Below are 72,089 nucleotides of genomic sequence, written 5' to 3'. Positions count from 1 at the left end.
AAAACCAATTAAACCGACTATCTTATGAATGGGATAGATCATATAACTAAAAAATCTATTCCACAGGTATGTCTGTACAGTTTTTATTTTTATTTTTATTTTTAACCTTTTGATAATAAACGCTAATTTGTTCGCTAAAAAGTATTAAATTGGTATTGAATAAAATTAGGTTTGGCGACCGAAATTATTGATATCATTCAAAAATTTATTACATCACTGCGAAATTTAACGTTTATTCTTAAGGTATAAATATCTTTAAACAATCAACCCAAAATATTTCAAAAATTCGTCATGAGTTAAATTAGGTCTTGGAACCGAAATTACTTTACCGAAAAGAGGGGCGCATATTTTTGATAATATTTGATTGATTAAAGTGGGATAAAAAGACAAAAAGATTTTTAATTTTATTTTTACCATGTTTTTAAAATTAATATTTAAATCTTAAATTAATATTGTAAACTTTGTAAAAACAATATATTTAAAATTGTAAATATTTGAAAAATTAATATAAGTTTGGTATGAATTTATAATATGAATTTTTAAATTAAGATTGGTGTGAACTTTTAATTTTTAAAATATGAATTTTTAATTTTATGCATTTCAAATTTTAAGTTTGGTGTGAATTTTTAATATTAATTTTGAATTTTATATTTAAGTTGTGTGAATTTAAAAACAAAAATTTACTTTATCTCATTAAGTTAAGAATATGATTTTTAAAATTCGTCGTAAGTTGAAGACTAGGTCTTTGAACCGAAATTGCTTTACCCGAGAGAGGGACGAGAACTTTTATTATCATTATTTTTAATCTTATTGAATTAAAGTATGCCAAAAACATTGAAAAAACCCAAAAATCTTAGCTTTTAAAACAATCGCTACAAAAAGACAAATTTTAAAATTTTGTCGAGGGACGGACTAGGACATCGATCCGAAACGACCTCGTCCTAAATAACAAGGGAAACAAAATTTTAAAATTAAGTACTTAATTGTTTTATAAGTTAATGTTTAAAAAAAAAAATTATATATATATATCAAACTCCGCGACTCGCGGAGTTTGAAGAGTTATTCACCGCGAGTCGCGGAGGGACCAATTTACAGAAAAAAAAATAAAGAGCTGGAACAGATCAGTCCCAACTCCACAACTCAAAAACACAGCTGCGAAATACTCCGAAAAACCACCCAAAAACACCCCAAAAATCACAATTTTTAACCGTTAATCATCAAATCTTTTGCTAAAATCATGTTGAGAAGGATGCTATCTAAGAATTACTCAAGAAAAACGGTAAATTTCTACACCTAAACACCATTTAATTCGAAATTTGATGTTCTTGAGCAATTTTTTTTCCCAATTTGATTTTGATGCTTTTTAGTTTAATTAGGCTTAAATTGTTTATGTATTATGCTTGTATAACCTAGATTGATGCTGTTTAACATGATTAGAAGCCTTAAACTTCAAATTTTGAATAATCTAGGGTTTGTGTTCTTGAGCAATTTGGGGCTTTTTGATATAAACAGGTTATGGCCGATTTTTGTCATGAATTGTTGCTAAATTAAGTAGTGTAACATGTCTAGGTAGTTAAATGATCCAAACTTTGAGCCTAAACATGATTTTGAGAAATAAAGTAGACTTTTTCAAGTCTAAAATTCATGAACTTGATTTTTGAAAGATAATGCCATTTGAGACTTGTTTAATTGCTAGTAATGATTATTTTGACATGTTATTTGAGTTGAATGCTTATGAACTTGGCGAACATTTTCGTATATGCTTAGTTGAAAAAGTGTAGATTTGATGAAAATATGAAAATGAGCTTAAGTTTGATATAAATTGATAATGTCATTGTAATTATTTTGATTGATGATTTTGCTGACACTAATGCATATTTGGATGCACAAAAATTGTGTTTGATGTGTTTTGCAGAATGAAAGGGGTGAATCTTCATCCCAAGCCCGCAATGCTCCTGCTGAGAATTTGGAACAACAGGAGGTGGATAACTACTACAAGCAGGATATACCTCATCCAGTCATGACCTTTTCTGATATGCACTTGGAAGAGTTGCACCCGAACCTGAGATTTGACAGACTTTGGATAGATTATCCAAAATATCAAAGGGGTTTGCATACTCTTCATTCTAAAGTTGTTGAGGTACCGAGGGTCATAGAATGGGGACCTTTAGAAGCTGTAGAATTGGCCGGGCCAATTAGGGAATTACTTGTACAGAGGTATGGTAATTCTTCTTTTAATGACTGGGTACGTTTATTCACCATGCGTAGACCTGTATATAAAGTATGGTGTGAAGAATTGTTATGTAGTATAGAGTTGAATGATCGGGTAGCTAGTTTAACTGATCGTTCTTTTATTAGATTTTTGTTAGGCGGTTCGATGCGCCACATGTCTTTACTAGACATGGCTCAGGCTTTACGTATATATACGCCTGAGGAGTTAGCATCTGCCGATTGTAGAGGGTTGATACTAAACGGTAGAAAGATAGATGAAAATTTTGATACACACGGTGTGTGGAGTCAAATGACAAGCCATCACCGTTTCAAAGGGGGAAATTACTCTTATTTGGATATAGATAGAGCCGAATTAAGAGTGATTCATAGGTTTTTAGCCAATTCGATTACACAAAGGGGTAAGAACAAGGAAAAAGTAAATGAATAGGATTTGTTTTACCATATGTGTATTCGAGACCCACAAAGCGCTGTAAGTATACCATATTGTGTGGGTTATTATTTATCAGCTATGGTTCGGGGGATGCGACCGCATAGCATAATAGGAGGTGGTATTTTTATTACTTTGATTGGTAAATATCTCGGTGTGGATATAAGTCGGGGGGGATTATTAGTAGAAGAACCAGAACCCCGCGATACTATAGGTTTAAATGTATACCATGGTGCGAAAGTTTTGAAGAGGTGAAATAACGCCGCAGTACGATACCATGGTAGACATCCACAGGTGGAGAGAAACCAACAGCAAGGTAATGTAGGAGGGGGGAATGAGATGCAAGAAATGCAAAGGTTTATAGCTTCTCAGGAATACGAAAATGCTAGACAGAGAGCATTTGAAGATTGGCAAGTTCATCAGAACCAAATCATAGCTCATTGCCAACAAATAGGTAGAAACTATATTCCTACACCGAAACCCATCTTCCCTCCTTGGTCTATAGAGATGCAGCCACCATATCCTACGTATGACCCTGCCGAAGCATTCTATAGCACCTATGGTTATGCCTGGAACCCCTATTGGTACCAATATCATCCTTAGTTTACTTATTATTTTTTTTTATTTTGTAATTTGTAATTATTGATACGTTTAATACTTTTGTTAATATTGTAATCATTTTTATAATTATCTAACTTTTATTCTTAGATTTTAATAATTTTTGAATGTGGGGTAATATACCAAACTTCAAAAATATGTATATATGTTTGCAGTTTATCTTATGTACACAACAGGGTAAAACAACGCATTTTCAAAGACTGGCATTAAGTTCAGCAAAAGCAACTAATTTTGACGACAAGATGCAAAATATATGTGAAATAACAACAAGACGGAATGAACAAATGATGTGCACCATTTATCATTCAGCAAACAAACGCCAATATATTTGGAAACTTTGGTAAAATTTAATCATTTTCACACAAATCACCCTCAATAATTTAAATTGTTACTGATTTCTTGCAAATGAGGGCATTGCAAGATCTTAAGTGTGGGAAGGGGTTAAATTCTTTCGGATTTTAAAATTTTTATCTTAAACACTTGGTTACCATTAAAAATACTAGTAAAGCAGTAGTTGTATTAGAATCTAGTGCTCTCTGATAAAAAAGAACAGCCCTAGTCTTATATACTGACTACCCAATTCTAGTAAAATTTTTCAAAATTTTCAATTAAATGAATTCAAAATCATGTTTATACATATTTATGAACGATAAAACTAGGTTTTAACACCGAAATTATTGTTACCTCGGAAAGGACATAAATTGAGAAACAAACTAAAATGTTAAAATTCATTTAAAATGGAATAGAGGACGATAAAAAGGAAAATAAAAGCCAAGTGTGGGAAAATTTACCAAGTTATCTTAAACATATGTCACATATATCTGTAACAAATAACTGAAAATACTTTTGCTTTGGACTAAACTAAACTGTTTTACCCGATGAAAGAAAAGAAGAGATGGATCTACACGATGAATCAATTCCATCATTAAAAGGAAGTAAAGTCTTCCGAAAAAGACACGCGCTTCTTGATTTAGGTCAAGAAGTTGTGGTCCAGACCAGCTGTAGGTTGACGAAAAATCTAGAAAAGTCATCACTAAAATCAGCAGGAAATCCACGGACCTCAGCATAAAACAGGGTCGCCAAGTGGTCAGATTTATCCTAACCATGAGAAGGATTTATCTCGTACAATGGGGGGCACCATGCAAATTAGCTGGACAAGACTAATGAATCAGATCCCCAGAAAGGATAATCTCCTTAAAGATTAAAAATCAGCTTTTAAGACTGATATTACTCAATCCTTGAGATTGACCTTAAAGATTGAGAATTCAAACTCATGGAATTCAATGATATCTAAACTCGAGCTTGAACGAGAAAATATTTTGATCAAAATTACAAACCGATTTGTTTTCTAAAAACCCTATTTTCAATGCGTTCATTACCATTGAACGTAAAATCCTAGGAATTCACCTGGAATTCATTAGGTCACCTGAACTAAATCGGGTGTCAACCGTAAAAATGGTGGTTGCATAGCATGGTCAAAGACAGGACCTTGTGCCAGACTGAAAAATCATAAGGGTGAGCTTTACTATTGCTCCTACCAAGGATAGTAATTGCGTCCGACACGTTATAGACCATAATTAAAAGCATGTCAGGGGACATTGCCTTAACAGTTGCTTGTTCAACGCTTTCCTTTCAACCGGACGGTAGTTTACCTAAAGGTAATATACGGGACAAGTAAACTGGACGTGTTGCTTTCCAAATACAAGGTTAGCAGGTGGGTGACACAAAACCGCAAGTTTTGAGCTAAAATTTTCAAATCTGAAACCCACCAAACCCACAAAAATATTTTGCAAACACCGGTAAAGGGTTATCCCGGAAAACTTATCTAGGGTAAAAACTAGATTTAATTTTCAAAAGATCAAATGTTTTCATAAAGATCCAATTTCCTTAATGGATCTAAATTTTTATAGTCATGTGGGACTGTAAACCATATCGTTACTACCATTGTTTATACCGCCATATAGAAATCACTGATGTACAAAGTGTGAAGAATAAAGAAGTGATTCTAGTATTTCAAGACAATATTGCTTGAGGACAAGCAACGCTCAAGTGTGGGAATATTTGATAATGCTAAAAACGAACATATATTTCATAGCATTATTCCTCAAGAAAGACAAGCTTTTAGTTGCAATTGTTCTATTTACAAGTGATATTCGTTTAAATAATAAAAGGTGAAGACAAAAGACAGATTCGACGAATTGAAGACGCAAACGACCAAAAAGCTCAAAAGTACAAAAGACAATCAAAAAGGTTCCAATTATTGATAAGAAACGTCTCGAAATTACAAGAATACAAGATTCAAAACGCAAAGTACAAGATATTAAATTGTACGCAAGGACGTTCGAAAATCCAGAACCGGGACCAGAGTCAACTCTTAACGCTCGACGCAACGGACTAAAAATTACAAGTCAATTATGCACATAAATATAATATAATATTTAAATAATTCTTATAATTGTTTATATATTATAATAAATAATAAAAACCGTCGGCAAGAAAGACTCCAAAGGGACTGAGCTGTAATTTCATTCTCCGCGACTCGCGGAGTTTGAAGGCAAAAATGCCGCGAGTCGCGGAGCCCCAAAAATCGAAAATCCCTATAAAGCTCGCGCATTCTGATCGTAAAAATTCACCAAATATATATCTTTCTTCCTCATTCATACGTAAAATTTATATTTATATTTATAATTTATATTTTAATTTTAATTATAATTCTAATAATAAGGGTATGTTAGCGAATATTGTAAGGGTGTAAGTCGAAATTCTGTCCGTGTAACGCTACGCTATTTTTAATCATTGTAAGTTATGTTCAACCTTTTTACATTAATGTCTCGTAGCTAAGTTATTATTATGCTTATTTAAAACGAAGTAATCATGATGTTGGGCTAATTACTAAAATTGGGTAATTGGGCTTTGTACCATAATTGGGGTTTGGACAAAAGAACGACACTTGTGGAAATTAGACTATGGGCTATTAATGGGCTTTATATTTGTTTAACTAAATGATAGTTTGTTAATGTTAATATAAAGATTTACAATTGGGCGTCCCTATAAATTACCATATACACTCAATCGGACACGATGGGTGGGGTATTTATATGTACGAATAATCGTTCATTTAACCGGACACGGGAATGGATTAATAGCCACTAGAATAATTAAAACAGAGGTGAAATTACATTCAAGGGTAATTGGTGTAATTGCTAACAAAGTAGTAAAACCTTGGTTTACACGCAGTTGATAACCTGGTGTATTCATTAAACAAAGTATTAAAACCTTGTTACAATTCGAATCCCCAATTAGTTGGAATATTTAACTTCGGGTATAAGGATAATTTGACGAGGACACTCGCACTTTATATTTATGACTGATGGACTGTTATGGACAAAAACCAGACGGACATATTAAATAATCCAGGACAAAGGACAATTAACCCATGGGCATAAAACTAAAATCAACACGTTAAACATCATGATTACGGAAGTTTAAATAAGCATAATTCTTTTATTTCATATTTAATTTCCTTTATTTTATATTTAATTTCACTTCTAATTATCGCACTTTTATTTATTGTTATTTAATCATACTTTTAATTATCGTACTTTTTAATTATCGCAATTTTATTTTATCGCACTTTTATTATTCGCAATTTCATTATCGTTATTTACTTTACGCTTTAAATTAAGTCTTTTATTTATTATTTTACATTAGGTTTTAACTGCGACTAAAGTTTTAAAATCGACAAACCGGTCATTAAACGGTAAAAACCCCCCTTTATAATAATAATATTACTTATATATATATTTGTATTTTTATAAAAGTAAATTAATATAGCGTTAAGCTTTGTTTAAAGATTTCCCTGTGGAACGAACCGGACTTACTAAAAACTACACTACTTTACGATTAGGTACACTGCCTATAAGTGTTGTAGCAAGGTTTAAGTATATCCATTCTATAAATAAATAAATATCTTGTGTAAAATTGTATCGTATTTAATAGTTTTTCCTAGTAAAATATAAACTATTTCGTATACCTTAGCTTTGACATCAACAAAATTTTCTCATGGTTAATTTGTTTGTTTCTAACAAATTTTTATTTTTGTCCAATGTTTTCTTCATTATGCCACTTGTTGGATTCTGATAGATCAAAATCTAAATATGAAATTGAATGAAAAGGGTTATTCTGCGGTGAACAGATACGTATATCAGTGGTTGTAAGTAGGATAGTAAATGACTGTTGAATCAGCTTCGTCGAATGTACAGTGTAACTTATTAAAGTGAAATCTAAATATTCCTCGGGTATTACCTACCCGTTAAAATATTTTCACCATTAACAGTTTGTACGAAAGAATTTTTAATTACAATCTTTATGAAAACATATATATATACCTATATATTTTCTTCAGATGTAATCATGGATTTAATGAGTCAATATGATATTAAACTCATTTGATTTATCGTTAGAACAAGAATATATAATCTCTAAAACATTAAAGATTACATAATCGCCATGTCGAACGAAGGTAATTGATGTAGAATGATTCGTAGAACGATGATTACACTCGAGGTACAGAATAAAATGTTGAGGCATGGATTGTTGATACTTGGGTTGTTGGTGGTACTGGTATTTGATGTTGGTGATACTGTTGGTGCCAGTGACATTGCTGAAGCTGGTAAGTTTTGCACCATGTTCTCCAAATTGATTACTCGAGCGCGAAGCTCGTTGACTTCTTGGATTACTCCGGGATGATTGTCGGTCGGAACAAGCGGATGAATAAGGTTTAGAATTTGAGATAGTATTTAATCGTGACGAGATACTCTGGAAATGAGATAAAATGGTGTTTTGAATAGGTTCGCCGGTAAGTGCTTCAGGTTCATCGCCAAGAGGTGATTTCGGTTGATGGAAAGGATCACCTTCTTCTTGTCTCCATTGATTAAGTCGACTACGAACTCATCAGATAAATTGGGGATGAATGATTGGTTGATTCATTCTAGTGACGCATGCTTTCGGAGCTCAGGTGAACATCCATGTCGGAAATACTGTCGAAATAACTATCGGAATAGCTATCGAAATCTGAGGAACTCGAACTGGTTGAGGGATTCATCTCGTATGATCAGATGAAGGATTTTCGATAAGAAATAGATTATAGGATAGAGATTAGTACCCTGCAATACATAATTTACATATGCATATATAATACCAAAATCCCATAAGTTACGGAGGAATCCACGGAAGCTGTCAGGAAAGGTCTATAGTAACAGATACGCTAAGATATGAATTTTGTCTATACACTATCGATACAGTAACTGAAGTAAGATGTGTCTAGACTTAAGATGATAAGCAAGTGATTCCCTAAGAATGATAAGCAGGTAATTTTCGACACGAAATGATAAGCAAAACTTTTGACATGCAGACACGGTCGAAGTCCAGACTCACTAATGCATCTAAACAACTATCAGTTAGACACACTAATGCAAGACCTGATTCGCTAAGACCACCACTCTGATACCAACTGAAAGGACCCGTCCTAATCCATCTGGATGAAGTCTTTAACAGTTGGTCCCATTGCGAGGTTCTGACCTCTATATGCCATGAACGACTCCATATAATATGAGCAAATGCACAGCGGAAGATTTCTTTCATACCTGAGAATAAACATGCTTTAAAGTGTCAACCAAAAGGTTGGTGAGTTCATAGGTTTATCATAAAACAATAAAATTCATCATTTTAATAGACCACAAGATTTAAATCCTGCATGGTACAAATGGGCCCGAATCCTATACCCACCTATAATGTACATGCGATATCTTTTAAATACAGTACACCTTTCTCGTGTACGAAATCATCTTTCATAAATCTTAGTAACCGTATACATATCTCGTGCACAAAAATAACATACACATAACCTGTGTATAAAATAATTCTCTCGATACATAACATTCATATCAATTGGTGGCAATTATCATGTCCACATAATTCAATGGTGGCAATTATCATGTCCACATAATTCAATGGTGGCAATTATCATGTCCACATAATTCAACAATAATCCGCAGAACTTCTGTATGCATAATAATTCATTCGAGGAATGTTTTGCTTATGTCTATCTCGTCAACCATTTATAAAAGCATTTCATGTATTCGCAGTTCAAAATATATTACAAAAGCATTTAATAAAGCAGTTGTAAAAACAGCGCATGTATTCTCAGTCCCAAAAATATAAAGAGTAAAAGGGAGCAAATGAAACTCACCTAATGTATTTTGTAGTAAAAATACATATGACATCATTTAACAATTAAACAATGCAGGGTTGGCCTCGGATTCACGAACCTATTATTCAATCATGTATATTAATACATGTAATGGTAATCGAATAATTATATATATATATATATATATATATATATATATATATATATATATATATATATATATATATATATATATATTATTAGTGATTTTACCTGTTATTTTATATCATGTGTTTTATTAATTGCTTATTTAGATATATTTATCTTTATGTAGATAATTAACATTGATTACAAAAGTATTAATATGGTTAGGTTTTATGTCATAAATATATTTTTATATAGAAAATCTTCATTTGATATATTAATAGTTAATAGTACTAATAATAATAATGATAAAAATAATACTAATTATGATAAAAATTATGGTAATTCTAATAATAATAAAAATGATAATTTTAATATTAATATTAATGATAAAGATAGTACTAATAATAATAATGTTTGTAATGATAATACTAATAACGTTTAATGATGATACTAATAATTATGATATAATTTTGTTAATAATAAAAAATAATATAGCAATAACAATAATAATAATAATAATAATAATAATAATAATAATAATAATAATAATAATAATAATAATAATAATAATAATAATAATAATAATAATAATAATAATAATAATAATAATAATAATAATAATGAAAATACTACCTCAATAGAAGTAGCCCTTAAAAAAAATGCCCAAATCCAGGTTTGAACCCGCAACCTCTCGCTTACCCAACACTCATCTAAACAGTTGAACCACACCTCAATTTATTGATTTATCTTGCACTGTAATATATTTAACATGCGTGCGTGATGGGTTTTGGCCCAACACAACTTTGAAAAACGGCCCACCGCAGCCCACCACTTTTTAAGTCTTTTTAAACGTTTTAAAAGAAGCCCAACATAAATGGATCTCGGTGACAGAAACAAGAAACGATGCAGGAGGAAAGAAACGAAAATCATTTTCATCTTCATTCGTATCTTCACCAACACATGCCTTCATTATTACTGTGAAGACCCGTCCTAATCCATCCGGACGAAGTCCATATCGATTATAAACGATTCACAACAGTTGATTACATCGCGAGGTACTTGACCTCTATATGATACATTTTACAAACATTGCATTCGTTTTTGAAAAGACAAACTTTCATTACATCGAAAGTTGACAGGCATGCATACCATTTCATAATATATCCAACTATAATTGACTTGATAATAATCTTGATGAACTCGACGACTCGAATGCAACGTCTTTTGAAATATGCCATGAATGACTCCAAGTAATATCTATAAAATGAGCAAATACACAGCGGAAGATTTCTTTCGTACCTGAGAATAAACATGCTTTAAAGTGTCAACCAAAAGGTTGGTGAGTTCATTAGTTTAACTTAAACAATCGTTTCCATCATTTTAATAGACCACAAGATTTCAGATTTCCATTTCTCATAAACATACGTCCCATGCATAGAGACAAAAATATCATTCATATGGATTGAACACCTGGTAACCGACATTAACAATATGCATATATAAGAATATCCCCATCATTCCGGGATCCTCCTTCGGACATGATATAAATTTCGAAGTACTAAAACATCCTGTACTTTGGATGGGGCTTGTTGGGCCCGATAGATCTATCTTTAGGATTCGCGTCAATTAGGATGTCTGTTCCCTAATTCTTAGATTATCAGACTTAATAAAAAGGGGCATATTCGACTTCGATAATCCAACCATAGAATGTAGTTTCACGTACTTGTGTCAATTTCGTAAAACAGTTATAAAAGTTGCGCATGTATTCTCAGCCCAAAAATATAAAGGGTAAAAAGGCAAATGAAACTCACGATACTGTATTTTGCAGTAAAAATACATATGACGTCATTGAACAATGCAGGGTTGGCCTCGGATTCACGAACCTATATCAATTGTGTATATATTAATACGTATAATGTAAGTTACAAAATTTCATTTATTAATATGTATTATTTATATATTATAGTTTTGTAGAATTTATTCTAACCTTTATTTTAAAACGTATACTTATATTATATTTTAAGTTATATTTTATATATATATATATCGATTTTATGTATATATATCTATAATGATTTACGTTTATATAAATAGTGACATTAATATATTTATATACATATATTTGTGGTTAGTATTATATTTATGAAATTTTATTAGTTTGTTATGTGAATTATTAATACAATCCTAGTATATACCATAAGTATATATATAGTGTACAAAAGATTTATTTGTTAAAATAATAATTTAGATAATAATGATTTACTAATAATAATAATAATTTTATTAATAATGATAATACTAATAGCAAAAAAAATGAAAATGATAACTGTTAATGATACTAATAATAATAACTCTAAAATAATATTAATACTAATACCATACTTATGTTAATAATAAGGGTTCTAATATTTATAAAATGATAAATGATAATCATAATAATACTAGTAAATATTAATGATGATACTGATAAATATGATATTATTAATTGTAAATGTACTGATGATACTATTATTTATAAACCGGTACAAATTCTAATATTGATGATAATAATATATTTTTATTTCCTTCATAATAATAATAATGATAATCATAATCATAATCCTAATGATGATAAAATACTAAAATGATAAGTTTATTACTAATAATAATATTATTAATACCTATCATAATAATAATAGTAATGTCTATAATACTTTCAAATATGATAACAAGTATGATACTAATAATAACAATAACAATAACAATCAAAACAATCACAATAATAATAATAATACTAATAATAATTAATATATAATAACAATAATAAAATTAGAAAAGAAAACTACCTCACATGAAAAGAGTTTCAAAAACAAAAAACAAAACTGCCGTCCTCTGGACTCGATCTCGTGACCACATGCTCACACGCAAACACTCTCGACCATCCCACCAATTCTGATTCTCTGTACTAATATCGAATTTAAATTTTATATATAAACTGTTTTTCTTCTATTCCTCTTCTTCTCCACAAGTCTCATGGATTCAATAAAACATCAATAACCAAAAAAAAAAACAAAATCGGGGTTCCCTTTAAAGCTTCAAAACATTACAGAAAAAAAATAATTTGGGTTCTAAAATAAAAAATATATATATACAAAAGGCCTACTGCAGCGTCGGTTCTTGGAACAAAAAAAAAAATTGATTTCGTAATAGATAACATTATAGATAATGTTTATAACACGAAATAGTTTTCTAAACATGTATAAAAACTACTGGAATCGTCAATTTGATCAGAAACATATACACAAACGCGAATTTGTCTCAAGAACAATTGTTGACTTTTTTTAAACTAAACTTTGACTTCAAAATTCAAGATCGATATAAAGATTTGAGAGTTGAGATTTTGCAGATAGATTCAAAGAAAGATTTCTAACCTTTCTGCATTTTTAGATTTTGAAACTTTATTCGAAATTGAATTAAGAGAAAAAAAAATTGGAGCGTGCAGAGAAGAAGAAAAAAAAAATCGCTGTGCTCTTTAATCCCATTGGATTTCCTTTTTATTTGATTTGCAATTATACATAATCATGTTGTAATAATAGAGATCGGTTGATAAAAAATGGAGAATATGTCAACACAGGTTCACGAGTTGAGAGCAGGAAAGAAACAAAAAAAAAATAGAGATAAAGGATATAGAGGTCACGCGTATAATATAGATCCCTACTGTTTTTTTTTTAATTAATAATAATAATATATAATAACAATACTATTAATATCTAATAATATTAATAAAATTAATAATAATGATAAATATAATATTAATGATAATAATAATTGTAAAAATGATAATAATAATAATAATAATAATAATAATAATAATAATAATAATAATAATAATACCATACTAATTATGATAATATTAATATTTTATCGATAATAATAATATTAGTAATAATAATCTAATATATACATCCAATTTCATCTTTATATGATATAAAGTGATATTATGAATACAAATATTGATATTTGACGATACAAATAACATTACTACAACAACTATATTTGTATTTAAATTTAATTTATTAATATCATCTATTATTATGTAATATTTAATAATTATGTAATATGTATTGTAACATATACTGAATATTATATATTTATGCATTTTAATATAAATATATTATAATATTTATTTACATACTAATTATATTATACTTATGTATGTAATTATGAAAAATATAAATGTTTTATATATGTAAGTATTATATATATTTATTAAAATAGTACATTATTTCATCATAGATATATTATAAATTTCTACATATACATAATATAATAATTATGTATAAAATCATATATATATATATATATATATAGTTATATTTATGTATATATGTATACTACCATATATATAAAATCATGTTTTAAATGTTGAGTAGATGATTAATTATGTATATTAAACAATTAACTACAAAGTATAACATTGTACATTTAATATTTTGATAACGTTGGTAAAATATGTTTGAATCATTTATATACAATATACTATATATATTCAAAATGAAAATCTTTAGTTATTAAATGTTATCTTTTATAATAACAAAATTACTTAATAGTTCATTAATACTAATATAATTAGTTTTATATATAATTATTTATATTTACATTCTTAGTTACAATTAAAGGTTCGTGAATCGTCGAAAATAGTTAAAGGTCAAATGTTATCATGAAATAGTTCAAACATAATGAGACTCGGTTTAATAGACTTTGCTTATCGAGTCGAATCATATAAGATTATGTTTAAATTTGGTCGGAAATTCCCGGGTCATCACAGTACCTACCCGTTAAAGAAATTTCGTCCCGAAATTTGAGTGAGGTCGTCATAGCTAACAATAAATATGTTTTCCTGACGAATATGAGTTGATAACTTGAGTTTTATCATCATTGAGTAATATGGATAAAAATTATTCGATTTTTCGAAGAGTGCGAATGAAGCTATTCACAAAAGGATGAAATGAGAAACAAAGATTTGTTTTTAACTTTTGACGTAGTCAGGTTTGAATTTAGAAAATAAGGCGCGTCTTAACTTTTGACATTGTCTTGGTTGAATTCCAGAATTTAAGGGATTTAAAGAAAATCTTGAAGATCTATAAAATCTGATTCTTCGGGATTTATGGAAATTAAGATCTCTTTAATTAAATACGGTGATCTGCCCCGATTACTACCTCTGATATTTCCAGTATAAATTAAGCTCTTTCTTTCCATTATTCTCACCATTCTTATACTTTCTTTCTTAGTTCATACATCCAAAAGATTCTGAAAATGATTAATCCAGTTCTGATCCTTGTCCTCATCCTTACTATCGCAACAATCATTCTCCTTTTCCAACTTCCACCAGAGGAATCTGCTTTCTTTTACTTCGCCCTCGGGATTATAATGTTTTTAATTCTCCCGTGTCTTTATATTGCGATAAACATTGATATACACGGTTTGTAATTTATGTGTTGTTATCGGACTTTATATTCTCCCTTATATTTCAAAGCTCTATGCTTTTGTTTTCTCTTCCCGACTTCAAGTCAAGCGAATAATGGTCCAGAATTTATAGATATAGAGTTTCGAATGATTATAATGTTCTAAGCATGAAGGAACGTGATAGCACGATTTGATTTTCAAATTTATCAACATCACGGAAGATAGAACCATCAAGAATACATTTTCTTGATTTGTTACGGAGTTAAGTAGGATGAAAGAGTTATGTAACATGGCACATGATGACGTTATGATCTGTGAATCATCACGTTTCATTTAGAAACTCAGCATGACTTACTGTAATATAATCACGTTGATCAAGTGTCATTATATTATACTAACTCATGCATCAGTTCCCATCATTACTTCAATAACATTCATATTTTAAGCTTGAAATTTTACAGAATATAGAAACTAACAGTTTCTATATGATGTAATACTGATAGCACGAAAAGATTAATGATTTCAGATAAGAATAATTATAAAAATATCTCCAGAAATATGGAGGATATTTATAATGAAAGGTACGATAATATCTCAGAATATCTAAGATCAGAGGATGATAGAAACTATTGTCTGCAAGGGTTTAGAGTAAGGAGCAAGTTATTCACTATAGACTTTAGCAGACATTGAATTATTTGGATTCTTTGAAGTCAAACTTATTCTTTGTGATTTATCCACGGCTTTCTTCATAGTTTCGCATAATCTGCTTTTCGGTACTATATTTTCTATTGAATGTTTCCAATATATTGATACACAGGAAGCACGAAGAGGTATATAATTTCGGACGAGAATATTTATGAAAATATCCTCAGAAATATCAAAGATATTGATGATGATATTTTGGAATTTCTAAGTTCGACGGTTGATGGAGAAAGATTTTCCGCAAGATTTTAACATGACTTCGGAGCAAGATATTCTCTAAAGATTTCAACGAATCCAGAATTACCTGAATCCTTTGAATATAGGATTTGGTCCTTGTATTTGTCCTTGGTCTCCTTCATGGGTAACTCAATCTGTTTTTCAATACCCAATTTTCTATCGAGCGTTCCTAACACTCCTTTCTTTAACATCAAACTTTTGTCCGTTTAGACCATCTACCATTTTTATGTTTCCTCTGCATTTAATGTTATGATATTTGAATCATCGGTTATTAATCCGAGGTGGTTTCAGGAGAATTGTGTTTTTAGATGATTAAACGCTGATGGTAATATGATGGAATATGAAAGGTTACCTGGTAACAATAAAAGAGCACGCGTATATATAAACGTTATAATAAGGTTGTTTCGTACGAAAAGTCGAAGTTGACTTGTTGGAGCTGTGACAAAATTGGCTAATTTTGAAAAGGGATCGCAAAGTTGTTTTTGTTAATAAATGCCAAAGGATCTGACGCGGCTACGTTTGAACTTTTACTCAATTGCCGAGAGTTTCTCAGGTGCATAACTATATGCATAAATCTTTCCTTCCGTAGATGAAGTGCGGTTGATTCATCCTATCGATTGAGGTGTTTTCAAGAATCATAAAAGGTTTGAACGCAGAATGTAATCGTGAAGATACAAATGAGGTTTAAGACGAAATCAAGTGGCAAACTTGAAGAATTGTTTAGTTTCATATGTTATATTCAATATTTTAATTCATTTTAATTGTCCAATGTTATTAGTCCACAGTCGATAGTCCAAAGTTGACAGTGCAATCATTCATATATAGTTTAATATATAATATTTGAATTAATTAATACGTATCGTGACCCGTGTACATGTCTCAGACTCGATCACAACTCAAAGTATATATATTATTATAGAATCAACCTCAACCCTGTATAGAGAACTCGGTCATTACTGCATATAGAGTGTCTATGGTGATTCCAAATAATATATATATATGTGTCGATATGATATGTCAAAACCTTGTATACGTGTCCCGATATTTAAAGTGCGTAAAATAAATAACAGAAATTAAATGACGATAAATAAAGTGCGTAAAGTAAATAACAGAAATTAAATGACAATAAATAAAATTGCAAGAATATAAATTGCGATAAAATAAATTGCGATAAATAAATTGCGATAAATAAAATGTAATACGGAATTAACAGTTAGCTAGGAACAGTTAGCTAGGATTTTGTTAGCGTGGTTTCTTAATAAAATTTAATATTGTTAATTAGTCTGTTTCTAATCAATTTTTATTGTGTCCATTATTTCTTCATTATGCCACTTGTTGGATTCTGATAGGTCAAAATCCAAATATGAAATTGAATTTAAATGAAAATAGTTATTCTTTGGTGAACGGATAAGTATCCCGGTGGTTGTAAATAGGATAGTGAATAACTGTTGAATCAGATTCGAAGAATATACAGTGTAACTTATTAATGTGAAATTTAAATATTCCTCGGGTATTACCTACCCGTTAAAATATTTTTATTATTAACAGTTTGTACAAAAGAATTTTTAATTACAATCTTTATGAAAACATATATACATATATATTTTCTTCAGATGTAATCATGAATTTAATGAGTTAACATGATATTAAACTCATTTAGTTTTCAGTTGGAACTAGAATAAATAATCTCTAAAACATTAGAGATTACATAATCACCATGTCGAACGAAGATAACTGATGTAGAATGTCATGTAGAATGATGATTATACTCGAGGTATAGATTGAGATGTTGAGGCATGTGATATTGAAATTTGGGTTGTTGGTGGTACTGTTGGTGCCGGTGATTTGGATGAAGCTGGTACGTTTTGCACCATATTTTCCAAGACTACAACTTATGCGCGAAGTTCGTTAACTTCTTCTATTACACCGGGATGATTGTCGGTTCGGACGAGCGGATGAATGAGGTTTAGAATCTGAGATAGTATATGATCGTGATGAGATACTTTGGAAATGAGAGAGAAAATGGTGTCTCGAACAGGTTCGCCGGTAAACGTTTTAGGTTCATTGTCAAGAGGTGAATTTGGTTAGTGGAAATGATCGCCTTCTTCGCGTTTCCATTGATTAAGTCGACTACGAACCCATCTCCAATTCATTCAGAATAGATGATGGCTAATTGATTGATTCATTCCGGTTACTCTGCTTTCGGAGCTCGAGTGGAAATCCATATCGAAATAGCTGTCGGAATAACTATCGAAATAGCTATCGAAATCTGATGGACTCGAACTGGTTGAGGGATTCATCTCGTACGATCAGATCAAGAAAAGATTATAGGATGTAGATTAGTACCCTGCAATACATAATTTACATATGCATATATAATACTAAAATCCCATAAGCTACGGAGGAATCTACGGAAGCTGTCAGGCAAAGGTAACAATAACAGATACGCTAAGATATGAATTTAACTATACACTGTCTATGCAATAAAGGCAGTAAGACGTGTCTTAGACTTTAAGGACGATAAGCAAATAATTTTTCGACACTAAATGATAAGCAAAACTTTTGACATGCAGACACGGTCGAAGTCCAGACTCATTAATGCATTCTAACGACTATCAGTTAGACTCACTAATGCAAGACCTGGTTCGCTAAGACCACCGCTCTGATACCAACTGTGAAGACCCGTCCTAATCCATCCAGACGAAGTCCATATCGATTATAAACGATTCACAACAGTTGATTACATCGCGAGGTACTTGACCTCTATATGATACATTTTACAAACATTGCATTCGTTTTTGAAAAGACAAACTTTCATTACATCGAAAGTTGACAGGCATGCATACCATTTCATAATATATCCAACTATAATTGACTTGATAATAATCTTGATGAACTCGACGACTCAAATGCAACGTCTTTTGAAATATGTCATGAATGACTCCAAGTAATATCTATAAAATGAGCAAATACACAGCGGAAGATTTCTTTCGTACCTGAGAATAAACATGCTTTAAAGTGTCAACCAAAAGGTTGGTGAGTTCATTAGTTTAACTTAAACAATCATTTCCATCATTTTAATAGACCACAAGATTTTAGATTTCCATTTCTCATAAACATACGTCCCATGCATAGAGACAAAAATATCATTCATATGGATTGAACACCTGGTAACCGACATTAACAATATGCATATATAAGAATATCCCCATCATTCCGGGATCCTCCTTCGGACATAATATAAATTTTGAAGTACTAAAACATCCGGTACTTTGGATGGGGCTTGTTGGGCCCGATAGATTTATCTTTAGGATTCGCGTCAATTAGGGTGTTTGTTCCCTAATTCTTAGATAACCAGACTTAATAAAAAGGGGCATATTCGACTTCGATAATCCAACCATAGAATGTAGTTTCACGTACTTGTGTCAATTTCGTAAAACAGTTATAAAAGTTGCGCATGTATTCTCAGCCCAAAAATATAAAGGGTAAAAAGGCAAATGAAACTCACGATACTGTATTTTGCAGTAAAAATACATATGACGTCATTGAACAATGCAGGGTTGGCCTCGGATTCACGAACCTATATCAATTATGTATATATTAATACGTATAATGTAAGTTACAAAATTTCATTTATTAATATGTATTATTTATATATTATAGTTTTGTAGAATTTATTCTAACCTTTATTTTAAAACGTATACTTATATTATATTTTAAGTTATATTTTATATATATATATCGATTTTATGTATATATATCTATAATGATTTACGTTTATATAAATAGTGACATTAATATATTTATATACATATATTTGTGGTTAGTATTGTATTTATGAAATTTTATTAGTTTGTTATGTGAATTATTAATACAATCCTAGTATATACCATAAGTATATATATAGTGTACAAAAGATTTATTTGTTAAAATAATAATTTAGATAATAATGATTTACTAATAATAATAATAATTTTATTAATAATGATAATACTAATAGCAAAAAAAATGAAAATGATAACTGTTAATGATACTAATAATAATAACTCTAAAATAATATTAATACTAATACCATACTTATGTTAATAATAAGGGTTCTAATATTTATAAAATGATAAATGATAATCATAATAATACTAGTAAATATTAATGATGATACTGATAAATATGATATTATTAATTGTAAATGTACTGATGATACTATTATTTATAAACCGGTACAAATTCTAATATTGATGATAATAATATATTTTTATTTCCTTCATAATAATAATAATGATAATCATAATCATAATCCTAATGATGATAAAATGCTAAAATGATAAGTTTATTACTAATAATAATATTATTAATACCTATCATAATAATAATAGTAATGTCTATAATACTTTCAAATATGATAACAAGTATGATACTAATAATAACAATAACAATAACAATCAAAACAATCACAATAATAATAATAATACTAATAATAATTAATATATAATAACAATAATAAAATTAGAAAAGAAAACTACCTCGCATGAAAAGAGTTTCAAAAAAAAAAAGAAACTGCCGTCCTCTGGACTCTATCTCGTGACCACATGCTCACACGCAAACACTCTCGACCATCCCACCAATTCTGATTCTCTGTACTAATATCGAATTTAAATTTTATATATAAACTGTTTTTCTTCTATTCCTCTTCTTCTCCACAAGTCTCATGGATTCAACAAAACATCAATAACCAAAAAAAAAAACAAAATCGGGGTTCCCTTTAAAGCTTCAAAACATTACAGAAAAAAAAATAATTTGGGTTCTAAAATAAAAAAAAAATATACTAAAGGCCTACTGCAGCGTCGGTTCTTGGAACAAAAAAAAAATTGATTTCGTAATAGATAACATTATAGATAATGTTTATAACACGAAATAGTTTTCTAAACATGTATAAAAACTACTGGAATCGTCAATTTGATCAGAAACATATACACGAACGCAAATTTGTCTCAAGAACAATTGTTGACTTTTTTTAAACTAAACTTTGACTTCAAAATTCAAGATCGATATAAAGATTTGAGAGTTGAGATTTTGCAGATAGATTCAAAGAAAGATTTCTAACCTTTCTGCATTTTTAGATTTTAAAACTTTATTCGAAATTGAATTAAAAGAAAAAAAAATTGGAGCGTGCAGAGAAGAAGAAAAAAAAATATCGTTGTGCTCTTTAATCCCATTGGATTTTCTTTTTATTTGATTTGTAATTATACATAATCATGTTGTAATAATAGAGATCGGTTGATAAAAAATGGAGAAAATGTCAACACAGGTTCACGAGTTGGGAGCAGGAAAGAAACAAAAAAAAATAATAGAGATAAAGGATACAGAGGTCACGCGTATAATATAGATCCCTACTGTTTTTTTTTTTAATTAATAATAATAATATATAATAACAATACTATTAATATCTAATAATATTAATAAAATTAATATTAATGATAAATATAATATTAATGATAATAATAATTGTAAAAATGATAATAATAATAATAATAATACCATACTAATTATGATAATATTAATATTTTATCGATAATAATAATATTATTAATAATAATCTAATATATACATCCAATTTCATCTTTATATGATATAAAGTGATATTATGAATACAAATATTGATATTTGACGATACAAATAACATTACTACAACAACTATATTTGTATTTAAATTTAATTTATTAATATCATCTATTATTATGTAATATTTAATAATTATGTAATATGTATTGTAACATATACTGAATATTATATATTTATGCATTTTAATATAAATATATTATAATATTTATTTACATACTAATTATATTATACTTATGTATGTATTTATGAAAAATATAAATGTTTTATATATGTAAGTATTATATATATTTATTAAAATAGTACATTATTTCATCATAGATATATTATAAATTTCTACATATACATAATATAATAATTATGTATAAAATCATATATATATATATATAGTTATATTTATGTATATATGTATACTACCATATATATAAAATCATGTTTTAAATGTTGAGTAGATGATTAATTATGTATATTAAACAATTAACTACAAAGTATAACATTGTACATTTAATATTTTGATAACGTTGGTAAAATATGTTTGAATCATTTATATACAATATACTATATATATTCAAAATGAAAATCTTTAGTTATTAAATGTTATCTTTTATAATAACAAAATTACTTAATAGTTCATTAATACTAATATAATTAGTTTTATATATAATTATTTATATTTACATTCTTAGTTACAATTAAAGGTTCGTGAATCGTCGGAAATAGTTAAAGGTCAAATGTTATCATGAAATAGTTCAAACATAATGAGACTCGGTTTAATAGACTTTGCTTATCGAGTCGAATCATATAAGATTATGTTTAAATTTGGTCGGAAATTCTCGGGTCATCACAATTACCATCATACCATCATAATATGCATCGTCTATCTTCTTCCATTCCTCATCATCGTTATTATTAACATAATATCATGATCACCAATGTTCACGTTTTATTTATTAAACAGAAAAAGAAAAAAAATGTATAGCAATTGTAGCACATCAACAATAGAATAATGATGATGTGTGTGTGTGGTTTTCGAATAGGAGGTAGAAGCAGAAATCTCGCAGCAGCAATTCGTGGGGTTTTTGGTTTTTAACCAGGAACATAAAAGATAACCGTAGCATCATTCATCATAGTATCATATCATCATCGTTACATCATCTCAACATCTCGCCATTATCATCATCGTAGCCTTCATGATCATTAACTCACCATATCATCATACAACCTTTATCATATTCATAATTATCTTATCATCATCAGTTTTACGTTCACCATCACAATTCATTAGTTTGATACGGCCCAATCATCACAAACGACCCAAATCGATCACGAGCCCAGCAGAAATTTCGTGGCCCAAGTTCAATTAAAAACATTACAGCTCATTTAAGTGACCAAATAAAAGAATATGGCCAAATACACAAGAGATACTCGGCCCAACACAAGTAATATATTCACGGCCCAACTGAATTTATATAATATCTTGTCTTAATTTGGTTGTACGCACAAGGTAGTTGTTGAGGTTAACTATGGTTTACGGATTACAAGTGGTTAAATGGGCCCACTTTCAAAAGAAAAAAGAAGCTGCGTGCTTCGGTCCAAAGAAGGCAGAAGAAAAAAAATTAAACTTTCACTTTGGTAGGCCATGAAGTTGAATTGTTCCACACGTAAGTCATCAATCATAAAGTGATAAAAAAAATGGTTGTCTTCTTTGTATATTCCTTTACGTGAGACCCCGAATAATAATTGATGTAGGGTGATTATAAGGTGAAGGGTTTGGTTTGTTCGAAGAAGAGAAACAGGAAAAACTTACAGCAGTAAATAACACGATGACGGAGGTCTTTAATAGACTGTAGCAGTAGCTGCATCGGATTAGAAGTAGAAAATTAAGAGATTGGCTTGGGTGACTGTTAGTCTAACATGAGCTCATAATAGCAGCAAGCTAGTGTACGTTTTTGTGTATGTCGAACCAAGAATAAGAAAAGGAACAGTAGATGATGTTCACGTATGGTAATGGTTAGTCGAATAATAGTGATCCATGACAGTGTGAGTTCTTGTTTGATTGGATGAGAGAGAACCGAAGGGTGTTTTCTCATTTTGGTGATCGTGAGGTTCGAACACGAAGGTATGGATGTGGGTTTCAAGGTAGCGGGTTTGATAAGGGTGGTGATCATGGGTGGTTTATGGGTTGTCGAGAAAAATGTAGGTGGTGGGTTTGGGTTTGATGAAAACGTTTGATCGATCTTTTAATCATGCATATAGTATGTATATATGAGTATGTATATAAGAGAGAATTGTGTTCTTGGTGTGTGATCTTTGAATATGGTAGAAGTAGAAACCAGTTTGTAATAGTAGGTTTGTAGTAGTAATGTGGGTTTTGTCTGGTGTGTGTGTGTGTGCTCCATATAAGCATATGCTTATAATATATATTTGTAGAAAGAGATAGATTACTTGTAAAATTCAAAAGTGATCATAAAGCAAAACAGTACAGCATGATTATTCCATTCTCGTGAAATTGATTTCTTGGTATCTACCGACAGTTTACACGGGTTGTGTCCATTGCTAAACAGTTAATGTATAAGAGTGTCCCTAAAAATCCCAAATTTTTTAGATTACACATATTTAATTATTTCACTCATTACCTGTTTGAAACCTGATCAAAAAGGTTCGAAAATTATTTATTTTCTGTTCCGATTTATATGTACGGAGTACTAATATTTAGACTTAAAAAGGTAAAATACTTTTAACAAATCTAAAATCTTCGTAATCGATTTATAGTTCAACTTTTTATTTTAATCCTTCATAAACTTATATTAAATCTATATGAATGCTATCGAAATGTCAACCGAGTATTACTGATGTTTACTAATTAAGCTCGAAATCATTTATATTCCCTTTCTATATATAAACAGTTTTAAAATAACAAATTTAATTACTAAATTATATTATATATTTTTAAACAAATAGATTTATTATAACTTTATATACTTACGAGTAATATTTATATACATATTTATATATATATCCATATATCCCTAAATATAGTTTCCAATACATCGCATTATATTTTTATTTATTTTACAATATAAATCCTAATAATCATATTATATAATATTCTAAATTATATTTCAAATTATAAACACATATTTAAATATATATGTTATCTATTTACGAATAGTTGTTCGTGAATCGTTGGGAATGGTCGAAAGTCAAACGAATATATGAAACTGTTCAAAATTTTTGTGACTCAACATTACAGACTTTGCTTATCGTGTCGAAATTATATAAAGATCAAGTTTAAATTTGGTCGAAAATTTCCGGGTCGTCACAAATGTGGTGTCTTAAACACCGCGACTATCCCACATGTCAATCGAACCCATGAGTGGTGTCTTAAACACCGCAACAATCCCACTCCCATGACAATGTGGTGTCTTGAACACCGCGACTATCCCACATGTCAATCAAACCCATGAGTGGTGTCTTAAACACCGCGACTAGCCCACTCGTTACGTAGAATGTGGTGTCTTGAACACCGCGACTATCCCACATTTCACGCTACACAAATAAATACATTATATACGTACATGCATAATTATTCTACTCACCTTAATGATTTGGTGACGGTTTATACTTCCACAAGCTTCAAAGCAAAGTACCTAATACAATAAGTACACAATCAACACACATACTAGTTGGACTATACACCAACAATTCACTCATGTGCATTTAATGACTTAAATGCATTAAATGCCCCATTACACCACAACCGTCCATGTAAGGTCAAGACCATCATAAATCACTAAAAGCTAGTGATTAAGGTCCAGCAACACTAACTAATACACAAATAGGGTATTTCATACCCATCTTTCCCAACTAGGTCAATTATTACCCATTTGACCATGTTAAAGTCAACACACCCATTTCGGGTCATCCACTAACCCAATTAACAACCATTTGCTTAATAACTAGGTGTGCTAGTAATTAAGTAACCTTTTAAGGCTCATAACCACCAATTTACACTTTGAAACCCTAGGTTAGTTACTATTGAGTCCTCATGACTCAATCTTACCCAAGAACACCCCAAAATCACCATATATGGGTTTTATGTTCACCATTTACCCAAACCCTAACCCTTATATAAATTAAAGTAATGAAATCAAAGTTAGAGCATACCACCACACTCAATACGTAGCTAGTGATTAGATGAACAATTTTAATACACGCGCTTTGGTTCGAAATCAACTTCTTCCTCTTTGATTTGAGCTTTCTCTCTCTCCAAGTGTTTCTCACTCTAGAACTTGATTGGGGTTTAAAGATAAGATTGGTGGTTGTGTCGAATGTGTTTCAACCACCCCAAAACTGGCCAATAAAGGCCTAAACCCGGCTCCATGAAAAAAGACTCAAATGCCCTTCATTTAACTTTATTTTAAAAAGCAGGATTCCGTGCATAGGAGAAGTGCGTGGCGTGTACACTTACACCTGCGCGGTGCGCACGAGGTGTCTAAGCAGATTCTGACCTCTGTTTAGCTGTACTGTGTTCCCACACTTTATGTACCATAATTACACTGCTGTACAACAATAATTTGGGTCTTACACCGGAGTTAATATTCCGTTAGTGGATTCTGACGGGGTATTACAATTTGAACAAGTGATGTAATCAAATTGTGGTTGTGATGGTTTATATCAATGTTTTTTTAAAAAAAAAATGAGTCAAATTTCTACAAGTAAATTGTTAAATCGGTTAGGAGTCATTTCAATTTCATTCTCAACAATAGGGATCATCTTGTAAAATTTGATGTTAAAGCAGACGAAGGAATTTTCCTCGGTTATTCTAATATGTCTAAGTCATATAGGGTCTACAACAATATAAGGGGATGCTTTGAATTATCTATCAATGTTACATTCGATGAAAATGTCCCCACCATATCTTCTGGTCAATAAGATGTGGAGTTAATCCTTGAAGAACCAACTCAGCCAGATCTTAATGAAGAAGAGCCAGCGGCATATTCCTATCACATATATGTTGCTGGTTATTATGCCGATGGCTTAGACATTCCAATGTCATCTGGACCTATATCAACAAGACCTTATGTTTCTAATGAATTTTTTCAACTTGCGAAAGGGCGGTTGACATCTAGCTCTTAAGGGTCTCAGAATTTTCATTGCTTCAACTGGACAAGAGACATGTCACTCAACTCATGATGTGCTTGATGCTTTGCCTTCTAATGATCCTGATGCTGTGTGTTCAGCAAATACTACGCGAGTTCATAACACCCGATGGACAAAGGAGCATCCTATTGAGAAAATCATTGATAATTAGGGTAGTGGAGTGAAGACTAGATGGCACACGTGTAAGACCCGGATTTCGTTTCAGCAAAAACGCGTGCCGCGCAAAGGGACACGCGTCGCGCATAACCAGCTGACAGATTGGTTCGTTTTATTTAAAGAAATTAAAAAGGGCATTTTGGTAATTACACTTTAGTGGCCGGTTTTAAGCCACAAATGGGCAAGTTTGAGCTCATTCAACCTTATCCTCACCAACTTTATCATCTCATCTTCAACCTCAAGTTCTAGAGAGAGATAAGAGTGAGAAAGCTTGAGAAAAGGAGGAAGAACCTTTAATCGTTCAAAGGTCCAAGTTTTAAAGTTGTTCATCTCGCTCCTAGCTACGTTTTGATTATTGTGGTAAGTTCTAACTCCGAGTTTTCATAGTTTGATTGTTGTTCATAATTGGGGTTTTGGCTTGGGTGTTCTAGAGTAAAACCCACTAGTTGATAAATGGATTATTAAGCTAGTAAATGGTGTTGATGACCATTGTTGGTGGTTTTGGGTTGGATGATGAAATTGATTAGTTGATAATCATGTTTGAGTGTTAAAATCACTAGTTAACTTAGGTTATAAGTGATTAAAGGTGTAAGCTTGCAAAATTGGTGTTTTGACTTGAGATTAGGTCAAAATGGGTTTGGTGTCAAAATGATGCAAGTACGTGTTTTGATGATGAAATGTTATGTATAATGTGGTGTTAGAACATAATCACTAGTTAATTACGATTATGGGTGATTTGGGCGAGATTTGACTTACTCAAATGAAAATAAGTGCAAATGGGTCGAAATTGCACATACGGTGTTTTGGGCATAAGCTAGAGTGTTTAGCTTATTTGGTTGTGAATTACTTAGGTGATTTACATTTGGACGATTAGGAGCTCAAGCGGGAGTTGCCTTTCTTGTAACCGAGGTGAGTGGAATATTTATACTTGTATGTATATAATTTGGTTGCTTGCGTGCAACATTGCAAGTGTTATCGGGTAGGATACGCTTTTCGTAGGCCACAATTGGGTTGGGAAAATATAGTGAGTGATATCCGTATGGATAACTCTTCGTTGGCTATATTTGGTTTGCGTTATGTGGTGGGTGATATCCGGAAGGATTAACTCTTTGTCGACCACAATTGGAATGGGGGCATGTGGTCAGCGGTTAACGTTTGACCTATCGCTCTTCGTCGGCCACATGTGTGTGTTAGGGTAAGTGGTGAGTGTTAATCGTGAGGATTCGCTCTTCGTTGGCCACTTATAGTATAATGGTAAGCGGTTTCGCTTTTCGTTGGCCATCCTTGTGAATGAGGTAAGTGTTAACGGTTCGGTTGCACTTTTCGTCGGCCTCATGGTGCATAGTGGTGAGTGGTTAATGTATTTGACCTACCGTTCTTCGTCGGTCACGTACGAGTTACGATGGGTGGTGAGTGGTTAACGTATTTGACCTACCGCTCTTCGTTGGCCACCATCGAGTCGAATGTCAACATCGTGTATATTGGGTTGTGTGATTTTTATTAGCTTTGCACGTTTGATTATTCGTTTATTGTGTTTTGCTAATGGTATGTGTTGTTTGTATAGGTGTATGCAAGTGATTGAATTATGTATGTATGCGTATAGGTATTGCATTCACTAAGCAATTAGCTTACCCTCTCGTTGTTTACATTTTTAGGTTCGGAGGCGGACGTGGCAAGGGTATGCTCGAGATTTAGATGATTCCCCTTTTGTTGCTTGTTTGGATTACTTTTGGATTCGACCTAGGATTGGGTAGTTTATCCCCAAACATCATGCTCGTAGGTTGTTTGGAAATTAAACTCATTTGGGTCAAAATCGCTACTTTAATGTATTTAACGGGTCGTTGGAGTCCCAAGGGTCGTCGTACCCACTTTGTCGTCTAAACACTTTTATTTAATGTTTCGAAAGTGTTGGAATTGGGTTGGGGTATTTATGAATCTCGGTTTGGACAAAAATGGTGCTTTATGTTAAAAACGGGCTGCAGTTGATTTCCAGCTTTAGTGCGTGCCGTGCAGGCCAATGCGCGCCGCGCAAATGTCCAGAGTTTGGTAGTCAGCCCAGTTGTCAAGTTCTGAATTGGAAGTACGTTGTAGCGCGCGCCACGCGGGCCAATGCGCGTCGCGCAAATGGCCAGATCAGAAATGCTGTTTAATTTTTTTTTTTTTTTAAAGAGAGACGTGTTTTCTCGTATAATGTTTTGGGTCATTACCACACGACTAGTAATTTTTTGCATTGCGTGTGAATTTTGTGTTAACAATCAAACCCGCAATGGTTTTGGAAGCTTTGAATGATTCAAGCTGGGTAGGATCTATGCAAGATGAGCTCTCCTAGTTTGAGAGAAACAAAGTATGGAACCTTGTGTCGAGACTAGAAGATCGTGAAAAGACAATCATTGATACTAAGTGGGTGTTCAAGAACAAGTTGGATGGAGATGAGATTGTGATCAGAAACTAAGCTATATTAGTAGCTCATGGGTATAGACAAGATGAAGGATTGGATTATGAAGAGAAGTATGTACCTGTTGCAAGGTTTGAAGCAATTATAATATTTCTGGCTTTTGTTGAATACAAGAATTGTGAATTCTTCTAGATGGATGTGAAATATGCTTTTCTTAATGAGATTGTAAGAAGAAGTCTATTTTGAGCAACCACCAGGTTTCAAAAATAGTAAATAATCAGACCTTGTCTACAAGTTAGACAAAGCTCTTTATGGTCCTAAACAATCACCTAGATCATGGCATGAGACACTTCATGTATTCCTCACTGGTTTACCTTTACTGTTCGACACCACTCTTTTCATAAAAGAGATTGATGGTGATATCTTGTTAGTATAGATGTATGTGGATGATATAATTAATGGTTCTACAATTGAAAAACATTGTCAAGATTTTGCAAAACTTATGTCTAAGAGTGCTCGTAACGGTCCGTCGAAGGCACCGCCCTTGAGCCCGCCTTTGGAGGGCGCGATACTAACATGGCCGCCCTCCAACCACCGCCCTCCAATTTGCTTTGCTTTGACATGTTTGATCACGGGTTTTACTGCAAAAAAAACGGCATGGCACTGTATAACATTTATGCAACAGTTTAAAATTTCCATTTCTCAGTATATATACATGTTCATCACAAACACAAACACACACAACAATTGCAGATCATTTTCAAATATAAACACACACACTCTTCTATTAAAAATTACACACACTCAAACATCAAACTCATGGCTCATTGTATTGTTTCGATGGATGTTTGGTACGGGGGATCACTAAACGAAGATTGGAAGATGTATCTAGACGGGCACAAAAAGTCGTTCGAGTCACTCGATATCACCTACTGGGATACGGGGCGTTTGTTCGACTACATACGCGAACATGTTGACTTCGAGGCCTCGGATTTTGCTTGGTGTGATCCAGGAACCGATAAGTTTGAGTTTAACACGACCGAAAAAGAATGACATGAAATTTTCGGGAGAGCGTTACTCAAATGCAACCGAATCGAGTTGTATTGTATTGGTATTTGGACCCGACAATTTTGCGTTCGTCCTCAGCCTGACTACCCCCACACCAACGAGGGGTACGTGAGTGACGATCCGTATTAAACGTGTAATGTTTTTATTTTTAGGAATTCGTAAGTTTTTTTATTTTTAGGAATTTGTAAAAAAAAAAATTTAGGAATCTGTAACGGTTTTTTTTTTTTTTTTAGGAATTTGTAATGTTTTTTTTTTAGGACCTTGTACTATTTTTTTATTAATAAAATTTTAATTTTTAGGAATTTATATGTTATATATAAGTTATTAAATATATAAGTTTAATATAAAAAAAAATAAAGGTGTGACGATGACGGACCGTCATGGATGTTAGTAATTTAGTGATGGGTTAGTGATGGGAAGGAGGCGCTGATGTGGCAGTCAGTGATTTCATGACGGACCGTCATTGTTAAGAGTGGTATAAGACATATGAAATGAGCTTACAAAGGCCAATGGGGCTTTGCCTCATTGGTCACCATGTTAACATGGTGTTCGAGGAGACCAGGGTTCGAGTCTCGGGGGGGGGGGATTTTCGTGTATTAACCACTAACCACTAACATTGCCTTTCAAAAAAAAAAAAAAAAAAAATGAGCTTACAAAGATATTTTCAATACATTCTTAAATTAAAAAAGAAACTACTTGATTAATGATACTCGTACTAGGGATTTTATGTAGGTGAGAGAGAAAAACACTTTGACAAAAAAAATTTATAATGAAATGAAAGTGAACAATAAATGAAACACAAAAATAATAATATAATAATAACAATAATAAAACTATAAGATGAATACACGAATATACATGATAGCACGGTAACAAAAAAAAAAGTTTCAAGATAATATAAAAATGATATTTAAAAAAAAAAAAAAAAAAGACAAAATCAAACTCAAACACACTTACATGTTTTTTCACAAATATTTACAAATGTCCAATACTGGAGTCGAATAAACAACTTTTTAATTGGAGGGATTTCTTGATACTGCTAGGCGAGCTTTAGGTAAAACGGGATATTAAAAAATACATGTTTTATTTCAAATGCTATCCAACAAACTTTTGCTTATGTCGCAGCGGAGAATAGTGCAAGGGCGCCACCGTTGCGTGCTTGCACAGTACGCATAGAAGTCCGAACTCGTCTGTATTCCTCATGATCTATTGGAATGTAAATCTGAGGGTGTTCCGAGTCAATAAATTTTGGTGGCGTTTCGAGTTTGTTTTGAGTCGGTCCTAGCACGAATAAAGCAATAGAATAACGTGTTTTGGGTTCCAAACACAATACTCTATGATTCACGTTGTAATATTTTCCATTGCTCCAAACCTACCTTGCAAAAAATTATCTTAGTTAGTACTACAATCAAAACTATTTTAATCTTTATCAATGATTAAAAAAAATACGAGACTTATCATTCATGGACGATGATAAAATCCACCTGTTTAGCAGCTGATTAGGGTTTTCACACGTGCCATTGGTTTCAAAGAAAAATCATCGACCAAATCCGATAAAAAAACCATTTGAATCCTTATAAAATTTCGTTATAATTAGTGACTTGATAACTCTTCAATGACATTTTCTGTAATATATCAGGTTAGCGTCTGACACGTATAACGTGCATCAAATTAAGTAATACTCCGTAACTATTTATGTCTTTATTCAGTCATTGCTCCAAACCTACCTTCTTTTCTTTTCTTTTTTCTCATTTGTCGCTAAATGCTTTCATTTAGTACCAACTAAGCTACACCTATTAAAAAATGAACTTTTCTTATATAGGAGTAGTACGTAGTACTACGTATAATAATAATAATAATAATAATAATAATAATTAATATTAATAATTAATAATATATATGCTATGCTATATTTAATGAACATACAATATTTATTACTTGAAAGTTCAACCTGTATCAAAATTTAGTTCGATATTTTTTAAGAAACTTAAGTTTTTAAATAACTACATGAGTTTTACTTTTATTGTTTCTTTGTGTTTGAATTAAACTTCCTGTAAATGTCTTGTTAAGTTTATATACCAATTACTTGTTTGCTTAAAATAATTAAACTCAGTGTTCTAATTGTGATTGAAGGGAAAGAAAACGTGGAGTTCAAATAACTCACTTAGAACGCCTATTAAAAGATTATGTAATACGGGAGCCCAGATCGAATAAGCCCTTCTAGAATAAATACCTAGTCAATTGTGAACCTTAGGGTACTGTTTTATTTATCTTGAGAGTAGAATTGATAATATTGCTACACAAATTGTGGTATTACCTTGCCAAGATCGCCAACATTGACAGCTAGTGTGTTAGGAACAGGATCGAGAGGAACAAACTTGCCGGAGACCTTGTCAACCACTTGCAGACCATTAACGTCATCATCATCTTGCAAGATAGTTAAAAACGATGGGTCAGTGTGCTCCTCGGAGCCTTTTGACCCTACGCTTTCATGACTGTAGTTATATTTGTTCATTCTCAATTGACACTGCCATCCGTCGAACAAATCCCCATCCAAACCACTACATTCCATCAACTTCCTGCCTAGATGTCCAGCGAGATCACGAATAGCTTTTATATACTTGTATATAATCTCCCTAAAACAATCAATCAATCAAAACTTATTGATTATTATGAGTGATGATCCGTACACACAATCTTTAGCCACACACAATCAAACATGCTTGAAAGGGTTGTATTAAAGAACATGATTGGTTAAAAATTATTTGTGTACGGGATCATTTCCCATTATTATATGGGTTCAACTAATTAAAGGACAATTATGATTGCCAATTAAGATGATTAAATATTAGAGATACGTTAGAGACAGAGTACCTTTCAAATTGTTATTAATAGTAACATACGCTAACTACACGATGTGGTCCGCGGTTGGTGGCATGCTTCCTTTAGGGGAGGTCAGGAGTTCGACCCCGTTGGCTACATATTAGAAACACAATTTCATCCCTGCCATGAAGTATCCACCCATGGCACCTTTCTCATATCGTTTGTGGGGGTAAAGGGGAGGGGGTTTTACTTGGTCGTGCCCTTTGATCGGTTTCAAGGTTTCCTCCCGGAAAGCGATGGGGGCGGGGTTATTATCGCTGCATCGACATAGTCGAAACGGGAAATGATCGCAACGGGTGGTTTAGTCCCCTCGGGTGATCCCAACCGCTGTTAAAAAAAAAACACACACACATAATTTATGGATATGATTCATGTTAATTTACATCCTTACGAGTTGTAGTATCATTATCTTATTTTATATTTTATTTACATATCCGAATAATTGATCATGGTTTAATCGGATTATCTCATGATATTTTCAACCCTTTTTATCTAGCCAATTCAATATATGTTGCTAACGAAGTTTAAAACTTTAAGAAAATAGAGCCCAACCACTATACTATCTTAACATGATCTATTTCAAGTGACTATATCAATATGAAACCAGAGAGGCAGTGACATCTCATCTAGTCTAGATCGATTCCGTAAGAGCTTCTTTTCTACCATGCCATTTGGCTCATGAACTTTGGAGTATTAGTTTTGATCTTATATATGTAAATTGTTTCATAGAAAGTTAGTGTAAAATTTAGATGATTAAATATAGTAATAAACAGAGCAGAAACGAAAGTTATACAGTTTCTCAAAAACTATCGATCTAAACCACTACCTTTGGTGAGGGGAAACTTCAAGTAGATCGTAAAATTCAGCAGGAGAAGAAACGTCATTGATAGCAAAACCTTCATAAAAGGAAGTAGCCAAATTACGTGGAATGTAACCCATACCAAGTTGAATTGCTCGCATCTTGATATCCAACGGAAGATCAAAGAGTGATGCAACCACAAGCTTCATCTCGTTTAGGAGTTCAACCGGGACACCATGGTTAGCCATCCTAAAACAACCCCATTCCTCGTATGCCTTCTCTAGTTCATCCTCAAGTCCCTCCACTTTTTGCATATCTATCATTGGCACTCCATGATCCGTACCCATAACTTGTGGGCTGATTATATATATGTATATGTGTTAGTCTTTGGTGAACACTTTTCCTTTGTAAACGTTATGTGGCTGTATATATAGGCACAAAGTATCAGTAATAGTTCATGTGGTTTGTTTGAAATATTACACTCCAAGTCTTTGAAATTTTTTTGTTGCACTCCTCGTCCTTATCGTTTCATTTTTTGCACGGATCATCCCTCCAACTAACGATCATTAAAATTCTCCGTTAAATTCGTCATGTGCCAGAGATGTGAGGGTAAAATCGCCTTGTTATACTCGATTGATAAAGCCTAGAGAATAAAACTTGGGGAGATGAAATTAGCCATGCTCAAACGAGAAGTGCAAGGATTGTGGCTTGTATAAAAATTGTTCGGTGTAAATTTGTTTAATTCAATTATTTGTGTGTGAATTTGAGTATTTGTAGTTTGATTCGGTGAGTTCACGTGTTAGTTAAAGATGAAGATGAAAATTCATGTAGTTTGAAATGTATCATAGAACTTAAAAAAGAAAATATATAAAAAGATGATTTTACCGTCACACACATGTTAGTGATTTTAGTGTCATCTAACATTCATTTAAGTTAATTGGAATTTACTTAATGCAAAAGTTAGCTAATTATTTTTTTTTCAACGGTTTGGAGAGTGTGGAGTACACGCCCGTAAGAGTTGGCTACTAACTGTCGTACAAATTGTGGGGGTCAAAGGGGCAGCACCCTTGGATGGGGTCCAAGGGGCATCGCCTCGAAACCTTAATCGAAAAGACACTATACGTTTATACAAATGTGTCTTTCAACCGTTTTCCCGCTTAAAATGAAGAGTTATGTCTCTTCAATAAAACTGTCAAAAACCGATTACATATTCGATTTTTAACAGTTATTTTGAAATGTCCCGTTCATATTGATTATAAACGTTCCATACTAATTGATTTCGTTGCGAGGTTTTGACCTCTATATGAGACGTTTTTCAAAGACTGCATTCATTTTAAAAAAAAACCATAACCTTTATTTTATCAATAAAGGTTTTAAAAACATTACGTAGATTATCAAATAATGATAATCTAAAATATACTGTTTACACACGACCATTACATAATGGTTTACAATAGAAATATATTACATCGACATATGTTTCTTGAATGCAGTTTTTACACAATATCATATAAACATGGACTCCAAATCTTGTCCTTATTTTAGTATGCAACAGCGGAAGCTCTTAGTATTCACCTGAGAATAAACATGCTTTAAACGTCAACAAAAATGTTGGTGAGTTATAGGTTTAACCTATATATATCAAATCGTAACAATAGACCACAAGATTTCATATTTCAATACACATCTCATATATAGAGATAAAAATCATTCATATGGTGAACACCTGGTAACCTTCATTAACAAGATGCATATATAAGAATATCCCCATCATTCCGGGACACCCTTCGGATATGATATAAATTTCGAAGTACTAAAGCATCCGGTACTTTGGATGGGGTTTGTTAGGCCCAATAGATCTATCTTTAGGATTTGCGTCAATTAGGGTGTCTGTTCCCTAATTCTTAGATTACCAGACTTAATAAAAAGGGGCAAATTCGATTTCGATAATTCAACCATAGAATGCAGTTTCACGTACTTGTGTCTATTTTGTAAATCATTTATAAAACCTGCATGTATTCTCATCCTAAAAATATTAGATTTTAAAAGTGGGACTATAACTCACTTTCACAGATATTTCCTTCCTCGGAAATAAGACTTGGCCACAGATCGATTCACGAACCTATACAAATATGTACATATATATCAAAGTATGATCAAAATATAATTACAACCATTTTTATTATGTTTTAAAGATTTGAGTGTATTAAGTCAGCTGTCCTCGTTAGTAACCTACAACTAGTTGTCCACAGTTAGATGTACAGAAATAAATCGATATATAATATCTTGAATCAATCCACGACCCAGTGTATACACGTCTCAGGCTAGATCACAACTCAAAGTATATATATTTTTGGAATCAACCTCAACCCTGTATAGCTAACTCCAACATTACTGCATATAGAGTGTCTATGGTTGTTTCAAATAATATATATATATATATATATATATATATATATATATATATATATATATATATATATATATATATATATATATATATATATATATATATATGGGTCGATATGATATGTCAAAACATTTGCATACGTGTCTATGGTATCTCAAGATTACATAATATATTAGAATACATGTATAATACAATATAAGTTAGCTAGGATATGATTTGTATAGATTAGTTAAACATTTCCCGTAGCTAAAAAGATCAAAAATATCCAATCTTGTTTTACCCATAACTTCTTCATTTTAAATCCGTTTTGAGTGAATCAAATTTTTATGGTTTCATATTGAACTCTAATTTAAGAATCCAAACAGAAAAAGTATAGGTTTATAGTCGGAAATTTAAGTTACATGTCAATTACTAAAGAGGTAGTCATTTCCATCGAAATAACGACATCTTGATGACCATTTTGAAAAACATACTTTCACTTTGAGTTTAACCAAGATTTTTGGATATAGTTTCATGTTCATATGAAAAATCATTTTCCCAGAAGAACAACTTTTAAATCAAAGTTTATCATAGTTTTTAATTTTCCAAACCAAAACAGCCCCCGGTTTCACTACGACGGCGTGTATCCGATTTTATGGTATTCATCGTGTTTCCAGGTTTTAAATCATTAAGTTAGCATATCATATAGATATAGAACATGTGTTTAGTTGATTTTAAAAGTCAAGTTAGAAGGATTAACTTTTGTTTGCGAACAAGTTTAGAATTAACTAAACTATGTTCTAGTGATTACAAGTTTAAACCTTCGAATAAGATAGCTTTATATGTATGAATCGAATGATGTTATGAACATCATTACTACCTCAAGTTTTCTGGATAAAACTACTGGAAATGAAAAAAATGGATCTAGCTTCAAAGGATCCTTGGATGGCTTGAAAGTTCTTGAAGCAGAATCATAACACGAAAACAGTTCAAGTAAGATTTTCACTCGAAATAAGATTGTTATAGTTGTAGAAATTTAATCAAAGTTTGAATATGAATATTACCTTGAATTAGAAAGATAACCTACTGTAAATAACAAAGGTTCCTTGATCTTAGATGATTACTTGGAATGGATTAGAAATCTTGGAAGTAGACTTGCAAACTTGGAAGTATTCTTGATTTTTATGAAACTATACTTATGGAATTTATGAAGAACACTTAGAACTTGAAGATGGAACTTGAGAGAGATCAATTAGATGAAGAAAATTGAAGAATGAAAGTGTTTGTAGGTATTTTTGGTCGTTAGTATATAGATTAGATATAAATGATATGTAATTTTGTTTTCATGTAAATAAGTCATGAATGATTACTAATATTTTTGTAATTTTATGAGATATTTCATGCTAGTTGCCAAATGATGGTTCTCACATGTGTTAGGTGACTCACATGGGCTGCTAAGAGCTGAACATTGGAGTGTATATACCAATAGTACATACATCTAAAATCTGTGTATTGTACGAGTACGAATACGGGTGCATACGAGTAGAATTGTTGATGAAACTGAACGAGGATATAATTGTAAGCATTTTTGTTAAGTAGAAGTACTTTGATATGTGTCTTGAAGTCTTTCAAAAATGTAAGAATACATATCAAAACACAACATGTATATACATTCTAATGGAGTCGTTAAGTCTTCGTTAATCGTTACATGTAAGTGTTGTTTTGAAACCTTTAAGTTAATGATCTCAATTAATGTTGTTAGCCCAATGTTTATTATTTCAAATGAGATGTTAAATTATTATATTATCATGATATTATGATGTATGAATATCTCTTAATATGATACATACACTAAAATATCGTTACAACGATAATCGTTACATATAAGTCTCGTTTCGTAATTCTTGAGTTAGTAGTCTTGTTTTTACATATGTAGTTCATTGTTAACACACTTAATGATATATTTAAATATCATTTTATCATGTTAAATATAGTGTATCAATATCTTAATATGATACATATGTATTTAGTAGACGTTATCATAACGATAATCGTTATATATATCATTTCGAGTTTCTTAACTTAGTAATCTCATTTCTTATGTATATCACACATTGTTAATATACTTAGTGAGATACTTACTCAATATAATCTCATGTCAACCATATATATATGTCAATATATACCACAACATGTAGTTTTTACAATTTTGTAACGTTCGTGAATCGCCGGTCAACTTGGGTGATCAATTGTCTATATAAAACTTATTTCATTTAATCAAGTCTTAACAAGTTTGATTGCTTAACACGTTGGAAACATTTAGTCATGTAAATATCAATCTCAATTAATATATATAAATATGAAAAAGTTCGGGTCACTACATATTTGCATTCATTCTAAACACACACAGAAACATATAGATTCTCTCGTTGATTTTAATTTCTTTTTAAATGGAAACAAAATCAATATTGTCTTATCCCAATTAGAATTTTGTGTAAAACCGATGCTTGTGAGGGGCGAAATACTTAATTAAGAAAGTGTTTCACGGTTAGATGTCAATCCAGATTGTCTGTTTCATACCCGTTTTCTTATAACGCCTAACACATGATTGAATTTAACGAAGATCTATCACAATCATCTGTTGTAGGGATGATTGTGCAAAAATTGAAACCATGAGGACATGGAGTATAAAAAAATATTTAGGAACTCAAAATGCAATTTCATAAAAAACACATGGATGAGCCGCGTAACATTGTCATTAGGAAAGTAAGAGGTTGTTTATTTTTAATATTGTAATTATGTTATAATTCTATTAGTTTATGAATACTTTTAACCTAAGCCTATACAATCCTTAAATATGAGAGAGTAATAATGGAAAAGAGAGATAGTATATTTCTTATATGTAAGAAAGGGTATGTATATATGTGTTCATTATCCACATATATATAGTACAAATTTTACTATCCATATTTGACTAATTACTATCCATATTTTACTACTAAATTTACAACACTCCCCCTTGGATGGTAATTTTTTTTTTTTTAAAATAGCAATTAATACTGCCTCGTTAAAAACCTTGCTAAAGAAAACCTAGTGGGATAAAACTTTAGCTAAGGGAAAAAGAGTGCAGCATAGAGTTGACTCCCCCTCAAGTAGACAACGCTGAGTCGTCACATCTTTTGAACTTGCCTCATGCCAATATTGTGAACGTATGTTTTGAAAACAGCGATTGACAGTGCTTTGGTATAAAGATCAGCAGAGTTGTTGTATGAACGTATCTCATTTTAATCTGGTTGTCTTTTACGAGATCTTGAGTATATGAGAAGAATCTGAGGTTTTCATCTGAAACTGTATCATCTAAATCTTTTATGTACAAGTTTAGCCCCTGTGATTTGTCTACAATCTCCTTCATGGTTTGTTCAAACCCTTGTTTCAATTCCTATTCCCTTGTAGTCTTTTCTGAGCCTTACCAATATACCATTCTTTTCCATCAAACTTATGACCGTTAAGACCGTTTATAGCTTTAGCGCCTCGTCAGCATTTATGTTTTGTTCTGTCATTTTTGATACTCTTCTTTCATTTGTATTATGTAAGCTGTATTATCTTCATAGATAGTTGTTACGCTTTTATAGCGTTCTAGTCCACAAGAATCAATAATGATTTGTATCATTGATCTTAACTAAAATCATTCCCGAGTAGCTTCATGTAATGCAATCACTTCGGCATGATTTGATGATGTTGCAACAAGTGTTTGTTTTGAGAACGTCATGATATTGCGGTGCCTCCATTTAGGAATACATATCCAGTTTGAGATTTAGCTTTATGTAGATCGGATAAATAATCTGCATCTGTATAACCAAACAAATCTTGTTTCGAGTTGTTAGAATAAAATAATTATAAATCAGTAGTTCCCCCAAGGTATCAAACTATTTGTTTGATCCCATTCTAATGTATTTTGGTAGGGGCTGAGCTGAACCTTGTCAACAAATTAACTGCAAAAGAAATGTCAGATCTTGTATAATCTATAAGATACATAAGAACCTCAATTGCACTAAAATATAGAACTTCCGATCTGTTAAAATTTTCATGATCTTCGCAGGGATGAAATAGATCAGTGTCAATATTGAGTGATCCAACAACAATGAGTTTGTCTTTAAAAAAAATGTTTTAAAATCTTTTCGGTATAAGTTGTTTGATGTACAAGTAAACCATTAGGCATATGCTCAATTTTCAATCCAAGGTAATACTTGATTTTTTCAAGATCTTTCATTTCAAAATAATTCTTTAGAAGTTGAATAATTTCATAGATCTCTTTATTTGTTCATATGATGTTAAGAACATTGACATAAACAACTACGATCACATATCCGAACATTTTTTTTTATAAAACATACGTGCAAAATAAGTTTATATGTATACTCTTTTTTTTATCAAGTAGTCATTTAATCGGTTATATCACATACGTCCCGTTTGTATAAACCCATTTAGAAATCTTTGTGATTTAATGGAATATATTCCCTTGGGTTTTACATTAGATGCTTATGATACCTTAACCCTTTAGGTATATTCATATATATCACTATTAAGTGATCCATACAGATAAGTAGTAACAACATTCATGAGATGCATTTAAATAACTACCAGGTTGATTAAGTATCTAATAAGTAATTGTATCCATTACAGGAGGATAATTTTTTCTCCTAATTCATTTCTGGTCTTTGTGGGAAATATTGAGTTACAAGTCTAGTTTTGCCTTGTAACTTCATTTGCACATTTCTTTTCGGATAAAAATTCATTTGTATCCCATACGTTTCACATCTTTAAAAGTGATAACGATTGATCCGAAAACTTTTCTTTTATCGAGCGATTCTAATTCAGCTCTTATTGCTCCTTTCCATTGAGCTCAATCATGTCCATTTTGTATATTCAATGACAGATTTTAGTTCCAGATCATCATCTTTATTCATGATGTCATTGTAACATTATATGAAAATATCTCATAGAGATTTTAGTTTCATTTCGGTTCCATAATATTGCATAATTTATCGCAATTTTAGTATTTACATTTATCAATATCCTCTGCAGAAGGAATATTGATTTGTGGTTCTTCTTGAACACTTTCTCTTACCTCATTATCAGCTGATTTTCTTTTCGAGGATTTTTATCTTCGGAACCAATTGATCTTCCACGTTTGATGCGTGGCAAAGACTCAACAGTGACATTATTGCCAGCTTTTGGAATTTCAGTTCGAGCTGGAGCATTTATCGCTGGTATATATGATTTAGTCACTTTTTTATATCTGTAAATGCATAAAGTAATTAATTTGCAATTTCTTGCATATGCATTATTTTTGAACTTTCGTTTCACATTCTTTTGTGCGAGTTCAATATACCTTAATTGATGTTCACATCATGAAGCATCATTTTATTTTTTATTTTTATTTCTCCCCCTAATCTAGGGAACAATGTTTTATTAAAATGACAATCAGCAAAACGTGCTGTAAAAACATCACCCATCATGGGTTCAATATATCTTATGATTGAAGATGTTTTATATCCAAAATATATTATCATCTTTCTTTGAAGAACCATTTTATTGTGTTGTGGTGATGCAATTGGAACATACACTGCACAACCAATGTTTTAAGGTAGAAAATATTTGGCTCTTGGCCAAAATCAAGTATTAAGTGAAAATATTTACGACTTCCACATGGTATAATGCGAATTAATGTCGCAGCATGTAAATTTACATGTCCACATATAAATATTGAGAGTTTTGTACTCATTATCAATTGTCTAGTTATTAGCTGCAAGCGTTTATCTATTGATTTAGCTAAACCAATTTTGTGTATGCACATGAGCAACTGGATGTTCAACAACAATCCCTGTAGATATATAATGATCATTAAATGCTTGAGATGTTAACTCACCAGCATTATCAAGTCTCATCCTTTTAATGGTGTAATCAGAATAATGTGTTCTCAATTTAATAATTTGTGCAAGAAATTTTGCAAATGCCATATTACGGCTTGATAACATACAAATATGAGACCATCCGCTAGATGCGTCTATTAGAACCATGAAATATCAAAATGGTTCACATGATGGATGAATTGGTTCATATATCTTACCTTGAATTCTTTCAAGAAAACATTTGTGATTCTTTTTCACAATATACTTTTCATTAATCACCATATGTGTTTTCCATTAATCACCATATGTGTTTTTTTTTTTTTTTTTTTTTTTTATAAATCACCATATGTGTTTTTTCATCATATATCCTTTTCACCATTTGCGCTTTTAATCATATGCGTTGCGCTTTTGTGTTTTGCGATTTTACAGTAGAGTTCATGTGACTTGTTTATATCTTAATGGAATAATTAACAATTGTTAGACTAGGGATGAGTTTGGGATGAAAATATCATTTTAAGGACTATTTGAGCAGTTTTTAATTGGGAGGGATGAAAACACAAAAATGAGTTAACACAGAATGATTTGAGCAATTTTATCTATACAATATTGTTTCATATTATAAATATTATATTAATAACTTAAATGTTTTGAGGGGATACAATCTCCTTTTATCTCTAGTTGCACCTTAAGAGATGGTCACAAAAGAGGTCCACAAGTTATCAAGCGGGTTATGCTTTGAGTGCAAATAGTTAAATCAAATTGGGGATTAATTGTTTAGTTTACACTCCGATAAATGTTCATACAGAATCGTGATATGGAATCGGCGAGTGTGTCTGAAACCATATCAAGTAGGTAATATTTGCTACTTGCTAATCAAAAGAAAATATTAGACAGTCAACTAGTTATGCAGAATCATTAACGTCATGTACGATCAAGTATTATTAGAAAAATAAAAAAAATCCATAGAAATGTAACCAGAGATAGTTCTTGTTGCGATGTTGTCACATCACCTATTACTAGTAATAAAGCATGCTTTATGATATGATAAATATCGTCCTAATTTTGTCAAAAAAAAATGGTAGATTCATCACAATATATGCATGTTGTAGGTGTGATGGTTACTAGGCCCACAAGAACATCAATAATTGAACTTTAGTGACTGATATTTTCGCAACTACTACAAACCAACAAATAAATAATTTCTTCAACAAGTCAATTTTTTTCGTAGTTTTTTTTTTTTTAATTTACATATGTACAATCCATTCAAATTGTTACGCGTAATAAATATGCAACGGTTTGCGTGAATATAGTGTTTAGGTAGAGAAAAACCCGTATGAATAATTCATATATGTTTCTTACCTACTCTTAGTGGGATCCACAAAACACGTTTAATGACTATAAAGAAAATTGTCATTTACTTTGGTTTTGTATATGAAGAAAGTGAGTAAAAAGTTTGCAAAAATCAATAATGACTATATCCGTTTTATAGTGATATTCAACTATTTTATTTTATCTCAAATTAATATTTAATTTCCCAATAAATTGATGGTGTTTGTGATTATCGAGACAAAAGACGATAGACGATTGAGTGTAAATCTAGACAAACTAATTTAATTATTTGTTGGTCTAACAACTCAAACCCAATAGTTATCCTTGTGTATCCCTTTTCTCAATTGACGATTCAGTTTGTTTTCATATTTTAATTACATCAATAAACCAAAAATTATCTCATAGCTACAACTATTCTCTACTCTTCTTTTACAAATGATAATATGCATCTTCGAACTTTTAACAAGGTAATTTGTTCCATTTCAATATTCCATTTATATCTACTATTTTCTTATTTTAACTTTTAAGATTTACTTTTAATACAAACTACTTTTTGTATTTTAACTTTTAAGATTATAAATTTAAGAATAAACACTAGTATGCATGAAATAAATAATGATTAATTGCATAAGTAATCATAAATGTTAGATAACATATAAAGACCCCATTGTATTCGTATTGATCGGAATTAATCTCGACCCATGGTACCGTGTTGTCAAATGACGTGTTGCGTACATGAAGTACCGTGTTGTCAAATGACGTGTTGCGTACAATCATGAGGTCTTATTAACATAAATATAAATGTTAGTGAAGTTAATAAGAGTTAGATTACAGAAAATATAATTCAGGCGGTATAACCGGCCATATATAACTTAAATAACATAAATATAAATGTTAGTGAAGTTAATAAAAGTTAGTAAACATAAATATAATTCAGGCGGTATAACCGACCATATATAACTTAAATAACATAAATATAAATGTTAGTAGTCCAAAGTTTGATATATTCGAGTCTGAAAATTATTAATAATTTCATACCTTGATCAGTGACTCGTGATCGTTTGAGATATCCTTTGATTACACTAAGCTCTTCGTGCTGATAACGTGTTATAATTCTATTAGTTTATGAATACTTTTAACCTAAGCCTATACAATCCTTAAATATGAGAGAGTAGTAATGGAAAAGAGAGATAGTATATTTCTTATATGTAAGAAAGGGTATGTATATATGTGTTCATTATCCACATATATATAGTACAAATTTTACTATCCATATTTGACTAATTACCATCCATATTTTACTACTAAATTTACAACAAATTACATGTTGTTTGGATATAGTCTTTTTTATGTCTTTTAGGCCATGAATAACGGGAGCGTGCTCCGTGGTATGTTACCCAACACGACTAATAGTGCCAGTCAAGTGCTAGCTGGCGTGCGTTCAAGGAAGAACAAAATGTGGCGTGCAATTTTTTGATTGATTCAAATTTTCTTTTTAATTATTTTTTATTCTCTTTTTCACTCAACTTCCAATCAGATTTTAACACATTACCCAATACGTCATTTTACACACCACCTCCATTATTTACCAGTTTACTAGCACGCCCGTCAAGTACCCACTTCTACCCATCAACACGCCAACACGCCCATCATGATTAAAGATGGTCTTATAAAAGATTTTTTTTTTTTTTAAATTATTCGACAGGCTAAGTAACAGATTAATGACAAAGAAATGATTAACTTTCTGAATTAAAATCTACATAATATATAAACACATGAATAAATATCTATAGTTTCTATTAAAATTCTATAATGATGATGTCATTATTAGGCTAATTTCTTTTTTAAGAATAAATCAAAAAGAAAAAGAAAAAATCTAAGCCCTTAAGGTGATGTCATTAATCTAATTAATTACTAATTAAATTAAATCTACTTATTTATTTATTTCACGTTTTTCAAAAATTCACTCTCATTAATTATTAATTATTATTATATTATTATTCAAATTCAAATATAAGTTCTTTTTACGAGATTAATTACGTTATATATGTATGTGAAATACACGTCTCAATAAAAGGTTCTAATGTAGGCTTTTATGACAAGAAAAATAATAATTGTGATGAAAATTGGAAGATGATGGTGAGAGAATAAATGTAGTTCATTTATTACGACCAAGTTAAATACATCAATGTGTTGTAAAAACAACGAGAAGTTTCTTAGTCGGAATTGGTCGGGTCATTAAACTAAATGACGTTAGCATTTAAATTTACTTAATACCTAAAATATACCTATTAAACTGTTTCGTTTATACAAACCCGTGATTTCACGGGTCATTTCACTAGTTAAGTATACTAAACCTTACACACTGTTTAATAACAAGTGTCCACGTATACAAATTATACAATACTACCAAACGTTTGTTGTGACTTGTGAGTTGTAACTCAACAGGTTTATTTGATATGGATATATAAATAAAATTGTCACCCAATTTTCTATGAAAAGGGTTATGTCATTTTCAATTTACTTATTTAAAGTGACAACACATGGCGTTTGACACGTTTGTTGTGACTCGACATGTTTATTATATTATGGTAGTTGCCACTTACGCGTCTTTTAGATCGGGTGATATCACTACACTATCAATATTATTGATTTATTCGTGTATCACCAAACGTGTTTATAGTATTGTATTATAAAATAACAAATAAAACAAATTCGGTAGTTTCAAATTATTAATGGTGGTGTACAAATTACTCAACTATTCAAAGTTAATAATCAACGACCAGGCCACATACAAGTATTCGAACGAAATTTAAGTTCTCGGGAGTAGTTGACGCCGTTTGCACTGAAGTAGCTCCGTCTCTGTGTGGAGTGAAACGGCTACATATTTGAATATCTGAGTCTAATGAAAAAAAGTTCAAAACTTAGGAAAGTTTTGTTATGGTTGTGTATTTGAGAGATGGGATAGATTAGTTTAAGAGTTAATAATATACAATTTTGGATTATTGCATTCAAGTTTGGTTGGTAAACTAAAAATCATCTACCTCGAGTAGTTTTCTAGATAATAGTTTAATCTTGGACAAAATTGTGCCAACAGTTCTTGTGGTTCTTAAAATTGTGCCAACAGTCCCTGAAGTATTTTTCTTGCCCTTGTAGTTCATGTGGTTTGCGGTTTTGTTGCTAAAAGTCCTAGACACTAACGTTTGTTAACATTTAATGTCCAGGAGCATCATGTGCTGGTCACGTAAGGTTACTTCCGTCTTTTTATTTGCAATCCACATATTACGTATTACAGAACCTGTCATTGTTACATCCAATTCAAAACAAACAAAAACGACCTTCAGTTCCATTATTATCTTCCTACGCTGCAAAGTCTAACGATCAAGAATTGCTATTCAGACTTTACGATGTTTAACAACTTATACACCATTCGAAGTGATGATTCTTAACACAAAATAATTAATTTCGTACGAACCTTGTTAGAACATGCATAAAAACGTCGACCTGGGTTTTCATATGTCATAAATGTTCGGATTATAGCACGTCTTTCGCAAAAAAATAAATAAATAAATAAATAAAATAAAATAAAATAAAAAATCATCTTCCATTAGGGTTGACGATCTGCGAGGTTTTGCGTAACTTAAGCTTGAAACAGTGGAAGCGTAGATTTTTGTAACCTAAAAATCGATTAGGGTTTACGCATGTTGGAAGCGTAGATAGAAAGTTTGTTAATAAGTTGTATTTAATAGATGGATTTCAAATAAAACTAGTGGTACACAGAAGTCATGGGTGATCATTGGTCCGATGCTTCGGGCGAAACCTATTCCCAGGGTGTGACGGGCGGTGTGTACAGGGCCCAAAAAGGCGGATTTAACCTCACGTGACCAACACATGATCATCATGGACGTTAAATGCTAATAGATGTTAGTGTCTAGGACCGTCACCAACAAAAATGCTAAGTGCATGGACTGCAGGGCGAGAAAAATACTTCAGGGACTGTTGGCACAATTTTAGCAAACCATAGGGACTACTGGCACAATTTTGCCTTAATTATAACACAACATGGCGTATTAAATATCTCATGAGGGAAAAGACAAAAATACCCCCAACAAGGTGATGTAAAAAGACAATGTTTGATAAACTTTACATTAATGGCCAAGCGCTCTATAAAATAATTTGTCCAGCTTCGTCCACATTATTATTATCCCTATATAATAAAGCACATGGCAAAAGTTGTAGTTTCATCTATTTTTTTTTTTTCGTTTTGAGTTTGCGTCCACACTACAAACGGCCCCTCAAATTCGGCTCAATTTACACGATGGTCCCTCAACTTTACACTTTTCCAGGGGTAGAAAGCCTAAACACATAATTTTATTAAAAATAAAAGAAAATAATTTCGCCCGAATTTTCAACGGCCCTATCTTCTCGCTCGATGCGAGTTAAATTTTTCCGAAATCACCGTTCAACTAGAAAAAATCTAACGAACACAACGAGACTAACTACGGGCAAAACGGACATCGTTAAAAAAACACTAAATATATCGGGCTATATTTCATACATATACATACACGTACAACAAACAACTCAACATATTAAATATATTAGGTACCAAACAACATATATCCAAATTCGACCGCGCGTTGAATACAACCGCAGCAACGCGCGGTCACATTTTTTCTAGTTATAAAAATATGAGGTGAATTTTTTTTTCCGAAAACATAACACTAACGGATCTGAAGATCAAAAGTCAATAGCCGCACCAACTAAAAGGAACACAAATAGCCAGGAAAGTAATAACATGCCAACAATGTTACCAACGGATAACCTATTTAGAGTTTCACTAAAAACATTTAATAAACAAAATTAATAGCGGCAACAGTCTGGAGAACGACGACCATCGCCACAGCAGAAGATCTCAGTAGTCCAAAAACATCACGAGTCGTCGCAAACTGGTCCCAGCCTGCAAAAAAACCGGATCCACCTCTAACTCTGGAACCAGATCTACAACAGAGATATTGTCGTCTGGTTCAAACTCGAAGGCACATCCGAAAAGAAAGGTACTAGATTGATCCATTCGATCATAATTGCCTTCGAGAAACAAGAAGAATGGGACGTGCGTGGGAGTTTTTCTGTTTGCCCAAGTATCTCCCATGATATTCTCATTTGACATGTAACGTGGGAAATTGATAACCATGTTTACCCATGATCTCATGAGCACGTGTGCATGTGGTTTATGGAGAAAAACTATTGCCTCATTTACTTAGTATAAATATTAGGTACATGGGAGAATAGAAATTAGGCCTCTAGATTAATATTTCATATATATGTAGTCTCGAGAGAGAAGTTCAAAGAGCCTCTAATTACTTTATTCATTTGTATTTGTAATTGGAGAGAAAGCCTTTAGTTCATACGTCTGTTGAGCTAAAGAGAAAAAGGGTACGCCTCTAATTTACATTCAAGTGTATTGTAATTATTCACCCAAATATCCATTGTCTATTGTTTTCTAAACTGTTACTACAATCCTTCGGCCAACGAATCCATATACAATCTCAATCCTTACGAAGTCGTTGTGTTCATCTCAATTTCGTAACGGATCATAAGAATGATCCGGTACCACCTCCTCCGAGAAACAAGGGAATAGGGACGTTTGAAATTGGAAGTCAACAAGGGATGCACAATTCTCTCAACTGCCAAAGGTGGTGGACTTGACCATGTATTCGCGTTCCCTTTTTATGCCAATACATGGGCATAATGGCCTCTTTACATTGGATATAAATACTAATGTAAATGAGAGAAGAAGAGGGCCTCAATTTTTCATGTGTATGTAAACGTAAAAAATTGAGAGAAAACAAAAGAGCCTCTATAGTTATTATATTTGTAACTTAGAGAGAAAAGGAAAAAAGCCTTCTATAATTTGTTTTATAGAAGAGACTCAGAGAGTTGGGGATAGCCTCTAGTAATTATTTGAAAGTGTAATTCTGGAGAGAGTTCAAGAATAATAGAACTATTATTCACCCCACAATTATTTGTGTTTGTTATTTCTCCACTTGATTCCTTACGTGGGAGTCTAACAAGTATTATTTGCTTGTTGTCTATTTTTCCTTTTTCATTCCCGAAGCAAAACACAAACGTTGTCACAAAAACAAAATTACATCCTTACGAATTACGTTGCGTCCTTTTATAATTCGTAACGGATCAAGAGGTATCAGAGCATCGTTCGTACGGTGATCAACTACAAAGCTTCCGCAAGTTTTTGAAAGTGTCATTGGAATGGCCAAGAAAAAGAAGAAGAAAAAAAAAACAAGAAGACAGAAAAAATGGGTACGAAGAAAAAGAAGCAATATTTGTCATGTTTACATTTATAAAAGAATGTTTAACATGAGAAAATTAAATTCTTCCTTTTAAGGAAGGAGGGAAAAAAATCCCATAATCCCATGGAAAAAAAAGTTGGGAGATATGGAGGGAAAAAAAAAGCCTTCTACTTTTCTTTATCATTAATAAATGAAAGATGTAGAAGAGAATCTCATGTTTCTTGCGATTATACATGATTACATGGGAAAACATGCATCTTCTTTTTGTTCATAAAAGTGTTCATAAAAGTAAGATAGAAAAATTGCCTCAAACAAAAAATAAAACTCATTGTAACTTCAGTGAGGTGTAAGTTTGAAAAAAAAAAAAAATTAAGGACTATCAGGAGCTAGGCGTCTTCGCCGGAGAAGGAGAGGAATGATCCGGTACCACCTCCTCCGAGAAACAAGGGAATAGGGACGTTTGAAATTGGAAGAGTCAACAAGGGATGCACAATTCTCTCAACTGCTAAAGGTGGTGGACTTGACCATGTATTCGCGTTCCTGTTTTTATGCCAATACATGGGCATAATGGACTCTTTACATTGGATATAAATACTAATGTAAATGAGAGAAGAAGAGGGCCTCAATTTCATGTGTATGTAAACGTAAAAAATTGAGATAAAACAAAAAAGCCTCTATAGTTATTATATTTGTAACTTGGAGAGAAAAGAAAAAAAACCTTCTATAATTTGTTTTATAGAAGAGAGTTGGGGATATAGCCTCTAGTAATTATTTGGAAGTGTAATTCCGGAGAGAGTTCAAGAATAATAAAACTATTATTCACCCCACAATTTACAATATATATAAGAGCCGGCACGAATGAAAAGTACCGCTACAGTAACCTTTTTTTAAACTTCGCTGCTACAGTACTGCTACAGTAATGTTTTTTTTTTCAGACTTCGTTTAGTTCAAATTTTCTGGCCCAACGAAGTGGGCCAACGGCCACTTCCTAGTTATTTGTGTTTGTTATTTCTCCACTTGATTCCTTACGTGGGAGTCTAACAAGTATTATTTGCTTCTTGTCTATTTTTCCTTTTTCATTCCCGAAGCAAAACACAAACGTTGTCACAAAAACAAAATTACATCCTTACGAATTACGTTGCGTCCTTTTATAATTCGTAACGGATCAAGATACACATCGACAACAAACAAACCCAAACCCGCAACTGAAACCACACTCATCCCCACCTCCTCCAAACCTATTAACAATAGACAAACCACCACCAACCGGGTGGTGAACTAACCCACGGAACTCATGTCCTCACCTCACCCACCATCATCCGACCGCCGACATTGCTCACCACCAATTGGGTGGTGGACCACCACAACCACCAGAGAACAGCGAGTGAGAACCAAACACATCACCAACCTCGGGTGGCCACCACCAACTAGGTAGTGGACCACTACACGCCGCCAACGATAAGAAAACTCTAGGGGCTAAAACACGAGAAGAAATAGGGGTGTGAGAATAAATAGGGGTGAAGATCCTCCCCACCACCACTAACTGGGTGGTGAGCCACTAACTGCCGCCATAGAAGGAATGATCCGGTGAGCTCCGGTACCAGAAGGGAACGCAAATCAAGTGACTAGAGAGAGACCAAACAACCATAGTCAAGCTCACCACAAGTACGTCGGTGGATGGTGGCTATGGCCATTAGAACAAACTCTGACCACCGGGTCGAAGGATGCCATGGCCTGCAAGAAAAAAGAACGCTAAGGGAAAAGTTCAAACCATCAGCGAGATGCAGGTGGTTGGAAAAGAAGACAGCACCAACGACAAAACGGCCGTGTTACAGAGGAATAAAGAGGTGGAACGGAGTAAGGGGGAAGGGTGGTGGCGATGAAAGTAATTTAGGGTAAACACCAAGAGGGAGAGAAAAGGTGCAGTTATGAGATGATTTTTCTAAGCCTTCATCCGATGGGTTTTGCCACTCATACTCATTAAACAAACAATAACAATCATACAATCATTCCAAAACCTCGTAAAACACCTCGAACCCTAAACTATTCAACCAAACATTATTATCGAAAGGTACATTAAAGTGTTATATAGTTCAACGCTTTAAAGTATAATTGTGTTGGTGTATGACTAATAACATAACAATATAAGTAACAACATAACAGAACCACTCTTCATTTTTCATTTCAATCCTAAAACAGAATTTGTAATTTACAAGACAAGAACTAGCAACTAAACACCACTTAATTTTTTTCCCAAACATAAAAACATTATGGGCTGGGTAGTATAACAAACCTTTAAGATAGTCCAATTTGAACAACTGTATGAGCTGCACTAGCTACATGACCAAACTGAGTTTGTGCCTGCATAAGCTTTGCATCTATTGCTATACGCTCATTAGGCTGTTGGCTCGACAAACCATGTGGATGCACATGTCCATGTGGTTGCATGTAAAACGGATTACTATTAAGGTCGATCACTACTCCCCCAGCCAACTTAGCTGCACCCATTTGCTGGTGCGGGTGCTGATGTTTCACCATCGAATCCGAATCCCTAACTGTTACCTGGTCTACACTGTTTGATGTCATATATACATATTGTGAAGGATGAGCTACTGGCGGTCTTACTGGCGGCACTATGGTGTTTTGCATGACTACACGTTGATCATACGTCTCTTCATATGGGATAACCGGCCCTATACCTCTTACTTGCTTAGCTTAACATGAACAAGAAAAGGTGTCGGTGTTTGTACGAATTGTCTACATGAGGGACTAACTTGTAATTATATAAAGATCGTGTACCTGTAGGCATCCTAGGTGGTGGCTGAGTAGCGGTAGCAGCATTGTAAATGTTTCCAGATGCACCAATTGCATTATCCATCACTCGCCTATTGTCAAATGCAACGACGGTTTGTTGTGGTCTAGAACCAATCATACTTGAATTGACAGAGGACCTAACAAGAAACGGCATACTTAATACTTGGCCAAACTGAAGCATTGATCTTACACAAACCAAGGTTGCAAAAATCGATACTAGGGAGTACTCAGATGTTGACCCAAGTTTGACTTTTACTTCTTAGGTCAGAAAGATCTTACCTTGGAAGGGAAACGTGTTTACGTTCTGGAGGTACAACAGGCTCGTTTTTTCCAGTGTTCTCTTCTAAATATGCAAACTGCCTACGAAATTGACCGATGGCACTACACAGTAGAAACATATATAAGGTTTATTATTAAAAATTAAAAATAAAAATAAAACAAAGGGCAGAGACTAGTGATAATAATAACGAACCTAGGATAGAGAAAGTTGGTGTTTTCATTCCCAGCCATATAATCTTTTAAAAGTTGTGGATGGTACTCTAAAATTTCCCGAAATATTAGTTCCCGGATGTCTTCTTTTGTCACCCTTCGTCTCTCGAACTCAAATTCCATCTTCGATATCGATTGACACGAAGGCTCCCTCTCCAACTTCGACAATCCCTTAAAGTAAGGATCAGCTAAAGCCTAATAAAAAAAATAAATCCAGAGGTTAAAACAGTCTTTTAACAAAAAAGGTCAAACCGTGATATGTGAAAATAAAAAAAAATAAAAATTAAAACCACACCTCTTCGGCAGTTGGTCGATCCTTTGGATCAAATGCTAACATCCTCTGCAATAGCCTTAATGCTAACGGGTCAACTTTGACAAATTTCTGTGAAAATGGCACAGGTTGCTTTTTACGCATATCCATTAAGTATTTTCTCGCCTTATCATTACGAACCTGCATTAGGTAGGCTCGATCAGCTTAAAATCAACTATACATGAAAAAAAAAAAAAAAAAAAAAAAAGAGTAAAATAACTAATGTTACGTACTCCGCAAATGGTGTCTGGTGATGGTGTGCCAAGAAGGTCTGTAATGATATCCAGCTGATGAACGACACTTTTACCCGGGAAAAGCGGTTTCCCGGTTAATACTTCGGCAAATATACAACCAATACTCCATATATCAATAGCAGGAGTATACTGAAATTTAAAAAGTTTCAATTTTTTTAAAAAAATTATAAAAACAAACATCTGGGAACAGAAGAAAGATAAAGTGATGAATCAAAATAAGTAAACATGGTAGCATGCACCTAAAGATTCTAATATGGGGTCTAGTAATAATTTGTAAATATCATATAGAATAGAATATATATATATAGATATAGAATATGTCCGTATGCACAAATAATCATACTCAATTTTCAAGAATCATTCATTGGCCATGCAGCTGCATACATCTCTGAAAAAAACAAATATGTTCGCCATAAGGATCTATTCGCTAACTATTATCACCTTCGTGTACCATACAAGCATCCTATGTTTACATACAGTGCAGATTCAAACGTATTTACCTTTGAACTAAAAGACCCGCATAGTTCCGGGGCCCTGTACCATCTTGTTGCTACATAATCCTGCAACATAATATAAGAACAAAGATCATGTTTTAATGCAATCTTTTGGACAAATAATGGTTAAAAATTTGTGATTTACATATATAATAACTTACGGTCCAAAGAACTGCGGTTGGGGCGTCATTAAATGCAACTCTTGCTAATCCAAAATCACATATCTTAAGTTTACAGTTTGCATTTGCTAATATATTCTTCGGTTTAAGATCTCGATGGTACACACTGGCTGTATGCATATACTTCAAAGCACGTAGCATTTGATATAGGAAGAAACGGTGGTGTTCATGCGTCAAATCATCATTAGCTTTTATAACTTGATGAAGATCGGATTCCATAAGTTCAAATACAACATAAATATCTTTAAACGCTCGTCTAGAAGGTGGCAACATTATGCGTTTGATTTCAACAATATCGGGATGCCTTAAAAGTCTTAACAACTTGATTTCACGCAGTATACGAATAGCATCGGATGCATGTTCAAATATGTCTGTTATTTTCTTGATTGCAACCTTTTCACCCGTGTGCGTGTCGACAGCTGAACAAACCACTCCATAACTTCCCTTTCCTATTATCTCCAAGATTTTATACCGGTTTGATTCACCATACTCGGTGAAAAACTCAACATCTTTTGTATTCTGTGAAAAAAATACAAACTTTACTACATTAACCAAAAATTAAAAGACCTAATGAATGGTAACATAAACTACTATCTGATGCTAAAAAGGAAACACCTTTATATTGTCTTCATTCTTAAATTATTCTTTTCACATAAAATTACTAAATACACAAAACGGATACTATTCATAAAACCAATCAATTCACAAAAATCATAACATTGAGATATATGATAGTTTTTCATATGATCATATCCAAACAATTGAGCTCCTACGTCCTAAAGCATTAATTCAACTTTCAACTAAGGCGGCATTTGTATATACGACTGAAGCATTCACATATTCAAATTACAAACAATCATAAAATATATATTATATAATATTTTAATTAAACCTAAGCATAATCTCCCAGCTCAAAATTTCAAATAAACTAACAATCATCACATTATCATATAATTTAACATTCAAAATTACAAAAATGACAGTAGAATCAAATAAAGTTAGTACCTTTATCCGCGGATCTGGTTGCATAATTGATTAAATTTTCACTCAATTAAGAACTGAATTCAGACCAAGAAGCCTTATTATCAAGAACACGAAATTGGAAGCTTTAATAATTGAATTAAATTAATCACATTTACACCACCTATTACCACGATTTTATAAACACAAAACCGAAATCTCTCCTAACACAATTACAAATCTATGTTAATAAAAACGCCACCACCACCTTAATAATTCAAACCCTAAAATTGGAGTAACGACACCGGCCCACCGTGAAATTGAAAGAATATATACATATAAATATGTGTGTATTTGTAGTTTATGTATGTATATATGAACAACACCTCACACAAGACCGGAATTTGAAGATGGTTGTAAGTAGATGTGAGAAATGGATGGATGAGATGCGTTTAAAATTAAAGATCTGGCGGTGAGTCGGTGGTGGTGGTGGTGGTGGTGGTGGCTGAAGTTAGAGAGAGAAAGTGAGAGAGTAGAGAGGAAAGTGAGAAAAAGAAATGGAACAAGTGAAGAGTAGTTTGATTAAATAGATGGACAAGTATCGGTGGGTGGGTGGGTCGGTCAACAGTGGATAACTTGTTTCTTTTCCTTTTTTAACTTAAGTTTAAATTTTACGTAGTAATTGTTCTCTATCGGTTCCGGGAAAAAAAAATTCTCTAACAAAAAAAAATTTTGATTCAACATATATTGTTAAAATTTCTGTTTTGTTCTTCATTTAGTATGTTATCGAAATCGAAATTTATTTTATTAACAAAAAGTAAGTGAGTGAAGAAATTTTTAGATAAATATTTTGCTGATTTTCTTATATAAAAAGGGTAGTATTGAAGTTTCAGTAACTTTTTAGTGTTAGACATTAATTTTGGAATATATATATATATAAATAGTAATGTGGAATCTTTTTATGAGACAAATGAATTTTTTAAATTAAAAATTTGTTAACGACTTGAAACTATTGTTAAGACGCAAAAAATAAATTGTACATTTGGGTTTTTATCAGAAAATTAATACTAACAACTACGTATAAGATACCTATGCATGTTAACGATAGTCTTAACGGTCATCGTTAAACAATTCTTGATTTAATTGGTTGCTAATTCTAGTTTTCACCTTTAGACTTGCTCCGTAGCGATTCCTGATTTAAACTTTATTCCTTAACGAGTTTAATTGGTTAATTTCAATTTTCGCCTTTAGACTTACTTCGTGGAAGAGAAAATTGCTTTCGATTATTGGGAGGCACTCACTAGTTAAAGCAGTGCTTGAAAGTTTACCCCTGTATTATCTATCGGTTTTCAAAGCCCCATGTGAAGTCCTCCGAAAACTGGAATGCCAGAAGAAATTTCGATTTGAACTCGACGGATGAGAAATCATTGGCTTGGACTGGTTGGAATAAGGTGTTGTCTGATAAATCTAGTGGAGGCCTTGGAATCTGAAGCTTAAAGGCTAAAAACATTAGCCTACTTTGAAAAAGGTGGTAGAGTTTTAAGTTCGAAAAAAAAAAAAAAAAAACTCATTATGGAATAAAGATATATCATTGATATATGGTGAAGACGGTGTTTGTTAATTTGAGAGTTTTTGTAGTTCCCGAGCCTTGCTGCGATTCGTTTCGACTTTGTAACTTTCGAATGTCTTTTCATCTTACGATGAAGAGGCTATGTTTCTATGTTGTCGTTTTTTTTGCCAAAAAAAAAATAAATAAATAAAATAAAATAAAAAAATGGTGAAGACGGTGGACTGTTAAACAAATATGGAATTAACCGGTACGCAATTGTCTAGAATTGTATTCGTAAATATGGGATGTCATGCGTTAAACTTGGGATCCCTTTCCCCACTTCCAAAAACCGAAAGTGTTGGGATTTAACAAGTTCCATTATACTTAAAACCATTTAAGAATCAATTAAAAGCGGAAGCATGTAATTACCAATTTAGAACATGTTAATCTTTAACCAATTAAAGTTAAATCCCAATTAGGATCAAGTTGTGAAACATACTTACAAACTACAAGCAAGAAAGGAGTTTATACCTTCTCCAAGCTAGGTAGTGAGTGATGAAGATGATGATGATGAATGGAGCTCCAAAAGTATGAAACCTCAAGTTGTTATACCCCAAACTTTGCACCAACACCTTGTACTTTGGTTAGGCTTTAATCTACACTTGAGTAAGCTTGCAAAAAAAAATTTAAGAACCTCTTCTTCACCCAAAAAGGCCACGGCCAGACCAGTATTTTGGGAGCACTTTGTGCAGTTTTTTTGATATGTTTTGATGTGTATTGCTTGTTTTTTGAGTCTCCAAGAAGTCCTTGTACTTATGCCCATGGAATCCCACAAGTAGCCACTCAAAATGCTAGTCAAATGCATGCATATTTGAGACTCCAATGCCACTCACTCAACAAGTAATATAGAATATGTTTTATAAAAGAATTAGTTTTTATAAAAGTTAGATTTTATAAAATCTAATTTATAAAACTTCCATATAATTTTATGTACATTTTTAATATATAAAGTCCATTTATATAAAATGTAACATAAACTTATTAATTATTTACCTATAAATAATTAAATCCAATATATATAAATTATTCCATAATTTATATATATATATACACATCAAGTAATATTTAAGAAAACCATCTTTCTTAAAGTTCAAGTGTTGCGTATTTGATCAATGAACCAATCGTTAAAATCAAATACGAATAAGGTGTCGGTAAGTTTGTTATTGGGTATGACCCGACTTGGATCACAACATATTCGCCACATCAATTAAATATGTCTCTCGGGCATACGAAAAACCTTCAATCTCCCACTTGCACGAGAAACATAAGAAATTAATGCAAGTGATGGATACAGCCTAACACACCGTCCATCACCCCTAATATGTTATGACTTTGTGCCATTCAATAACATCATCCCTTTCGAGCTCCCTACTCGAACTGATATATGTAGGTGAATCTTTCAATATATCCTTTTATCCTAGATGTCATGTTAAATCCAAGAGATACAGAGTGATCACTCCCCTATAGATTTAACTTTATCAGGCCTTAGACATCTGACTCTCAACGAATAAGAGGGACAAATTCCATCTTGACTACATACGTCCTAGACACTACACCTCATACCATACCTGAAGCCTCCCTTATGAGCTACCATTTTCAGAATAGCGAAGGAAAGAATCAAGGCACAATACTTGGTGAATATCTGAACCCTATATGTATCTCAGGTCAGAGGATACAATGATATTCTCCTTTACTCAAGATTACATGTGATCAACCACAAAAGCTCTATACAGTAAATCTTGAGAGCGGGTCTTCCAATATTTGTATCCCACAAATATCTATGAACCTTGGTAGCAACCTTGCCCTACATTCAACCTGAATGTATACCAATCCAAGTTCATAATAGTCTAAACCTCACACTCATTCCCACAAATGTGATCAACTACGGAATTTTGAATAATAGCTTATTCATGGATAGCCAATATTTGTATCCCACAAATATCTATGAACCTTGGTAGCAACCTTGCCTCACATTCGGTCCACGAATGTGTACCAATCCAAGTTCATAATAGTCTAAACCTCACACTTGCTCCCACAAATGTAATCGACTACGGAATTTAGAATAATTGCTTATTCATGGATAAAATATGCAAAATAGGAACATAACTCAAAATTAATAAATTAATACCTTAATTAATGAGTTTGAACAAATTTCGTTCCGTTACAATACTTAAAACAGATCATGACCAATCACTAGAATACCGAAGCCCTAATGCACTAACATGCCCTTGATGTTTTGCACCATCTAAGAGCTTCGTGAAAGGATCCGCTATATTAAGATCTGTGTGAACTTTGCGAATACATATCTTTCCTTTTTCAACTTCATCCCTTATGTAGTTGAATCTCCGCTCAATGTGACGGGTCTTTTGGTGAGCACGAGGTTCCTTGATTTGAGCAATCGCACCCTCATTGTCACAAAAGATCTCAAGAGGGTCCTGAATGGAAGGGACAACTCCTAAGTCGTCGATGAATTTCTTCATCCATGCAGCTTCCTGAGCTGCCAATGATGCGGCAATGTACTCTGACTCTGTAGTGGATAATGCAACAACATCCTGTTTTGAACTCTTCCAAGAGACCGCACCTCCATTTAACGTGAAGACATAACCAGATTGTGATCGAGAATCATCTCGATCAGTTTGGAAACTCGCGTCCACGTAACCTTTTACAGCGAGTTCCTCCTCACCAGACCCATATATTAGAAACATATCCTTAGTTCTCCTAAGGTATTTCAATATACTTTTAACAGCAATCCAATGACTGTTTCCTGGGTTGTTCTGGTATCTACTTGTCAAGCTTAGAGCACATGACACATCCGGTCTAGTACATATCATTGCATACATGATAGACCCAATAGCAGATGCGTATGGGACTTTCTTCATTCTCTCTTGTTCATCTTTCATGGTAGGACACTGAGATGAACTGAGAACGGTTCCTTTTTGAATAGGTACCAAACCTCTCTTGGAGTTTTCCATCTTGAACCTTTTCAAGATTTTATCAATGTATGTACTTTGACTTAAACCTATCAATCTCTTGGATCTATTCCTATAGATCCCTATCCCCAAAATGTATTGTGCTTCTCCAAGATCCTTAATGGAGAAGCAACTCTTTAGCCAAGTTTTAACCTCTTGCATTGTGGTTATATCATTCCTAAATAATAATATATCATCCACATATAACACAAGGAACATTATAGAGCTCCCACTAGCCTTCTTGTATACACAAGCTTCATCACCATTTTTAATGAAGCCAAATTTCTTTGCCACTTCATTAAAATGATGATTCCACATTCTAGATGCTTGTTTCAATCCGTAGATTGATTTCTTTAACTTGCATACCTTTTTAGGATTTTTCGGATCAACAAAACCTTCGGGCTGTACCATATAAACATCTTCCTCAAGATATCCATTTAGGAAAGCGGTTTTGACATCCATTTGCCATATTTCATAGTCATAGTGAGCAGCAATGGCAAATAATATCCTAATAGACTTTAGCATTGCCACTGGCGAAAAAGTTTCATCATAATCAATCCCTTGAGTTTGAGTGAAACCTTTTGCTACAAGTCTAGCTTTGTATGTATCCAAGTTTCCATGTATGTCGGTTTTCATTTTGAAAAGCCATTTACAATCAACTAGCCTAGAGCCAGGAGGTTGCGTAACAAGTTCCCAAACTTGGTTGTCATACATGGATTGCATCTCAGATTTCATGGCTTCCTGCCATTTATCTTTATCAATCCTTGATAAAGCATCTTGGTAGTTAGTTAGTTCATCCAAATCAACTGTATAGCAACCATCTATGAGAAACCCATATCTCTCAGGAGGATTGCTAATCCTACCAGATCTACGAACATTTTGTGTACTTTGATCATCCATTTGATCATTCTCAACATTTTCATGTTGAGTGCTAGTGTCAACCAATTGTGTATCATCTATTTGATCTTGAACCTCTTCAAAATCTATCTTCCTTTCACTATTTCCTTCCATTAGGAATTTAGTTTCAAGGAATTCCGCCTTTCGAGCAACAAATACATTTTGCTCGGTCGGATCATAGAAATAGTATCCCATATCATCCTTGGGATATCCTATGAAGATACACTTCGTGGATCGAGCATGCAACTTATTAGCATTATAGCGCTTTGGATAAGCTTCACATCCCCATACTTTTAAGTATGAAAAAGAAGGAGGTTTTCCAAACCACATCTCATGAGGAGTTCGTTCCACTTTCTTGGTTGGGGCCATATTTAAAATACGAACCGCGGAGCTTAGACAATAACCCCAAAATGATAGAGGTAACGAGCTTCTTGCCATCATAGATCGAACCATATCCATTAGGGTTCGGTTCCTCCTTTCGGAAACTCCATTAAGTTGGGGTGTTCCGGGTGGAGTAAGTTGTGAGATAATCCCACAACTCCTAAGATGATCTTGGAAGGCATCGCTTAGGTATTCACCTCCTCTATCGGTACGTAGTACCTTAATTGTCTTATTGAGTTGATTTTGTACTTCGTTTTGATATTCTTTGAATGCTTCAAACGTTTCGTTCTAGTGTCTTAATAAGTAGACATGTCCGAAACGACTAAAGTCATCAATGAAAGTAACAAAGTATCTTTCACCATTCCTAGTCATGGGTTTAAAAGGTCCACATACATCCGAATGTATTAAACCCAATAAATCTTTAGCCCTTTCATGAGTCCCTTTGAAAGGTGCTTTAGTCATCTTGCCTTGCAAACAAGATTCACATATATCAAACGAATCCATTTCATTTGATTTCAAAAGTCCATCCTTTTGAAGTGTGTGCATTCGGTTCTTGTTTATGTGACCAAGGCGACAATGCCATAAATAGGAATCACTCAAATCCCTTTTGAGTTTCTTGGTGCTTGTATGGTATATAGAGCTCGATGATGCGTCATCATGAACCAATTCATAAATTCCATTTGAAGGCGAAGCCTTGAAATAGAATACATTATCTTTAGAAATATGAATATCATCATCAATAAAATTAACAACGTAACCACATTGTTTTAAGCGAGAAATAGAAATAATGTTTCTACACAAATCCGGAGCATACAAAACATTTTCTAAATAAGCTCCAATCCACTTGGAAGCTTTAAAACAAATTCTCCTTGAGCTTTAACATGCACCTTTGCACCATTGCCCATATAGAGACTTGATGTTCCCGCCTTATGATCACTTCTTTTGAACCCCTGCAAAGAATTGCAAATATGAGTTCCACATCCCGTGTCTAATACCCATGTATTAGAAGAAGTAATACTAAGCTCTATATATACCATATATATATTACCTGAGGTTTGCCCTGCATCCCTCTTGTCCTTCAACTCCTTAAGATAGATCGGACAGTTTCGTTTCCAATGACCCATTTGACCGCAACCGAAACATGGGTCTTCCTTGGGGTTTGCCTTCTCGGCTACCTTTTGCTTCTTAGCCTTGTTGATGGTTGGGGTAACCATCTTCCCTTTCCCTTTGCCTTGATAGGCGGGTCCTTTTCTCTTAGCCACCTTTGGCTTAGAGGTCTTACTTTTGGACCCACCTTGATCGATTGCTAACACGGGTAAAGCCCTTTTACCCATGCTAGTTTCCGCCGTTCTAAGCATACCGTGAAGCTCACCTATGCTCTTATCCATCCCATTCATATTGTAATTAATTACAAATTGATCAAACCTTTTTGATAGGGAGTTAAGGATAAGATCGGTGGCTAACTCATTGGATATGTTTAGGTTAAGTCGGTTAGCACAATCGATAAGGCTTTTCATCTTGAGTACATAAGATGAAACCGATTGGGTATCGTCCATACGACAAGCATGTAGCGCCCGAACCGTTTCGAAGCGCTCGACACGCGCTTGTTGGAGGAACATCTCCTTCAATTGCGTTATCATGTCGTATGCACTATGGTGCTCGAAATCCTTTTGGAGTTCGGGTATCATAGTCCCAAGCATTAAGCATGAGACTTGAAGGGAGTCGTGGCAATACTTATCGTAAGAGGCCATTGCCTCCACATCATTCTCATCCGGTTGATCGGGAATGGGGTCCTCAAGCACATACATTTTATCCTCTTATTTGAGGACAATCCGAAGATTGCGGAACCAATCCATAAAGTTTGTATGGTTGAGTTTGTCTTTCTCTAAGAGAGACCTTAATGATAGGTGGTTCAGGTTAAGTGGTGTGTTTGGAATGTTGTTGTTGTTATTGGCGGCCATCTACAAAATTAACAAAGTTCGTTTAAGTATCGATTTTAATTTAACATTCAATACATTTTTAAATTTTAATTGACTTATTAAATATTAGAATCCAACGGTAAATCAAATTTCGGTTAGGTGACCTTTATCCCGTTATTTGATTTAGCTAGGTAGTCATTATATGACAATTGCAATCCTTTTGCAACTTCTAAGTTATGGGATCATGCAATCCTTTTGCATGGCATATTTATCCCATCAACGCCTATTTGTTCATCATGCTTCGGTGACCTTAAGTTCATGATTCCCAAATCAAGTCGTCCTACTTGTGTAAACATGTAGACTTAACATACAAGTGGTTAGGTGACCTTTATCCCACATGTATGCGAAGTGTACCTTATTCATATTAGTTCGCTCATGACGGTTAGGTGACCTTTATCCCATCAAGAGTTTCCTAATACGTCTAAGTGTTTCCACAAAAGGATGGCGTTTAACTTGTTTGCCTTGTTAATAAGGGATTTTAAGTTTTCATTAATTCTAGTTTGAGAAAACTTTTGCACCATACACCAACATGCATTTAGTGTATGGTTTATTTGAAAATCCATTTTCATGTTATGTAATAAAGCCAATTTTATTACTTTGATATAAACCATTTTATATGTATGATCCTTATCATGTTCTTAATAACCGATTATTAATGTCCTTTTAGCCGTTTTTAATTTAACCATTTAAATTGACGTTTTGCATGTCGTTAATAATGTCAATTTTAACCAATTTAAATTGCCATTTTAGTTTGTTGTTAACTTGTGTGATTAACTTGTAGCATACAAACATACAATCCACATAATCATACAAAACAACCACGCATGCAAATTCATATGTTCACAATCAAGCCATTTTTGGTAGACATTTGTTTAGCCGAAAACAAATGCCACCGGTTAAGGGTAATAACACAAAGTAGGTGATTTTAAAATCTCCCACTTAATCTTGCATCCAAATGCTTCTTCTTGTGTTCTTCAAGTCTTCATCATCTTCATCATTTTACAAAATATATCCTAATACATTTTGTCTAGAAAATGAAATACAACCTAATCTATTTTACATGCCAAATATAAAATAAATTACATAGCCAAAATAATATTATTACAAACCAATTGAATAAACATTATTACAAACCAAATGAATGAATAATAAATCAACCAAACAAACATTCATTCAAACACAAGGTCTTGGCTATGATTGTGAACAACAACATACAACTAAATATGAAAAAATGGAAGCACCCAAAACCCATTTTGGGTCTCCAAATTTTCGGCCTAACCATAAACCCACCCAAAATTTATAATTTTTGCATTTTACTTTCATGCATGTACATAAAATGCAAAATATATAGTGAGTTTAATAACCATCTCGAAGCATATTTCAACAACTTCGGCTCTAGATACCATTGTTGGGATTTAACAAGTTCCATTATACTTAAAACCATTTAAGAATCAATTAAAAGCGGAAGCATGTAATTACCAATTTAGAACATGTTAATCTTTAACCAATTAAAGTTAAATCCCAATTAGGATCAAGTTGTGAAACATACTTACAAACTACAAGCAAGAAAGGAGTTTATACCTTCTCCAAGCTAGGTAGTGAGTGATGAAGATGATGATGATGAATGGAGCTCCAAAAGTATGAAACCTCAAGTTGTTATACCCCAAACTTTGCACCAACACCTTGTACTTTGGTTAGGCTTTAATCTACACTTGAGTAAGCTTGCAAAAAAAAATTTAAGAACCTCTTCTTCACCCAAAAAGGCCACGGCCAGACCAGTATTTTGGGAGCATTTTGTGCAGTTTTTTTGATATGTTTTGATGTGTATTGCTTGTTTTTTGAGTCTCCAAGAAGTCCTTGTACTTATGCCCATGGAATCCCACAAGTAGCCACTCAAAATGCTAGTCAAATGCATGCATATTTGAGACTCCAATGCCACTCACTCAACAAGTAATATAGAATATGTTTTATAAAAGAATTAGTTTTTATAAAAGTTAGATTTTATAAAATCTAATTTATAAAACTTCCATATAATTTTATGTACATTTTTAATATATAAAGTCCATTTATATAAAATGTAACATAAACTTATTAATTATTTACCTATAAATAATTAAATCCAATATATATAAATTATTCCATAATTTATATATATATATACACATCAAGTAATATTTAAGAAAACCATCTTTCTTAAAGTTCAAGTGTTGCGTATTTGATCAATGAACCAATCGTTAAAATCAAATACGAATAAGGTGTCGGTAAGTTTGTTATTGGGTATGACCCGACTTGGATCACAACATATTCGCCACATCAATTAAATATGTCTCTCGGGCATACGAAAAACCTTCAGAAAGTTGGGTTGTGGCAATCAGATTTCGTTTTCAAAATGAAAAATGGGTCTCGGGGTTGGATTCAAATCTAAAGCAGCTCTTTCATTTATTATATTCGCTTGATTCAAATAAGAAGGCTCTTGTTATGGAGCGTGTCATCAACTTGGATATTGGGTTGAACGGTGTTTGGCAATGGCAGAACGTGGTTAGGGGGAGATCCATTACAGAGCTAAAACTCTTACAAACAGCTCCTCAATTATCAATGGTTGCAGATGGTGTTGGTCCCTCAATGCCAAAGGTATTTTTATTGTTAAAGCCATGTCTAATTTAATTGATCGTTCTTTGCTTGCTCCTTTTTCTGGTGTATCTTCATTCAAATGGATCGTGTGTCCACCGAAAAAAGTAAACATATTTATTTGGCGCTTAAACCACAACGATATACCAACTCGCTCGAAAGTATCCGAACTTGGAACCCGGGTATCTTCGGTTTCCTATCCCTTTTGCCAAGATGTCCCTGAGTGCCAGATCACCTTTTTACGATATATAAATTCGTTACGCCATTATGAAGAGGCTTTTTAATTTGGTAGGCATGCTCTAGTCATATCCCGGATGGTATATGTAATGCCATAAACGTTGGCAACTATCTTACATACTCTAAAATATTGGATGAAATTTTATTGGCATCAAGGTATGTATTGTTGTTTGGCTTATTTAGCGTTGGAGAAACAATTTGTTCATGAAATTCCGAAGAAGCGAGGAGCAATTCTCAATGAAGATGTCTTAGCAAGCTTGAAAATAATGTCACACCTTTGAATTTCTCAGGAACAAGTATTGCAACATTAGTCTAGAGGAGTGGAAGTCAAGACCTAAAGGAGCTGTGATCGAGCCTTAATTTGCAGTTGAAGATACTGGAAAATGAGTTAGTTGAGGTGTTATTTGGTGCATGTATGTGTAGTATTTGTACAAGGCATGTCCATTTTGTTCTGGTGTTTTTGGTTTCGCTCCTTGTGAAGCCCAATAATTCTGGTGTACGTTCATTATTTGGTGTTTAATGCAAATTAGCTTTAAACAACGTTAATAGCTTAAGATTATGAATAAAATTACAAAAATCTTCTATAATCTCATATAAATCTTAAGTTGGTCATCTAAATACACCTTAAAATAGTTTATCGTTAAAGTAGTGTTATGGTACTGTCATGGGCGAAACTACATAGGGGTAAGGTGTGCACACGCGCTCAGTGAATTTGAAATTTTAATTTTAAGTGTTAAAATTTTGGATTTTTTTGATTTTGCTTCAAGTAAATCTGAAATTTTCAGACTTAAAATTTGATTTTGCCCCCAAAAGCCTCAATATTTTGCCAAAAACTCTTCAGAATTTGCCACCAACCTAAAAGCGCATGACCAAAAGGTTGTATTTTCATGGAAGAATGGAAGAAAAAATTACAGTGAATGTGAACGCTTTTACAAATTTTTTCGCCCCAGTGAAAAAAAAAAATTTGGTTCCGCCACTGGGTACTCTAAATGTATGGTACTCTGTAAGTGTTTTTATAACTTTTTTGATAAAGTTTTTGTGAAAAGAATCTATAGTTTATAGAACAGTTTATTACCTAATATATTTTTGTGATGAAGTAATAAAAAAATGAAATGAATTCATCACCGTACATACATATCGATACTGAATAATAAAATGAACATGTGCCAAGTTTTTTAAAACTTCATCACTGAAAAATACGAGTATATGTATGTGAAAATAAGACTTTTAAAAGTCAACTAGTATATTTTTTGCAATTAACATGTTAAAAATGAATGAGTTTTCGTGGAAAAGTTAATTTAACAATCGTGTGAACCTGATGTACCAAAGATTGTACAATGCACATATTCATCGTAATATTAATTAATATTGAAGGATCCTAATCCGTCACTTAAAATGGAAGCATTGTGATGATACATGGACCCCAATCTAATATTTAATAAAGTTTTAAAATAGTAACAATCACTTGGCATTTTGCCAACCATACAATTTTAAATGAAAACTATGGAATAGTTCTTGTGATATAATTTTTTTTAACGTCAAACTTTTTATCAGTGTATTATTTATTTCAACGACATTTATTATTTACCACATACACGTTCGAGAGGAAACTCGAATAGCATTACAGGAACTCGATCTTTTAACCATCCCGAGGGGCAGGCGGACCGGGTTTGAATCCTAAATGGATCCGGGAGAACCCCTCTAAGGTCAATCTGGATATCCATATTTCAGGCAGATTAATTAATAAGATGGACAGAGCAAGACTCGAATCCATGACCTAACATCCAGCTCCAACACACAAGGTGAGAGAATCTGTTGAAGCAATGCTTCGTTGGCTCTTGTGATATAATTTAATACTCCATTTGCCATTTCTTCGTAATTCAATTTATTACTTTTGTTAAATGACTTTCAAATCAATACATGACCAATTTAAACGGTGACTATGTCACGATAATGGATGGTGATACTCACACACTAAATATTGATCCATACACACCAAATTTACTATTATGTCCTTACTTACAATAATAAAGGTTCAACTCCCTAGATAAAATTAAGGATATAATTGTAAATTTTATGGTAAAAAGCAATGTTGCAAAAGACGTGAGACGGGGTCGAGACGGTCGGGTCCTAAAAAGGTCGAGACGGGAGTCGAGACGAACGTTGACCGAAGTTGACTTTTAAATATATAAGTATATAAATGTATATATGCGTACATATTTTAATGCCAAAAACTTTAATTGACTAATTTTTATCCATAATTGTTGTCACCGTTAATATAATACAAAACATTCAAACTAAAATACGACAAATTTGATCGATTTTACCGACTTTCCGACTTTTCCGAATTTTGAGAGACTTTGACCTGATGTTTTTCAACTTTGACCCGAATTTTGACCGTTGACTATCATATCAGACGATTTTCTTCGAGATGGAATGGGCTAGTCACCAAACCGTCGCAACGGGCGTCGCAATGGCTCGAGACGGGGTGTTTTGCAACATTGGTAAAAAGTGTGTATGGATCAAAAACTGGTGTGTGAGTATCACACCCCCCATGATAATACAGTAGAACATCTGTAATTTAATACTCAATAAATTAATAATCTCGATAAAATTAATAATTTGTCTGGTTTCAATTGAGACCAGTACAAAATTAGACTCCAATTGATAAAATAATAAGATAATATTTTTTTGAAATCTCAATGTAAATATATTGGTTCCTGATATGACTGAAACGGACGGTTTTATTTGTACGGTGTCGTTAGGCCGCAGGCATCAGAATCAGCTGATCAGAGTAGTGAACAGTGGTTTATTATTTATATTTTGTGGGGCCTAAATTTACTTTTGACTTTCTAATGGTAGAAGGTGTAAGTTAACCTAGGGTCGTACTTTTGAATGGTTTAACGAATTGAAGATCAAGTGGATAATTGTCTTTGATTAAATTACCTAGATAAAGGATACTAGTTGGTTTTAAGCTAATGGTCCTAACTAGTTTACGAACCCTCGCTTAGCGCTGGGGGTTCATTTTTCAATGTATTTTATTGCGTTTAGTTTGTAAAATTATTTCGTCGCTAACGATGATGTCGTTGAAGCGCAACTCGAGTCGAACTAAAAGGTATAATCCGTGAAAGTTTTAAATGTTATTTTAAATTAAAAATACATGTGCATCTCCGCGTTTCGCTATGGAATTGTCGACTTTTAAAAATTTAACGCAAAATCAAAGTGTATGAAAAGTACCACAAATATTTAGCGATTTTTAAAAAGCGTCCGTTTTGCGCATAGTTAGTGTGATGACCCGTCCAAATCCATTTGGACGAATACATCATTCATCGATTTCACAGTGAGGTACTGACCTCTACATGATACGTTTTGTAAACATTGCATTCTTTTGAAAAGGCACACCATAATTGAATATCAAATTCCAATGTTTTTGACGTTTGATGATTTCTACATATAGACAATCACTGTAAATAATAGTTTACAATACTACATCCGTTGATAATGCAGTCAAAATAAGATACATGGTGATGATTTTGTGAATGCAACGTTTTCTCGAATAAAGCATGTATGACTCCATGCACATAGCTTGTATCACATATAAGCAAACAGCGAAAGACTTCTAGGAACCTGAGAATAAACATGCTTAAAAGTGTCAACACAAAGGTTGGTGAGTTCATAGTTTTAATGTTGCGCATAATCTGTATATAAAGGTGGATCACAAGATTTCAGTTGTTTCATCCAGAAACGTTTATCAAAAGATTCTACGAAATTGAGCACCCTGGTAACTAAACTTTAACGTTTATATAATAAGTACCCCTGTTTTAACATACATGCAACCAACATGTACAATACACGTAAACCAACGTGTACTAAACTCAAATAGCATACGTTTGTTTTATAGTTCAGGCTAGGGTTTCTATACCTGGAACAGACGGGGATGTCAAGACCTATGGATCCATATACAACTACTCGCGCCCACCAGTTCTTATAACCGGCAGTTACTAGTTACCAAAGCTAAGGGATTTTCGATTCAAACTCAGTGTAGAATTTAGTATGTACTTGTGTCCATTGCGTTTAAAATAAAGTGCATGTATTCTCAGCCCAAAAATATAGATTGCAAAAGCAATTAGAAAGGGAGCAAATGAAACTCACCTTAGCAGCACATAAGGTCATTCACCGAAATGTGACTTAAACTCGGAATGCAAAATAACTGTAGATCTCAACCTAGAGAACATATGTTGGTCAATACATGTCTAACAAGCTAGGTCAGGTCATAGTGTATCACAATCCTAATGCTCGAGACCGACATGCAAAAGTTAACAAAAGTCATCTCAGAAGTCAACCTGACCCAATATGATCTTTAAATCTATACATGTTTATTATATTAACATAGTATAAGTTTTGATAATTGAACGAATTTATAGTTTATCAAACTCAAAATATTATTTATTTCAAGAGCCATATTATATTTGAATTATCATGGCAATTGAAAATATTTTATTATTTCACATAGTTTTCCAATACTTATAAAATCAGATTATAGTGTTTACAGAGCTTTAAAACATGATAAGACAGTCAACTTTGACAATTGTTCAACAAAACGAGATGTGCCTTATATAGAAATTCATTTACTCGATTAGTAATATCTAAAAATCCAATTTATCAATCTCATAGACAAGTTGTTTAAATATTAATTGTAGATTCAAAAGCAATTTCACTTAACGTCTATCATAATTCAGTTGACCATATCTTTTAATCCGTTCATCAAAATCACTCGATTTCTAAATGAAAAGTTATTAATTTTTTGCCAGCTTTTCAATAACATGCATATCATATACCTTATATCAGTAGTGTATGTATTAAATTCGTGATTCATCATAAAACTATCTAACGACGAAATTTAGCATACAAGCATGCATAAACATATATACTCGAGCACTAGTCATGGATATACTATTAATATATAAAAGGTAAGATATGAATGCTCACGTATCAATATTGTGATTCAATATTGCAGGAAAGTACGTAGACGCAACGGAGATGATAAACATTAGGTTTGACTTGCGAACAATACCCACGAACATTACCCATAACCTCCATAGCTATAACCCATATTTTCCTTAGTTCTATCCCGCTTGAAAAGCTTGTTTCGAAATCGTTTGGGCATAACCTCGTCGTAATATTTTATGTATAATAATACTCCTAACTATAAGATTAATAATAATATTAATCTTAATTTTAATAATAATAATAATAATAATAATAATAATAATAATAATAATAATATAATTATAATACAGAGTAAGAATGGATAGATAGATTGAAGAATGAATCGAGAGCAGAAGGCTCGTGCCTTTTATAGGCTTTTTCTGATTTTTACAGCTCAGCGATCGTGAAGTTTTTGTGCCTTACAGCTCCGCGATCGCGAAGGTGCGCATTTCCAGCTCACACATTTTTGTTCACTAGCTTGTCGACATAATTTTATATTTATATATAATATATATAATTTATTTTAATTAATTATATATTATATTATATTCTCGTGCATAGTTGACTTGTAACAATAGCTCCGTTGTCTTGTACGTTGATGCCCGGTTTATATTCCGGTTCCGATTTTTCGGACGTCCTTTCGTACGCTTAGAAAATTTGTACTTTACGTTTCGTGACTCATACCTTTGTCAAAATATAGACTTACATTACCAATAACTATATTACCCGAAATGTATCTCGTACGTTCGAGTGTTTTGGTCATTTGTTTCTTTAAATTACCTTCTCGTTATTTATTAAAGAAATTTAATAATATATTAAGTTTTTATAACAAATCGTTTTAAATATAAATTATATTATATTTTATCACTTTGTAAAAAATA

General features: G+C 32.6%; 2 protein-coding genes across 3 annotated transcripts; both read right to left on the bottom strand.

Moving 5' to 3' along the window:
* Positions 1-31,336: 31,336 nt before the first annotated feature.
* Positions 31,337-34,463, bottom strand: LOC139891058 (2-oxoglutarate-dependent dioxygenase DAO-like). The gene is made up of 3 exons (XM_071873984.1): positions 34,106-34,463; positions 32,714-33,032; positions 31,337-31,768 (listed from the first exon to the last, which is right to left on the bottom strand). Exons 1-3 carry the CDS (start codon positions 34,423-34,425, stop codon positions 31,511-31,513), a joined length of 897 nt encoding a protein of 298 aa, XP_071730085.1. The 5' UTR covers positions 34,426-34,463; the 3' UTR covers positions 31,337-31,510.
* A 17,701-nt stretch (positions 34,464-52,164) lies between these two features.
* On the bottom strand, positions 52,165-56,012 carry LOC139891057 (mitogen-activated protein kinase 18-like). 2 transcript variants are annotated; one of them, XM_071873982.1, is made up of 9 exons: positions 55,565-56,012; positions 54,542-55,078; positions 54,387-54,446; positions 53,866-54,015; positions 53,618-53,773; positions 53,306-53,517; positions 53,113-53,214; positions 52,819-52,970; positions 52,165-52,733 (listed from the first exon to the last, which is right to left on the bottom strand). In XM_071873982.1, exons 1-9 carry the CDS (start codon positions 55,586-55,588, stop codon positions 52,315-52,317), a joined length of 1,812 nt encoding a protein of 603 aa, XP_071730083.1. In that variant the 5' UTR covers positions 55,589-56,012; the 3' UTR covers positions 52,165-52,314. The 2 variants fall into 2 exon arrangements, with proteins under 2 accessions (XP_071730083.1, XP_071730084.1); XM_071873983.1 differs by having other exon boundaries at positions 52,545-52,728.
* Between the last annotated feature and the right edge of the window lie 16,077 nt (positions 56,013-72,089).

Source organism: Rutidosis leptorrhynchoides, chromosome 2, assembly GCF_046630445.1.
Source record: "Rutidosis leptorrhynchoides isolate AG116_Rl617_1_P2 chromosome 2, CSIRO_AGI_Rlap_v1, whole genome shotgun sequence".
In the NCBI taxonomy this organism is placed as follows: Eukaryota; Viridiplantae; Streptophyta; class Magnoliopsida; order Asterales; family Asteraceae; genus Rutidosis; species Rutidosis leptorrhynchoides.
This window is presented reverse-complemented; position numbering and strand designations above follow the sequence as displayed.

Bases quoted from the DNA above. Each gene is read 5' to 3' on its own strand.
- LOC139891058 (XM_071873984.1), bottom strand. From the start codon at position 34,425: ATGGGTACGGATCATGGAGTGCCAATGATAGATATGCAAAAAGTGGAG. The intron at 33,033-34,105 runs GTAGTGGTTTAG...TGATTGTTTTAG, and splicing joins GAAGTTTCCCCTCACCAAAG to GGAGATTATATACAAGTATA. The intron at 31,769-32,713 runs GTAATACCACAA...TTTGCAAGGTAG, and splicing joins ATGTTGGCGATCTTGGCAAG to GTTTGGAGCAATGGAAAATA.
- LOC139891057 (XM_071873982.1), bottom strand. From the start codon at position 55,588: ATGCAACCAGATCCGCGGATAAAG. The intron at 53,215-53,305 runs GTTCGTTATTAT...TCTACTGTGTAG, and splicing joins ACCAACTTTCTCTATCCTAG to TGCCATCGGTCAATTTCGTA. The intron at 52,971-53,112 runs GTAAGATCTTTC...GTTTCTTGTTAG, and splicing joins AAACACGTTTCCCTTCCAAG to GTCCTCTGTCAATTCAAGTA.